This window comes from Polypterus senegalus, chromosome 4, assembly GCF_016835505.1.
Source record: "Polypterus senegalus isolate Bchr_013 chromosome 4, ASM1683550v1, whole genome shotgun sequence".
NCBI lineage: Eukaryota > Metazoa > Chordata > Cladistia > Polypteriformes > Polypteridae > Polypterus > Polypterus senegalus.
This window is the reverse complement of record NC_053157.1, coordinates 136,936,477-137,008,565: the sequence shown is the minus strand read 5'-3', so window position 1 is coordinate 137,008,565 and position 72,089 is coordinate 136,936,477. Positions and strand designations below refer to the sequence as shown.

Below are 72,089 nucleotides of genomic sequence, written 5' to 3'. Positions count from 1 at the left end.
AAAGGTGAGATTGTTGTCCTGGCACCACTGTGTTAACAGATAGACCTTTTCTCTTTAAATCATTTCACCATTGTTGGTGATCTGTGGCCTATGATGGTGAAATTTACAAATTTAATGGTGGAGCCGAGTCTGGCCACACTGGCAGAGGGTGAACATGAAGTACTGAAAAGGAGTCCACACACTACCCTGTGAAGTCCCTTTGTTGATGGTCAGCATGTTGGGTGTGATACTACTGCATCCACAAATTCTGGGGTCTCTTAGATAGGATGTCAAAAATTCACGGTATAACAATGTTACATATTTTTGCTGTAATCTGTAAGCAGGATTCTGGCATGTAAGTTTTTATTATCTAGGATCGTATGACATGCAAGGTGTAGTGTGACAGGTCCATGTTAAGTTTTTTTTTAAATAAAGACAATGCACTTGGGCTCAGAGGAGAGGAGGAAGTATGTGCGGGAGCATGGCAGAGCCGCTTTGAATAATGATGAGGAGGTATACATGCGGTTCAGTCTGTTGCTTCCTCAGCACACTGGGATCAGTAATTAGCGTACCTGCATCACTATCTGCTTAAAAGGAGCCTGTGCCCAGAACCAGGGTGGATTAGACTGACAAGGAAGACAAAATCTGGGTGTGAGCCAGCATGGTGATCAGTAGTCAGAGCAGTCAGTGGCCCTGTGAGGGAGTGAGAGGAATGGTGCTCCATGGGCAGGTCATACACACTGAGTACCATGGAGGAGCAGGGAGCGACAGAGCACCCTGGGAGGTTGTGCAGACGCCAACAAAGGCAGCAAATGAGGGATGGGCTTGTAGAGTGCTATCAGATGTCATAGGAGGCAGTCGTAATGGGAGCTAGTTGGTGAGACCACAGCTGCAAGACTGGAAGGGTGACCTGGTGGAAATGGCAGGAGAAAGACATGGACTGACAGGAGGCAAAGGAAAATAACCTGATTATCTCAGCATATTATTGTCAGATTTTCTGAACATTATTTATTGCTGGATTTAACCTCCACAAAGGTACTTGGTTTCATTGATTATTATTTTTTGGATTCTTTGTTTATGGACGCACTGCACATTTTTTCACTTGGAGTTTCATACCCCTGTTTGAAGAAAATTATTGCACTTTGCATTTTCGTCTGTTGCTGTTGTGTCCTCAGTCCTCATATGCAATAGATGATTATTGATGGTCCAAGGTTCAAGGGTGTATGGCAGCTGCAGCCAGCACAGACCATCGAAAGGATATAGCACCATAAGTAGTGCCGTACAACCTGGTGGCGATCATGATGCACTGGGATATTCTGTTTGTGTCCTATTGCCAACCTCTCTGCACTTCATTATGGCTGGTATGAGTGCCCCCAGCCCAGGGACAACTGATATCCTTTTGAAGCAGGGTGCTACAGGTTCTCTGCGCTTACTACTGAAGCTATCACTGTGGACATCAGCTAATTGGTTGCTACAGGTGTTTAAAACACCCTGAAATTCCCTGCAGACTAATGGTTTATGGATATTGTCTAAAAGTTTACGTATGTAATCCTCATAAAAAAAAAAAAAAAAATATATATATATGAATTGTAGTGCTGCAAGCCATCGAAAAGGTGGACTGCGATCAAAATGGTCATAAAAAGCATTAAGTTGGTCTGGAAGGGAAAATGATGATGGCATTAGACCAGGTTTTACTATGTAGTACATAAGCATCTCTAATCCCTTCTAAAGTTTGCACATATTGTTACATCTGATAAATTCTGGCTCTGTTTTACTCCTGTGCTGATGTTTAGCCATATTGCTGTATGCTTTCATTTTCAAGTGTGTGCTGCTTCCACTCTACACATTATAATGTTTTCAAAAACAATATGTTTTGCATGCAGAGCCAGAGAAACTCAGTCTTTCAAATGATTGAGCAGAACTTGAAATACAGATGAATGATCACAGTTACACACATGCATTTAATAAAAAGAACAGAATTCATTTCACCCCTTCAATACTATTTTTAATGGTCCTCAGAATTATGACATGCAGCCTCCCATGTAAAAACCATTGCTACTGTACTTCCAGAGCCAGTCCCAGCCAACACACGGCAGGAAACAAACCCTGGGTGGGGCGCCATAGTTGAATCATTGTGCCTTGAAACTTGTTGTTTTCCCAGTCTGGGAGTAATTCTTACTTTTTTCCTTTATGTAATTTTTATATATCTTTAGTTACACACTCACCATTCACTTTATTTGGTACACATGTTCAACTGCTTGTAATGCAAATATATAATCGGCCAATCACATGGCAGTAACTGAATACATTTAGGCTTGTAGACATTGGCAAGACGACTTGCAGAAGTTCAAGCTGAGCATCAGAATGGGGAAGAAAGGTGATTTGAGTGACTTTGAACGTGGCATGGGTGTTGGTGCCAGACGCACTGTTCTGAATATTTCAGAAACTGCTGATCATTTGGAATTTTCATGCACAGCCATCTTTAGGGTTTTCAGGGAATGGTTCAAAAAAGGAAAAATATCCACTGATCAGCAGTTCTCAGGGTGAAAATGCCTTGTTGATGTCAGAGGTCAAAGTAGAGATTCCAGATTGGTTCAAGCTGATAGATAATCAACAATATCTCAAATATCCACTCATTACAACTGAAGTATGTAGAAGAACATCTCTGAATGCACAAAACGTCAAACCTTGAAACAGGTGGGCGACAGCAGCAGGAGACTCTGGGTGCCACTCCTGTCAGCTTTGGCTTACCAAAATTGGACAATAGAAAACTGGAAAAAAATGTTGTCTAGTCTGATGAGTCTTGATTTCTGCTGCAACTTTTGGATGATATGGTCAGAATTTGGGGTCAACAACATGAAAGCATTGATCCATTCTGCCTTATATAAACAGTTTAGGCTGGTGGTGTTGGTGTAATGGTGTGGGGGTTATTTTCTTGGCATCCCTTAGTACCTGACGAGAATATTTTAATTGCCACATCCTACCTAAGTATTGTTGTTGACCATGTCCATCTTTTAATGGCCACAGTGTACCCATCTCCTGTTGGTTACTTCCAGCAGGATAACGTGCCATGTCACAAAGCTCAAATCCTCTCATCTGGTTTCTTGAACATGACAATGAATGTACTGTACTCAAATGGACCCCACAGTCACCAGATCTCAATTCAATAGAACACTTTAGAGAAGTAGTGGAACGGGAGATTCGATCATGGATCTGCAGTTGACAAATCTGCAGTAGCTGTGTGATGCTGGAATGTCAATATGGACCAAAATCCCCAAAGAATGTTTTCCAGCACCTTGATGAATCTATGCCTTGAAGAATTACGGCAGTTCTGAAGGCAAAGAGGGTTCAACAAGGTACTAGCAAGGTGTACCTAATAAGTTGCCTGTGTGTGTATGTGTGTATATATATATATATATATACATACACATACACACAGTGGGTACGTAAAGTACTCAGACCCCCTTCAATTTTTCACTCTTTGTTATATTGCAGCCATTTGCTAAAATCATTTAAATTTATTTTTTTCCTCATTAATGTACACACAGCACCCCATATTGACAGACAAAAAACAGAATTTTTGAAATTGTTGCAGATTTAAAAAAAAAAAAAACTGAAATATCACATGGTCCTAAGTATTCAGACCCTTTGCTCAGTATTTAGTAGAAGCACCCTTTTGAGCTAATACAGCCATGAGTCTTCTTGGGAAAGATGCAACAAGTTTTTCACTCCTGGATTTGGAAATCCTCTCCAGTTCTGTCAGGTTGGATGGTAAACGTTGGTGGACAGCCATTTTTAGGTCTCTCCGGAGATGCTCAATTGGGTTTAAGTCAGGGCTCTGGCTGGACCATTCAAGAACAGTCACAGAGTTGCTGTGAAGCCACTCCTTCGTTATTTTAGCTGTGTGCTTAGGGTCATTGTCTTGTTGGAAGGTAAACCTTCGGCCCAGTCTGAGGTCCTTAGCACTCTGGGGAAGGTTTTGGTCCAGGATATCCCTGTACTTGGCCACATTCATCTTTCTCTCAATTGCAACCAGTCGTCCTGTCCCTGCAGTTGAAAAACACCCCCACAGCATGATGCTGCCACCACCATGCTTCACTGTGGGGACTGTATTGGACAAGTGATGAGCAGTGCCTGGTTGTCTCCACACATACCGCTTAGAATTAAGGCCAAAACGTTCTATCTTGGTCTCATCAGACCAGAGAATCTTATTTCTCACCATCTCAGAGTCCTGGCTGTCATGTGTCTTGCACTGAGGAGAGGCTTCCGACAGGCCACTCTGCCATAAAGCTCTGACTGGTGGAGGGTTGCACTTGACTTTCTACAACTTTCTCCCATCTCCTGACTGCATCTCTGGAACTCAGCCAAAGTGATCTTTGGGTTCTTCTTTACCTCTCTCACTAAGGCTCTTCTCCCCCGGTAGCTCAGCTTGGCCAGACGGCCAGCTCTAGGAAGGGTTCTGGTCGTCCCAAACATCTTCCATTTAAGGATTATGGAGGCCACTGTGCTCTTGGGAACCTTAAGTGCAGCAGAAATTTTTTTGTAACCTTGGCCAGATCTGTGCCTTGCCACAATTCTGTCTCTGAGCTCTTCAGGCAGTTCCTTTGACCTCATGATTCTCATTTGCTCTGACATGCATTGTGAGCTGTAAGGTCTTATATAGACAGGTGTGTGGCTTTCCTAATCAAGTCCAATCAGTATAATCAAACACAGCTGGACTCAAATGAAGGTGATCTCAAGGATGATCAGAAGAAATGGAAAGCACCTGAACTGAGAATGACTCTGGTGTGTCCTTGTCATGTCGTCGTTGTCATCATCATGTGCTAAGGCAGCAGCATCCAACAAGTTTAATTCTCATGCCAACACTAGCTGAGTTAACTTAAATGACTGAAAAGCAAACCAGGACGGCAAAAAGACGTGCCTGAACCTGCAGATGTATTCTTTATCTGCAAAAGGAAACAAAAATATCCATTTCTTTCTAACTCACTTTACACATTAAAAAGTGTCAAATGTTTAACAAAGCTTGAAGAAACTGCAACATAATGAGTTGCCTTGTTTTACTGTTTAGCATCTAGATAATGAAGCGGTCAGGTGGCTTTTCATTGTTCCTTAATGTTCAATGTTTTGATGGGATTGCCAGTTTTGCCTTATTGAATTAATTAGAGCTGCCTTAACTTAGTGTTGTGTATGATAACGCAAAATTCCTGGTGTATCTTAAAGGTGAACAGTCCTGTTTTATCTTTAATAGTGAAAAGTCTTTTTTTTCCATGAAAGAATCATGGTGTGACATGATGCACCAGAAAAGAGAGATGGGACATCACTGAGTTGGGGGAAGAACTCAAATGTCAAGAATCTGTGCAGTGCTGTGGTTTAAAAGTTCGGTATGTTTCAAGTCAAAGTTACTACTTCACAATCATGGTACAGTATATAGTACTGTAATTTGCCACATGACAATGTGTTCAAAAGTTAAACATATTTTAACTTCAGAAAAATAAATAACTAGCCTGCTCTTGTATTTTATAAAGGTGTTTATGGGTCCCAGGGTCAAAATGTAAAAACAAGCTTTAAAAATTGCCAAATACATCAATGTTTCAAGACAAAATTGTTACTGAGTGACAATCCACTCTTGCAGTTATGTACATACTGCAAAATGGCATATATATGTTTTAAGAAGATAAAAAAGCAAACCATTGTTGTGAGATTCTGCCATTTTAAAAGGAGACCAGCAGTGCACTTCACTTCCCTGCTTAACTTCCTCTGAGGTGACCTTTTAGCCCAGCAGTGTAGATTCATCTTGGAAAGTCATCGCCAAGTGCCGTTATTGACATTATTAAATGTTAATTTCCAGGTGTAAATTGCTGCCCCTGTTCTGTAGCCAACTAGACAATAACAACTAAAAATGTACACTTAAAATTGCTTGCATTTTTTCACTATACAGGAGCTAATTTTGTTATTTCACAAACATATTGGACTGATACTGCATGTGTGCACTTTGGTGATACAATAGGAAAGATTGCAGTCAAGTAACTAGAACTGACCAGATGTTCGAAGCATCGACGTAGTTGTGATCAGGATGAGGTTTAGTACATAGATGCTTTAACCCAGGCACGGTGGTAGTGCAGAGCCTGCAGGGATGTTGCACATTCTCCTTAAGTGACTAAGGCTTTCATTAAAAATAAAATGCAGTTTTTTTATGTGACCACTTGGTATGAATGTTTCTCTGTAGGATATGCAAAATACCAGCACAGAATGTAGTAGGTGAAGGTAAATTCAATATAGGAAAAAATAATCAAATGACTTGAGTGTGCATCTGTATGTTACTGCAAGCCATGGTAGAACGTGTACAATTTAAACAGATTTTTATTTTCATGGGAATTGTTACATATGCATAATAGAACTAACTGTTTTTTATTACAGCAAGTAATTAACCATATTGAAAAACAGTAAAACATAATAGTTTGAAAGTAAATTGTTACATGTTACATTAGAGTTATTCATTGAGTAATACGATTTTGTTCTGTTTGGCTTTGAAATTAATTAAATTTGCACTTTTACTGTACAATTTCAATAACTTTTTTTTTTTTTATTAAATTTTCATCAGTATCACATTGAATTTTGATTCTGTATTTGGACTTTCATGACAATGCAACGTATAACTGCCGTGATTGAATTTTGTTTCTTTCTCTCTTTTGAGAACGTTTTAATATGAATGGCATATCAAGATCTCCTTTTGTTGTCGGTTATCTGTGGAAGATGTACTACATTACCTTTCTTGGATACATCCTTCTTTCTACAGTAATTCGTGCGGTGGCAGACCGGACAGTGTTAACAGTTTAGATATTCGATGGGATATTGTAAGTTGATGTTTTCATCTTCCACATTATCACTACCAACTGCTTCAGCATAGTCTATTGATACACTTTTAAACAATTTCCCGTGTAGCCAATCAACATTTTTGGCGTTAATTCAGTTGATGTCTTCTTTCATTGGGAACTTAAAAGTGAGGAAAACATTCAAATTTATAAAAGCTGAGACAGCAGGTCTGACAAAAGCATCCACACCCGATAGCTGAGAGTACTGTGTGCCATGCCACAACCTAACAGCCATGAGTTTAGTTAAGCCATGGAGCTGGCAGCTCTGACTCCAGTGACCTGTGTTTACATCAAACCTTCAGGGTGAATGACCTGAGAGAAAGCAAGAGGAGGAGGTCCCACAATTGCTCTGGGAGGGGGTGAATGTACCCTGTGGCAGATTATTAATATAAAGGCCTACACCAAAAGCACATTAGGAGCAGTGGTAGAGAGTCACTGATATGCAAGCAATGGAGAGAAGGATGCAGGTCAAATGCCCTGGAGTGTCAGGGTCCAAGAAACGCACAGTATACAATTAAAATCAGTCATGGCATTTCTCCAAGCGTTCCCCTAAAAAAAAGGTCTGAAGTGGTTGTGCTCCTTACTTATATGCTCTGGGATCCTGAAGGAGATATTAAGGATAATGTAGATGCTCTTTTCTGAAGCCTGCAACCTTACAAGGGTCCTTTACAGGGAATCGGTTTACATCCCCTTGTACTGATAGAAAGTTATCAGACGTCTCCACTTATAAAACACTAATCCAAACGTGCAGTCTCGAGTTTTCAGATTAAGCAAATATCGGTCAATGTAGCTCATTCTGTCCTTTTGCCAGTCTGTTTTAATAAGGTCAAAGTTGTATGCTGCTAGCAATCAGACGGGGTGACACTCCCATACTCTAGCAGTCCCCTGTGAGAGGATATAGGTGGGATATGAACCCAGGTCATCCCTACCACTGTTAAAAGGTCATTTGTGGTGGCCAGCCCCGATATGGCCACTTGGCCAGTGCAGCAGCTTGCTTACTCAGCTGGTTCTAGCAGTCCACGTGGAGCCTGCACATTCATACAGCGCTTTTCCTCCCTCACTTTCTGAGGCAGGTTGGGTTGATTGTTGATTCGAACTGTGATGAAATAAAAAGTGCTGCTGGGATATGCTCTAAACTGGATTATGCAGGTTTGAGAATGTGATGTACAACTTGGAACACATAACACTGCCAATCAGAACTGATATAATTTGTGGTTTAATGAAAGCCTGCCTTAAGAAGTAAAACACCAAATCTGTAATGTTTTCTGTTTGCCACCGTTCCCTTTAGTAAACCTGGAAGTGCTAAACAACATTCAACACACCACCATGTTTAGCGCTGTTAGCAGCAGTGATGATTAATGATGGACAGTGCATCACTGTGGCCTAAACACAAATGGCTTGTTTATGAAATATTCTTTTCATAGGCAATGGGGTTTTATTTCTGTTAATTATGCTCAGTTTTCCTTTGTTAATTGCTTGACTTTGTTTTCATTCTTATGTAAATCCATGAGAGAATGTCTTGTGCTCTGACCAGAGAAAAGCTAAGAAAGTTGTTTGTTTTGCAGAGTCTCCTGGAACAGGAGAGACAAAACTCCTAGTTCGACACTCAGTGGTGTCTCGCATCAAAACAATATCCTAAACTTCTACAAAGTGCTACCACACCCTGGTGATCTGCTCAATCCTGAGACTTTCAAATTGCTGCTACATCTGAAGAACATCAGCTAGTGTAGCAAGAGGACTTTAGCTGACCAATACCTTCATGTCAGTCACCTTTTATTTAGTACAAACTCTGCATAAAATTTGATTGATTTGATTTGCGGTGGTGGTGTGGTTACTTTCACTTTGCTGTCAACTCAACCTTTCCATAGCACAATTTCTAGCCTTGGACTATGTCCTTCGGAGGAGCTGGTGCTCCCTTCCTGAACACAACTATTGTAACTTTACTTCAAACTTTTTGCCTTAAGTAACTACTTTAGCTTGTAACTTTATTCTTTTTTACTTGAAAAATCTAACACCACATCTGTTATTACCTTACTAGGTGTGATATATAATGATTACATTATAGCATTACACCTAAAAATCTCCTGGGATGGTATTCTGCTTCAATCAAGTAGATGAAATAATGTAAAAGGTCTTGACAATTTCTATGCTATCACTTAATAGTAACTCATCAATATGAGTCGGGTGGCGGCAAATAAGTCTACAGCTGAAATTTTTGAATAAACTGAAATCGGACCATTGCTGAAATGGAGCGATAGAAATGATATGAATTGGTCATCCGACATGGACACAGAAAGGGAGGCTGATGCATGATATGGCACTGTATGACCAAACTGCTGTGATCTGCCCAGTGAATTTTGTCATGTAAAGCTTCACTGTGGTGCGACAATAACTGCAAGAAAAATCAAGTAGAAGGATAAGAAAGACATTGGCCCCTAAGGACTGTTCCCAATGTGGCAACTGTTAATGGTCATGTTGAAGAAATGTGGAAGTCACTAAGCCTTGCTCTGTGGTAGCCTACACTAACACAAGGGGTGAATCAATCATGGAGGTCAGGCACTGACATTCTATCACACTGATTGTGCACATGCAACAGAAAAAAAATAAATGGACAAAGAAACCGGTTTCTACTGTTAGTGTCGGTTAAAGTTTCAAAACATATCACACAAAGGATGTGTACTAAATCTGCAGCAGCTCTAGACATTCCTCTGCTACTGTTTTATTACACACTTAACATTTTGTTCTTGTTGGGGAATCACATTTTTGGGGTACACAAAATAAGGAGACTTGTACATTAGGGTGGTGTAGTTGTCTTGCAATTTTGGTGTAACACTAAAATCTTTCTTTTAATAAACAGTTAAACTACAATATCAAGATAGCCTACTTAAAATTCTTTTAAACTAATATAAAAAGTACAAAATGAGGATAATAAAGGACTCACTCACATCAGGCTTCTCACGAAATAAAATTTATGATTTGAAAAATGTGAATTTCAGAATCCTGGCACAGAGCTGAATGCTGTTCCACAGGCACTGTTACAGTATGATTTAATGATTAAATCATCAGATTGATACATAGAACATACAAATTAAATTTTAAAATACCTAAAATTTTATTTTTCCAACAGTTAAGCCATGCTTTTTATAATAGGTGGACAGTTATGGAGGCACACAAAGGGAAAAAAAAAGTATTACCAGTAAACAGTAATTCTACTATAGAATTTGGAAGGTTCACATCTTGAATATGGAAGGGCTTCTTCTCGGGTGCCATTTGGTGACCATTTTCTATGTGAAATCACTGTCTTTTAAGACAGCTTCCCCCAAGCAGCAACAGATGATTTGTGGAACAGTCAACATCATGGAAGATTCTTCATACAACAACAATAATGCTATTTTTAATGAAACCACCTCTCCATGATGAGCCTCAAAATGACATTTGGAACAAAAAGTAAAGAACATCCAGTCAGTTTTGTTTTGTTTTTTTGCTTATGAGTCCTCCTTGTACACACTAGAAAGCAGTCCAGGAGTGTTAAGGAAGGTTAGGTCTGTCACCATTTGACAGACATAAAGTGTATTACAATTCCAACACACAGTAAAAATGCCTTGAAGATTAAAACCAAAAAAAAAATAACAACTACTAATACATAAGTTATTTCCCCCCCAACAAGCTGCTCCTACAAGCAGCAGGATTGCCTTTTTTAGGCTGTGAAAATGAGTCTGTGCAATTATAATTACACTGCATCCAAGTGCAAAAAAGTATATTTTGAAAAACAAACAAAAAAATAATTTAAGCAAGTAACGGTACACACTCTGTCCTTTTAATTTGAAAGCACCACATGGCTGTATGTACAATAAAAGAAAATGGGTGCCAATTCTGACTGCTCAGAACTATTTGCTATTCTGACACCAGTGTGGCCCAAAAAAAAACCAAACAAACCCTTGAGTTCTAATATGTACAACTAGTAGACAGCATCTCCCAAGAGTGCAGGGCCGGGTTGGGGTGGGTAGTATATGAAAACATGGATTGAAGTAGCACTAGCAAGCAGAGATCTACCAGGATAAACAGAAAAAACGGTGAAGAGCTGGGGGCAACTGAATCCTTGATTGTGTCATAGCAAAGATCAAACAGTATAGGGTGGTTCAGATCTAATTATGCAATTTTCATTACGCTATAACTTATTAAGTTTATTACATAGAAAATCACCCGAAAAATCCTGGGCCATCAAGAAGTGTGAATTGACGACATGAAAAATCGTCTTTGCACCGAACTGGAATCGTCCCCGCATAAATCAAAGTCATCCGGATGATCTGGATGTGCATAATTAGATCTGGACCACCCTGTAGAATGACCAACATTGGCCAACTGGCAGTAAACATCCTGCACAAACTAAAGAGACAGACAAATCATCACCTGATTTCAGCCGCAGTTCTAGTAAACTTTCATCTTATACTCCAATTTCAAATGTCAATTTCCAAAGCATTAGAGGTATTTCTGCGCCATCATTCTACAGAGAGTCCACACTTCCGGAAGGCCTGACAAACTGATCAGTCCGATGCGAAGCTGAACTCATGTGTACCTTGTAGCCTGTACAGGATATGGGCACTGGAGAAGTCGCTTGGTTCAGCTTAGTGTTGATTCTGCTCAAAATGGCTGCTGAGCAGAAGAAACTGAACAACACGAGTACAGTGGTGTCTGGCATAGGATTTAATGCAGACACCAAAAACCTACAAAATATCTGAAAACCAATATGCAGCCGCTTTTCATGGTATGACCTCTACAGCAGATTCCATGAAGCAAGCCAAACTGAAGAGACTAGATGGCACTCTTCCATGATACCTTGAGCTTGGCACTGCAACTCAACTGCTTGGGTCAATACACTCGCCAAAAAAAAAAGGCATTGACTGTATCAGTTTATTTAAAAGGCTGCAAAAAACTTGTTCTACTTTCAAAACACGCTGATCTCTACAGGCCCTCTATGATTCACTTGAAAATCATCACTTACACAGAGCTACCTCAGAGGAGAAACGTTTCACTTTTATAACACAATGACATCAGCTACCACAACAGAAGGGGTGTAATAGCTATGACACATTCAATACATTTGTCATTTTTAAAAGCACAATACTTTACATTAAAAAAAAAAAATACTCCCACAAGTATTGGTCACATTGCTGCCCACCCCATCCCCAAAATGTAAGCCATAGGCTTCAGTTTCATTCATATTAAGCACAGCTCAAATTGATACTGATTCTTTACAATATTTAGTAAGAAAAAAATTAAAGTATTTCCCCATTTGTTTTCTTTCCTTTTAATTTACACACACTTTAATAGCTTTATTTACAGAGCATTTTTTCCAGTCTCAAATAGCGTCTAAAGAACAACTATCAGGTAACAGAGTGCCATTTTAAAAGGGAACCAATGTGTCATTCTAAAAGAAAAAAAAAAAAAGAGAAAAAAAGGTGATGCTGTTCAAGAAAGGGGCTAGCAAGCCTACAAAAGCAGGCAGCACAATTCCTCAGTTACTCAGAAGTAATTCTGTTGCTGTCTCTACGTCCCAAGATTTTGAAGATAAAGCCACTATTACTGCATTCTGTGGAAACAAAATGATTAGAAAGATTACATTTTAATGCAGCATGCACCATGTATTATACTGTTACATCTTTTTAACACATTAAGTCAAATACACATTTTAGTTGGAAGCATGTGTTGTAAATTTAGCTATGCTGTGGATGAAATCACTTTGCTCGACAAGAATAACTGCGATACACATCTGGCCAAACTTGCTAAGCTTGTCATTTGCAGTCCAAACAATAGAAACACAGTTTTCCCTCTTTGTTAAGCCATTCACCGTATTTACCCTTTGCTGCCCATCACCATCTTAGCAATTAACATTTTTCTGAATTAATTTACATAAAAGTTATAACTTGACCACCACATGTGAGTGTAGGTCATTCATTTTGTTATTCTGCTCCTATGGTGACAACTGGTATCCTATTTAAGACGGGCTTCTGTCTTCTAACCGATCTGTAGCATAGAGTAAAGGATACTACTGGTTGTAAATTGTATTTTTTTTGTTTGTAACTAGTTCCAGTTTGTATAAAATAAACTTGTAAATTATCTATTAGGGTGGGCAAAAAAATGGATCTTTCAATTTCAGTTCTATTGCTTGAATTGCAAAATTGCTTTCTTTATTACAAATGATGGTAGATAATTTGTTATACACAACTAGTAACAGAAGACTCACTCATATGTGATGTCTCACGTCAATAGCTAGTGCAGACACGAGTTACACTATAACCAACACGTACAACACTTGCTGTCCTCCTTCCTTAAATAAGGGCCGTAATTGACACCTGTTTTTTCACAGAATGAATGACCTCACTAATTGAACTCTGAACAATGAATGAATCAGTTACACATAATCAGCCACATGCATGTCATGACTGTTGGGTCAGTGAGCTTTCTATTACTCTACTACACCTGCTTGTAAATTACAGTAAAACCTTGGATTGCAAGTGTTTTGCAAGACAAGCTAAAAATCTTAACTTGATAACCGCACGATGTCTTGCAATACGAGTAGTATGTATACACTTTGTCTGCTGAGTGTCACGTGATCACAACTGAGCTGATGGTTCTTCTCTCTCTCCCTCTGCGGGATTGTGGGTAATCATCTCCCATTCTCAACTGGTGTGCCTCACTCATATAGTCAACATCCGTACGAGTGTATACTGTTTACTATAGTATTGTGACCAGGTGTGTGTGTTGTAATGTGCGAGTACCTGTCTTGCACCCCAAAACACAAAGCTGAGTCTCAACACTTTAGCAACACCAACTTTATTCAGCTTCAAATAGAACAGCGCGGTTATTTATTGTAGCAGGATCTGCCACTAACTATACACAGACACAGCAGTCAGGCACGGTCGGGGCCAAGTAATACTGTGCCCTGAGCACAGTACCCATCAACGGCAGGCGCTTATAGCATGTCCGCAATCTTTTCGGATTTGCTTTTACAGCAAACTGCTACAGTGCTGGGAGCCTGTGGTTGCTTTGGGACACTCTTCCGCGTGTTGTCCCCTTAGGTGGAGTCTCAAGAGAGTTTAGTAACCTTACAGTGTGTAAATCATTTTTTTTTAATTTTGTGTCCAACTATAGTTACTCTTCAGGCAAAAGCAACTGTCATTGGAAAGGTTCCTTGTTAAAGTTGCAAAAAAACAAGATGGGATTCTATTTGTTATAGTGAAAGTTATCCTACACAATAACACCGCTCCTCCTCCTCTCTCTCGTCTCCCTCACACCAGCCATGCTTCTTTTCAAAGGTAAAGTACAGGTTCATTTGTTTTATGTATTTATCATTTTTGTATGAATAGTTTTGGGTTGTGGAGCAAATCATCTGAGTTTCTATTATTTCTTCTGGGGAAAATCACTTTGATATACGAGTGCTTTGGATTACAAGCACGTTTCTGGAACGAATTATGCTCGCAATCCAAGGTTCCACTGTATTTGCCATGCAGAAATAATTTCTACCAAAAACACTGATCAGGTTAGAGATGTCGAACTGCTATTATTTTGAGCACAACTGTACCATGATTGTAAAGAAATAACTTTGACTTGGAAAAACACCAGTTACATTTTAAAATGAATACATTTGCATTAACACATTTTTTCATAAATAAGACAGTTTGCTATAGAAAAAAAATATTTTCTATATGTAAAAGACAGACTGATGTAACACACTTACTTTATCAAAGCCCATTGCACAGAGTTTATCTATTTTTCTGGTGTATTCAGGACTTGAAACAGGTGCACCGGCGTAGACGTGTGACCAGAGCCGAGCTGTCTGTTTAAACATTTCAGGATTCTGCTTATACTGCAATCAGGAAAAAAAAAACATTTCAAAACAGGTACTTGTCACAAAGACAAAAAGCAATTTAACATCTTGTTTCTGAGGACCAAAGAATTTCAGCATACCAGTTTTGCAATCTTTGATTTTGATATTTACATCTGAAGTTGCAATTGTCATCATACCTATGTATGAACTTGCCATCCAAGTGGAACGAATATGCTTTCCTTGTGTTCATGTTGGATTCCTCTCACAGTCCTAAAACTTGCGCAGGTGTCGGGGTGTGTGCACGAGTGTGCCATCTGAGAAAGTGGCGGTTTTTTGCCAGACATGGTGTTTGTGTTGAAAATAGCAGCAAGTCTATGTGGGTGAATGTTACAATCCTCAGCTGACGCTACTTTTCCTGACGTTGTCTTTAACTGGAGAGCAGCTGGTTGTGGCACAGCTCTCACTGGTCAAGATACTAATACCAATATACTCGCAGATAAGTCAGGACTTGATTTTACCGTATAATTTCCAGTATTTTAGAATGTTGGTCGTATAAGTTGAATATGGAAAACTCACACTATTGGTCCAAGAGATTATGATTTGCTAATGCCCACCTGAGAGAGTAACCACAGAGCACACTGCCTTTTTTCCCCCCTATGTACTGTGCCTATGTGATCACACGGTAATACCGGAAATATTCCGAAGTGACGTTTGCACCAATTTTTTTTTGTATCTCACACCCTCATAACACCTTTATCATAAGAGCATCCCTTATCTACGATGGAGCGTTTGATCAGAAGGTGATATGAAGTGGTTTTAAAATTCGATGGAAGTGGCAAAAGAAATTGGTAACTGTGCTGCTGCAAAAAAAATTGATGTGTCTGAGAAACTGGTGCGAGATTGGAGGAGGCAAGAAGATGGAAAAAAAAATAAAATTGTGTTTTTGAACAGGCATATAAGTCGGGGTCTGGTTTTATGATCGATTTTTTATACGCGAGTATATATGGTACGTCTACAGAAGAAGGTCTATTATTGCTTTCAATGTACAATGAAATGTCAAATGCTTATTTTCAGATCAATCAAAAACTTTAAAAGGAGATATATTTAAATGCATCATCTGTTAAAGCTGGGGAACACAGTGCTGAATGACAAAGCCTCTGGTACTTTGTTTTTATTCAGGAACATAAAAATGTCCACCTCAATCTACAGGTACAGTGCATTAATATACAGCGTTACAGACTATCTACCAGAGGTGGTAGTTAAAACTGGGCTATTTTCTGTCTAGGAAAAAAATATAATTCTAAATGTTTTAATCTAATTTAAAGAAACAACAAAAACAACGTTCACCTGATTTGCTACCACTGCATCCTGAGGATCATCTGGTTCTGCCGCTGCCAACAATGCTTGTAATGATAACAACACTGTCCTTAAGGTCATGGCAGCAGCCCTAAAAAGTAATTAAAAATATATATTCTGAAATTCAAAGCAACACCCACCTCATTCCCATTTCTACAAAAAACAGCAAAGCACTTTGTAAAAAGTAGGTATATAAAGCAACAGCATACTGCAGTGATAAATGCTACTTCTCTAAAGGTAAAGCTCAGGTCCCACTTCCTTCATTATTAGAAATTACTTGCAAAGAAAACCTACAATGCTTTCTATGTTAAAACTGTAAGCACATTTATATTGCACTTTTAAAATATCTGTAGGTTTTTGTAGTATTTTAATGCATATGCATGCTGATTAGAGTTGTTAGTGCACTAGTGTTTGTTCCTGAATTTCTGTTTAAAAAAAAAAAAAAAAAGTTTTTCTGATGAGGTCAAAGCAATAACATGTGGAGCAGAACAGAAGCCCTAGGCAGTTCAAGCCCAGCTCTAGCCCACCTACCAAAGACCTCTATAATCAAGCATTCCAGTAAACCACAGTTAGTCAGACTTTAACAGGAAGAGAAAACGATTTACATTACATGTGCATTGTCTGTAATTTTTGGTGCATTAATTAAGGCTGACTTGATGGATGCAACTTAAGAATAACTAAGGTCAGGTGTTGTGCAAAACAACCTTAATGCATACCAAATAGTTATAAGGAATGAAATAAAACATCAAGCAAATCTCAAAATGACAGCATGTGTGCATTCTCAAGTAGCTGTGTGCTGCCAGCTAGAATATAAAACAACAAATATTACTACAAAACCATCATTTACACTCTGCAGCTCACTTATTAGGAATTAAGCCTGAAAATAATTTTCCTTTAGATGAAATCTTTCTCTTTCTTTCTTTCATAAAGACCAGCCTGCATTTAAGATTACTAAAATCTGTCCACTGTCTGAAAACAATTACCATAAAATAGCCAAAAAGAAATACAAGAATTCTATTTGATAAATTTCTTACTGAATATGTAAAGGTACAGATCTAGAAAGGAAGCAGATTCTGCCGTCTTACCATTGATCTTTTAAAATATCCAGACAAATTGCACCAGTAACTGAGCTTATATTCGGATGCCATATTTTTGTTATAAATCTAACCTAAAAATAAAGAAAAACAAAATGTAGAGAATTTGGTGACAGATTTTAACAGCTTTTGTTAAAGCCGTTTTTTTTTTTTTTTTTTTAAAGTGAACTCTTAAATACCATTATATTTTTTCCTACAGATACTGGTCTTAGTTGTTATCACCAGTATATACAGTATGTGAAAGAAAAAGGACTACTAAATTTGGAAATAACTCAAATTTGATTAATAAGAACACATTTAAATGTATTTTTTCAACAGCTAATCAAAAGTTACAAAAAATATTCTTAAAAGAATGAAGTAAAAACACATTTAAAAAAGTCACACACACACACAAACACAAAATGTAGCAAACCAAGGTTTTAAAATACTCTGAAATTAATTCAATAAAATGTTAATAACTTTGAGGATATACTGAAAATGGATTATTCTAATGGACCTTTACAAAGTCTTGCCAATGATTTTAATTGCCTTTGTAGCATTCAGTACCTCCAACTGCATGTAGGTGGAACTAATCTTATATCTTTTTATTTTGGAGGAAAAAACTAAAAACATTGTAAACTAAGAGCATTTAGCATATACTGTAATCTTTAAACATCAACAGATCTGGGACAGACTGACGGGATTCTTGGCACACCAACTGTGCATTTTTTAAAGTGATTTATCATCAGAAATAACCTAAGATCCCAACAACTATAAACCCCATATATATTTAAAAAGATTTTCAGAGGTATTTTTGTTATATATACTAAAAAAAAAACATGTCGGCAGTGAAATCTATTTCATATGTGAGGATTAATAATAAATTACACAATTAAATGTGAATCAAAGACAGGACTCTTAGCCAGTGAATCAGGTGGAGAGGCAGATCTCCTATTCAAAGGCTCAAAATTATGGGACTGCGCTTCCCGTTTTTGATTCCTGAATTATCTATTTAACAATACAGTACACTCCCTCTTAACCAGCAACCTCGGGACTGGACCAATAGCCAGTCGCCATATTGGCCGGTTAATCCAACACATTCCTATTTTCATGTAGAAAAATATTTCTAAGGTATGTACTGTGTCTTTTCGACGTTCCTGAAGAAACCATATCCACAAGGCTTCATCCACGATTTCGCACACAGGTCTTTTTTCTCATACAACGACTGGACAGTGTGGTGCTGTAAGTGGGGCCAGAGCTAAAGTCAAAAAGGCCACTTTTTAAATAAATAATCGGCGCACTCGTGGCTTAGCGAGGGGGCGCAGTATGTGTGGCAGATCGGTTCAGCAATGACGGAGCTGGAGTGACCAATATTAAAGATGACTGGCTGTCGAAAGGCAGCAGCAGTCGTGGAGACTTTGGGCTGGTTTAGCCCCAGCATGAGCGCTCTGGCCAGTGGAGGAAAAGAACCCAAGTCTCGGTCTGGATGGAGCCCGACGTAGCCAGGGATTGGGGGGCTACCAGACCAGTATGGAAGGCAGCTGCACCTGCAGGTAAGGCGACTCCCCCTGGTGCAAAGCCCGATGGGAGATGCAGGGGAGCCACCAGGTGGAAAGAAGAAGGCACTGTGCTTTGGATTTTAAGAGACTGCTTCTAGCAATTATTTTAACCTCGTTTGCATTGTTTTTTTACTAATGGATTTTAACCTCCACTAATTCACTCGTTTTAATGGACTATTTATTTAAAGATGACTTTTGATACACTGCACTTTATTTAATTTGAACACTGTTTTGTTGTTTGCTGGTTTTAAAATACCTCTCACCTTCCAGGAAAGAAGGAAGTGCATAAATATAAAGAAGAACTCAGGATTTTTTTTTATTTTAACAGGCCGGTTAATTTGTCGGCCAGTTAATGCGAGGCCAGTTAAGAGGGATTGTACTGTATTTCAGTGCAAAATTCAGGTGTTTTGCACATTTTGAGCATATGACTTGATAAATGCCATGTGGATTACATGCACGAAGGTTTAATCCATTGTACAGCATTGCTCACCATTGGATTCTATGGTTTCAAACATGTTTACTGTCTGTTCTGCATGAATACACGAGATTAAAATATTTTCATGGCCATCACTACAAACTACAAAGTGTAAGTAACAAAGGAAAAAAAAAATCTTCTGATGGAGTATTCCTTTAACGAAAAGGAAATACTGGGACTAAAATTCCAATGTTTTATGCAGGTTAACAGCCAACTCTAAGATTTAGTAAGCCCTGCAATTTTCCACCTTCATGTAGACTTTTATGAGATAGACTAATCAATATAGAAAACTGTGAAATCACTTGCCATTTTTATATCATTCATATTTTTACAATGAATTTTAGTGGGTCTTTCTGTGGCAGAGCCACAATTTCAAACATCAAAACTTGAATTTTCCTTTCATCTGTTTGGTGTGAAAGATTAAGGCAAGTTTAAAAAAAGATGTCGCCTGCTTCTGGATAATAAAGACACTTCTTTTAATTGCTGTAGGATGTATTTGGCTAGGAAGTACAATCTCCATTGGTATGGAACTATATATTTTGATTAGGTCCAATATTAAGGCTTTCATCACGGTTGGTTGGTTGGTTGGAAATATTACCGCAATACATTGTATATTCCCCTACACATACAAAATTACAAAGCAATTATGATGGTCCAGGTTGGCTCCACCATCCCTGGTAGCTTGAACCCAGATCCACTGATAACAAAATCAAGGATAAGCGAATGAGGTCACATACAGTCAGCAAGAGGGGGGTGTAAAGTGCCCCAGCAGTTTTAATCCACAAAGTCAAGCAAGAGTCCAAAACAGTTATGCTCTTTATAACAAATAAATCCACAAAAATGAGATTAAAATTCAGAGACATTTCTTCCTTTAAAAACATGAGACCCAGTGCAAGAAGAAATGCCCGCAGCCATTTGTAGTCAACATTTTAATTCGGGGTTCATATTCCCACTGCCAGTCCCTTGGTATCTGCAGAACACCACACCAGACCCCACTCGCGTCTCCCTCTGCCAGTCATCCAGCGTCTTAAGATAGACATCACAGGAAGGAGCTGCTCTAACTCCTTTGCAATGCTCAATAGGAGCACCCCAACTCCAGCCCTCCTTCCTGAGCACAGGCCTGACCACTCACTTCCCTTAGGGCATACCTCCAAGCACCTGTCTCCACTCCATATGGCATGGGCTCCTCACCTTTCTGCCTCTTCCTTCTCTACTCTTAACCTCAGTTCTCTCTCCAACACATCCCAACACGTTTTCTTTCCAATTTTCTGTTTTTTTTCCTGGCTGTCTATTAATGGTTTATTTTCTACCTACGGGTGCAGGCACTCCACTTAACAAGGTGTCAATAGGGAAAAGCCAAGTCAACGGCACAGGCACACACAACAGACAAACTCACTGACCTGCCCACAGCCCAGCTGCACCCCCATGCCAGAGCCTTGTTTACACTGCTTCCATTTACTTATATAAAATGGCACAATCACCAAGTACCCCCATACAAGAGCACTGAAAATAAAATAAATAAAAGAGTGGACCTGCAAAATTGCTTTTTAATTATTCAGTGGCCAAAGTACAAAAGTAACATCTGCGTAGCACTCACAGTTCAGGGAATAATTATGCTAAATAATTGTAACACAACCCGTAATTGATCATTTTTACATTTTGGTCTTGTGGGAAAGAAACTTTTGTTATAAAGGAAAAAAAAGCCTTGCACTAGTCTAAAAACACCACACACGCACATTCACACAAATTAACAGTTTCTTTAATTTCACACTCCTGTTACTGACACTTTCTTTTCAGTGTTCTCAATACCCTGCATACCTTTGGAGGATTAAATGGATACGTTTCTGGAATTTTAATTTCTAGCTGATATCTTCCTCCTGTAAGTAAAGGACAAAGTAGTTAAATAAACATTAAAATCCCAAAAAATGATAAAGTGCACACTTAACACATTAGAAATGTAAACAACAGTTAACAAAAAAATTCAACCTAGATATATATGTATTTCATGCTCACACTATAAAATTATATTCCTTTTCTCACTTACAAAATGTTTCTATATGTATGTACAGTGCCCTCCATAATGTTTGGGACAAAGACACATTTTTATTTGATTTACACCTCTCCTACACAGTTTTAAATTACAAATTAAACAATTCAGACATGTTTAAATTGTACACTGCAGATTTTAAAGGCATTTGCATTCATTTTGGTCACACCATGTAGAAATGACAATATACCTTCCATAAAAGGGTAACAGCCTTTACTTTGTGTGCTACAATAAAGGTTTACCTGCCCAGACATTCTATGGAAGTGAAAAGAATGAACTTTCCAAAATGGAAAAAAAAGACTGAAAACTAAGTCTTACTTAGAAAAAGAGTAATTAACTTGAAACATTAGTTCAGGGAATTTCAGTACTAACCAAAAACATGGATAAGAATTCCTCTTATGCCTCTTTAGCAACTCTCTCAAATATATTTGTATACATTTTGTTTATTCTTTAATTATACACTGTTAAGCATCTGTCATAAAGAAGTGTAGTCTTATGTAGGACTGTAACATCTAATTAAAAAGATTACAAAGAATAATTAATTGGACAACCCAAGCAGACAGCAGCTCTGAATTAAACTTAACTGTAAAGCAGAGGTGGTCTCACTCAGAAATGTATTTTGCCAAAGCCTTAATGTTAAGTTGCAAATACCCAACTGTCCTCTGTAAAGCTGTAACTCCATCAGTGAAACTTTTGGTTACCATCCCTTTCTATACTTCATTATATTTTGAACTAGTAGGAGTACCCGGCATTGCCCAGGAATCTAAAACCGATGAATTTCCCAAATGAAAGAAACAGAACATAGAAATAGAACAGTTTTCTAATTGACATTTTATTGTAAGTTCCTCCACTCTGGATTCCGTCTGCTGTGGCGTTTCAGACGCCCTTGAAATAGATTTTCTTGTGGCATCTGAAGTGGACCTTCCAATTCTACGTCTTTTTTTTGGTGGACTGGGTATATTAGCGAAAAGCAGAACAATTATAATGTGTTACATGGTATTACGTACAGAATAAGCACCACAGTGAGATGAATTTACGTTATTTACAATACGTCGGAAAGCGAACAAATAGCACCAGTCAGTGAGAAAGAGCAACACTGAAATCGTACTGTGAGTCAGAAAGCGAGCAAACAGCACCACAAATACGGAAAGCCAGTGACAAACAGTAGCACTGAAACCATATTGGGGAGGGGTGCTGTGTTTGTAAGGAGCGTCTGTGTTGAACCGTGATGCTATCTAACGGATGCTGGCGATGGTAACTACAGAGAGAAGTTATATACAACCGGTGCTGCGTTTGGGGAAAATGGTGGGGGAAGGACGATGTCTTTTTAAGGAGAGTCTCTGTTCAAATGTGCTGCCATATAATGGACGCTGGCGAATGAACTACAGCACTATCAGTGTGTGTGGGAGTGTGATGTGCAGAAATGCTGGTGTGTCAGCCGGTCACGCGCACTGGGTCGTTCATGTTTTACATCCATACGGCAGTTCCCCTTCACCCAATCAAACCAGTTGGCCTACTCATACTTGGACACTTCCGCCATTCTCTTGGTAATTTAAAGAAACATGGGTAAAGAGCGATGCACAGAGACCAAAGGTGCCACTAGATGGCGCCGTGGTGAACGTCTGTTGCAATGTGTGGCTATCTTGTCGATGATAAGTATGGGGACGTGAGCCGAACGTTATGTTGGTGAAAAGGGGCCCTGTGGTCCATCACGAACATTTTTCCCAACCAAACATACCCCATGACCTGCTCGTGGTCACAAAGGAGCCCCATCCCCAGTTCGGTGCCGATCGGACGCCCAGTGCAGATTTGTATGGCGGACAAACAAACATACATACACACATAGACTCTGCTTTATATATTAGAAGTTTATTACTGTGCACAATGACTATCATAAACATCATTAGAAATATTGAAGTCAATTGACACCATTGAATGAATCTTGTAACTATTGTGTTAGAATGCTTATTAACACTGCAGTGATTATACAATCTTAGCAGAAAACAAGGATTGTTGAGGGCCAGCCATTACTTCTTGTTCTTTTTTAAGCAGAGACCTTAACTCCCCAAAAAATCCCAAAAGGTATCAATTAACAGTACAAGTAACACTTGAAGAGGGGTTTGCATGGAAGTACAAAGTAGGAAGGTGAATAACAAAAACTTTCAGTTTTTTGGCAAATATGAAGTTGTAAATTGTTATTTTATATTAAAAAAAAAAATAAAAACCACAATGCTACACAGCACCTAATCCTCAATACCTTACACACCACACATAATGATCTTTATGCAGAAAGCAACATTTCAGCACAGCCTCCTTGTCAAACTGCAACATGACTCTGTAAATCCGCAGGGTGGGTTTTAGAACTTTGCTGTGCTGGTCCTCCTCATTTTGTACATTCATACGATATGTACATTCTGGATACAGTCATGACACCTCTGCACTTCTTCCAGAAAATGCACCACTTGTCCCAGAAAATTGTTGCATTTAAAAATAGTTTAAATACAAATTCAAAGCAATTTGTGGCAAGTTGCAGGTGTTGATAATGTGGAAATCAGATTTGCCACCAGTTTAAACTGACAAAAGTATCAGTATGACAAAGAAAGAATTGTCATAAGATTTCAGAACCAAAATTCTGCAAAAGCATGGAAATCTCAAGGCTACAAGTCCATCTACAGAGATCTTAAATGTTCCTGTGTCCACTCTGTGCAGCATAATTAAGACATTTACAGCCAATGATCTTGTAGCTAACCTCCCTAGATGTGAACGAAAGAGGAAAAACTGATGGAAGATTGCTGTGAATGATTGCTCAAATTGTGGATATCAGCCTAAAAACAAATTCAAGCTGTCCTGTAGACACAGGGTACAGCAGTGTAAGCGCACACTATCCATTGCCATCCAAATGAAATATGATGCTATGGAAGGAGACCGAGGAGGACCCCACTACTAAGACAGAGACATAAAAAAAGCCAGACTGGAGTATGCAAAAACTTACCTGAAGAAGCCAACATCCTTCTGGGAAAACGTCCTGTGGACAGATGAGACCAAAATAGAGCTTTTTGATAAAGCACATCATTGTACCTTGACTGTGTGAATGGTATAATGAAATGTGAAGACTTAAGAATTTTGGAAAGCAACATAAGACCCAGTGACAGAAAGCCAAGTCTCCATAAGAGACTTCCAGCAAGACAATGGCCCAAAACATATTTTAAAAGGCACCCAGAAATGGTTTAAATCCCATAGAACACATGTGGAGAGATCTCCAAACAGCAGTTGGGAGACGGCACCCTTCAAATCTAGGATCCTTGGAGCACTTGGCAAAAGAGTGGTCCAAAATTCAAACAGACAGGTAAGTTGAGGATGCCAATAATTTTCTCCAGTCCATTTCTGGAGTTCTGTGGGAAATTATACCGAATTGGATGTTGTTTTCTTCGCTTTATTGTGTTGTTCCAATGCAAGCAAAATAAACATGTGAATACCAAAGCATCTGTGATTGCTAAAGTTTTGGGAACAAATGGTGTACTTTCTGAAAGAAGTGCAGCCTTGCCAATATTTTTGGCCATGACTGTAAAACCACTAAGTGCTCCTGCCCAGGTAGCTGCCCCTTTTATAAAATGGGAATAGAAGTAGCAGTGAACCAATAGTGAAGCTGCAAGCAAACAAAGTAGAGCAAAACGTTACCAAAACTAACATGGAAGTGTCAGAACTTTAATGGATTTAGGACACAATATTGCAAGTACAATAAGCAGTGTTTATCATGTACAGCAGTAAGCTCTTGCAGCATAACCATTATAAATACTGAAGATGTTAACTGCATCTGGGTTGCTTTTTCTGCTTACAGGAGCATAGGTTGGCTAGTGGTGGCAGACTGGTATACTGTATATTGTTCAGCATTTTAGTTTTATAAAAAACAATTATGCAAGTCTTTAAAATGTTGCGTTTAAAACCAAAAGGTTTGTGCTCTTACAGTTGGTCTTTCTTCCTACCAGAGCGGCATCCAGCAGCCTATGAGTGCTTTATATGTTGTTTTAATACTCTAGATTTCTTTTATAAAAGTAACTAGCAGCTGTACCCAGCACTGCCCAGGTAAGTACTTTTAAAGAAGAACTATCTAATTTCTTAACCAACACCATCATAAAGTGTGCCCTCCCTACAGCCAAACTTAATTTTAATTTATTTTATGGTTTAAAATCTAAAAAAAACTACATAAAACACACACACACACACACACACACACACACACATTTAACTTTATACTAGCAAAATACCCACGCTTCGCAGCGGCAAAGTACTGCCTTAAGAAAATTAAACCTAATCTTGTTTCAAATCTAACAGCTTGGATTGCTGCTGTCATAATCGGTTTGAATTTTACAGTTTGTTTCAATTACGACGGTATTTGCAGGACTTGTGTTGAAATGACATTCGGCATCTGTCAAGCGTTGTAAGCATACAACCGGTTTCATCGATAACTTCACATCCAGCTTTTGAGAGTTTAAACATTCATAAACATCAAAGTGTCCACTACTGAAATCGTCAGCTGTGAGTCTAAGATGTTTAAGAGGCATTGGTGGTTGTCCAAAGGTGTAAAATATTTCGCCATTTTGTTTCGACAACCAAACAATTCAGCGGCAGCTGAACATGCAGAACCATAGGTGAAGGGCTTAAGCATTTCACTCTTATAGTGCTCCTGTGTAGTATAATTATCTCCTGTACTGTCATCAGTCCACACCTTGAACCTGTCCCAGTCATTCAATACATAAGACACAATGTTCCTCCAGATAAAAAAAAGAGTGAGCCTGATATGGCCGTGCATTATGTAACAAAGAGAATGTAAAAGGCAGGTGCCATCTCCGGGCATGGAAACCACTCAGTAAGTGAACGTGCTTTGATCAATGGTGATCACCTCGACAGACATGCTAATGGGGTACGGTTGGAACGATAAAGGAAATGGGTACCTGAACAATGTAAAGTAAGTCTAAAATACCTACACAATAACTATAATCATAATAAACGAACAATAAAAGAGTGGAGAAGCCGTGGATTAAATAAAAAGGTTGCAGTTATCAGCAGGGAGATGTGAATCCCGTGGTGAAGCAAGGAATGGAATGTAGAGACCGGAGCGACGGACAGCCTTATATAGGCAGGCAGCCAACAATGTGGGAGGCGTTGGGATGGGGGACCCAATGCCGCCTCACACGGTGACCGAGCTGAAGGCGATGGACGTATATATGTACATAAGTAGGATTCGGTTAGCGTTGGGAACCCGTGTACCAAATGAATAAGAAAGTTCAACATGGCGGACGTTGTTGACCGTTATGCGTAGAATTTCGATGAATGAAACCTGCTTAACTTTTGTAAGTAAGCTGTAAGGAATAAGCCTGCCAAATTTCAGCCTTTTACCTACACGTTGGAGAATTTGTGATGAGTGAGTCAGTCAGTCAGTGCTTTGACTTTTATTAGACAGACTATTTGGAATTATTTAATAAATATTCATGGAGAAAATATAAGTAACATCAGTTTGTGAATCAGATATTTTTACGTATGAATATGCTAAGCACAGTCCTTCACCCGCGAATATTTACCTTATATAGGCAGGCACTCAATTACGTGGGAGGTGTGATGACGTGACACGCAACTCCACCTCCCACGGCCATCGAGCTGCAGTCTATTACAGTATATGGACAAAAAAATAGGTTCCAGTTATGACCATTACGCGTAGAATTTCAAAATGAAACGTGCACAACTTTTGTAAGTAAGCTGTAAGCAATGACCCTGCCAAATTTCAGCCTTCTACCTACACGGGAAGTTGGATAATTAGTGATGAGTGAGGGCTTTGCCTTTTATTAGTCTAGATAGATATCTAGATAGATAGAAGGGGGACCAGAGGGTGTGTTCCAACTACAGAGGGATCACACTCTTCAGCCTCCCTGGAAAAGTCTATTTAGGGGTCCTGGACAGAAGGGTCCGTCAGATAGTCGAACCATGGACTCAGGAGGAAGAGTGTGGTTTTCATCCTGGTCGCGGAACAGTGGACCAGCTCTACACCCTTAGCAGGGTCCTAGAGTGTACATGGGAGTTTGTCCAACCAGTCTACATGTGTTTTGTGGACTTGGAAAAGGCGTTTGACCGTGTCCCTTGGGGAATCCTATGGGGGGTACTCCGAGAGTATGGGGTACCGAACCCCTTGATAAGGGCTGTTTGGTTCCTGTATGATCGATGTCAGAGCTTGGTCCGCATTGCCGGCAGTAAGTCGAACCCATTTCCAGTGAGAGTTGGACTTCCGACAGGGCTGCCCTTTGTCACCAATTCTGTTCATAAATTTTATGGACCGAATTTCTAGGCGCAGCCAGGGTGTTGAGGGGGTTCGGTTTGGTGGACTCAGGATTGGGTCACTGCTTTTTGCAGATGATGCTGTCCTATTTGCTTCATCAGGCCGTGATCTTCAGCTCTCTGAATCGGTTTCGCAGCTGAGTGTGAAGCGGCTGGGATGGGAATCAGCACCTCCAAATCCAAGACCATGGTCCTCAGCCGGAAAAGGGTGGAGTGCCCTCTCAGGGTTGGAAGCAAGATCCTGCCCCAAGTGGAGGAGTTCAAGTATCTCGGGGTCTTGTTCACGAATGAAGAATGAATGGAGCAGGAGATCGACAGGCGGATGCGGTGTCCACAGTGATGCAGGCTCTGCATCGGTCTGTCATGGTGAAAAAGGAGCTGAGCCATAAGGCAAAGCTCTCAATTTACCAGTCGATCTACGTTCCTACCTATGGTCATGAGCTATTGGTAGTGACCAAAAGAACGAGATTGTGAATATAAGCGGCTGAAATGAGTTTTCTCTGCAGGGTGTCAGGCTTTCCCTTAAAGATAGGGTGAGAAGCTTAGTCATCTGGGAGGGGCTCAGAGTAGAGCCGCTGCTCCTCCGCATCGAGAGGAGTCAGATGAGGTGGCTCGGGCATCTGATCAGGATGCCTCCTTGGTGAGGTGTTCCGAGCACGCCAAACCGGGAGGAGGCCCCGGGGAAGATTCAGGACACGCTGGAGGGACTATGTCTCTCAGCTGGCATGGGAACGCCTCGGGATTCCCCCGCAAAAGCCAGAAGAAGCGGCCAGGGAGAAGGAAATCTGGGTATCTCTGCTCAAGCTGCTTCCTCCGCAACCTGATCTCGGATAAGCGAAAGAGGATGGATGGATGAATCATTTCTGTTCCATAGTTAATAAACCATTAACCAGTGATGCAACTTCTCTCCCTAGGCAATGACAAATTTAGTCAGCATTCCAATGAATGGATAACATAATTGTATGAGTGTAAAGTGCTTACTTTTTCACCATTATACATTCACTCATTTCCTAGTCCCCCTCTTGCCTTTTTCACTTTGCGATTGTATCAGGTAAAAAAAAAAAAGTCAAGCATTACAGGCATCTGAAATAAACAATATGCCAAAGCATCTGAACTAACCATGGCATGTAAAAGTTCATCCAACTTATTTAAAAGTGATCCAACACTAGTGATCACAGTACTACCTCTAAAGTATAGGAACATTTAACATATCTGAAAGAATATACATTATTTTGAAAGAAAAATAAAATACATATTACAAAAGTTTCATGCTCAAAAAGTAGAACCACCCAGTTTTAGAAACCATTTTAGAAAATTAAGAACTTAATTAAATTAACCCCTGTGAAGCTTCTTGTGTTATTTAGGCAAGAGGAGAGTAGACATCATATAAAGAGTGAATTGCTTTTGATATTTGCATCACATCAAATTCTGCCAAAACAATCAAGTTTAATACTAACAGAAGGAATTTCCATAGTGGGTTGGAAGGCCAAATAGGGACACTTGCAAGGAGTAGAACAAGACAATGTACAGGATTTATTTGATTTTAAAAGTCTTCCACCGTTGTCAAGTCCTTGGTAAATTAGAAAGTAAGTGTTCAGTGTACCTTGACTTAAGTTAACATCTACATATATCAGACGGAAAAAAAAAATATCACTTGCCAAGCATGGTACCTAAAAGTTCAAACTAATGTAGAGCCAATACAATCATCTAAAACACTTACCCTCATATGGAGTGTCAGGAGGTCCTGCAATTTCACCCCTCAATTCTGTGAAGTTCTCATCTACAAGATCAACCTTGATTTGGTTCTTGCTTGTCTAATCAAAAAAAAAAAGCAAAAAAACAACTAAGTCACTGAATTTAACACACATGGTCTGTACTCAGTTCAATTGAACTAAATGAACAAAATTCATTGAATGGTCCTCTTTTACTAGTCATAAATGTTACTTTTTATCAAAATGTAGTCTTCCTTTACATGGCGAGCACAAATGGACCTCAGAAGACTGCAAAATTTTCTTGCAAAATACATCATCTTGAACTAATACATTAAATTATAGTCTACAATAAATTAAAACACAACATAAAACATAAATTAAATAAGTCTGTAATGTTAGAAATAATAAAATGGCCTGACAGAGTCTTAAGATGAACAAAACTTGCAACAACTCATGGCACTATTCAGTACACTGCCCTTAACTATAAACCACATGTTCAATTTTAGGGACTAGCATATCAGATCAGCTGGCTTTATCTCAAATACATAAAGGCAAATTTCAGTAACTGAAAATAAGTCACATTGTTTGTCACAATCTTATGTCATAACTAGTAGTTTTGTTTTCCACATATTGATCAAAAGCAACTCATTTATTTATGTTCGCAAGCCATGATGCTTGGATAAGTTTACTCTTAATATTTGTTTTAAAATAAACTTCACACACCACCATTTTTAAATTAGGAGCTTTATCACTAGAACAGGAGTACCCAATGCGTCAATCGCGATCGACTGGTAGATTGCAAAGGTCGTGCAGGTAGATCGTGTTGCATTCAAAAAAAATTTTTTTAAACGTTAGTCTATCATATATCCTCCCTATGGCATTTGCCACTTAATTGACATACAGGGTGGCCAGTCTGAGATCTCTTCTCTTCTAACACACTGGTCATCCCGCACGCAAGATCAAACACGTGAGCTACTGCAAAACTCCGGCTGTGATCTAGTTAGCCTTCCAATTTATATTGACTAAAGAAGGGATTTAAAAAAATGTTGTTTGGGGAGGGTATGGGCTGGATGTGGAATTAGAAGAGGATTTTTTTCTCACAATGACACAATCGAAGTGCATTTGTCTGATCTGTCAATCTGTCATTGCTATTCCAAAGAAGGAAAATGTGGAAAGGCATTTTCGAAATGTTCATAAAAACTACGAAACTGACATCGTTCCAAAAAGCGATCTGAGAAAGAGAAAGGAGAGGGAACTAAAATCGCAGTTAATCAGACAGCCATCATTTTTCACTCGGCTGAATTCAAAAGCTCCTTGACTGCATTATTCGGCTCTGCTTATTTATGCGAGTCAGTCTTTTCCCACATGAAGATTATTAAATCCAAATACTGTAGTGACCATAAATGTATTGAATTGTTATTGTGCCATAAAGGTTATTCAATTATGCAAGGTACGACAACATACATTTTATGTATAAAATATACTCCCTGTGTGTGTGTGTGTGTGTATATGTATATAAAGCATTTTTAATGTAGGTAGATCATTTCAACCTGGTCATTTTAAAAGTAGGTCAAAGCCGAAAAAAAGTGTGGGCACCCCTGCACTAGAACAATGTAAGCTTCAAGGAATCTAAATTGGTGTGGCTCATATTAATAAAACATCGACAGCCCCATCATTACATGACAAACAACTAATTGGAAAAGATGGAATTAGTGAATTCTGTGTCTTATGGAATAAATCAAAACTGAACTAAAAAAAAAAAATAGATAAAACACAGCTGCATAAATCAGAAATGCCTTTATTTACAAGCAAATGTGAAAACTGCATTTTTCTCAATGGAAACATGATACATTACTATAATAGTGATACAGTGACTATTTTTAATAAATGGACTGAAATACTTCAGTTTACTCACGGCATTAACTGGGTTTAAAAGTTCACACTGAGAAGCAGGTACTGTCAATAGTAATCATTTAATCAAAAAACTGAAACCTCTTGAATTAAAAAAAAAATGAATAAGCATAATTTGACTTGGAATATGCTCGTGGTGGGCATGTTCAATGTGGGCAGAGTTTAATATCAGATGGACAGATTAAACGTGGTATATAGATCCGATAGATTAGCTACTTTAGGATATTCTGATATGAATATACTGTATGTGTAAATATTGAAATTGTTTGGTAAACAAATTGAAACTTTAAATTGTAGAGCAAGTAACAAAGCACACACAAAAGATGCCTAATGTATATGTTCAAAATGCAATAAAAACTACAGACTGAATGAGGATGTCATGAAATCATGGATTGATCCATGAAACACTGAACAGTTTTTCAGATTTAACAGCCACTGGTTTTTCAATCAATGACCCATCGCAAACTGTCACCATTAGACCAAATCAATCATAGATAATACATATGAAATTATTTTATTTGATTGTTTATGTATTCATATTAATTTTAATACACCAGCTGGAGCCCTCAGACGTTCATCAATACAGGCCACAAACTATGACATTTTCTCACAACTTAGTAGCCATACAAGTGAAGTGGTGTGTATGTGTATGCTGTTCACCTCTTTGAACAATGTTTTTAAACTGACCGGGTGTCAAGGTGAACCAAGCACTCAGAATATTCAGTTTTCCCAAGAATTGACGTAATGAGTTTTGTAGTATGAAATCTTGCTTAAAAGGTTTTCCTGATGCACCTAGCAATGAAATTTCACAGAGGTGCAGCCGACCAGCTCATCAATTAGTTTGACAAATCCTTTCTATTTTCTAGTTTATTTCCAACAATAGTAACTGGACAATATTTTACTGATATGAACTGTGCATTGCACTCTTTCCACAAAGCCAAGTCTTTGGGAGGCATATGGGGAGGGGGTATTAAGCAGTAAAGTTCTCCTTTTATCATAATGCAGTTGCAAAACCTCACAAGGATCATAAAAAGCAGGTCAGGTTGGGGTGCATGCACTGACACAGCGCGTTGCCACACCCACCACACAACCAAACAGCTAGGGATCCTGGTTGGCAACCCCCCAGGCAGACACAAAATCCAGTCCCACCTTCCAAGAAATGACCATCTATCTACCGCAGTCAGGTCTTCACGAGCTCCCCCTTGGCTTGGACCAGCCTCTCAGGCCTTCAGTAATGAGGATCCTATGAACTGGATCACCCTCAGAGAATTGTGACATGGCTATAGTGCCGTAACTGATGCTACCTCACAATGCAGGTAATGTGCCTCATTTAGGACTCCATGAGCAACTGCTCGTTCGATACAAAGTTAAAACAGCAGTACCCAAGGATTCTCTGAACAGACACAGTACCAAAATATAGCAAAACATGAAGCACTAGGACTCTCTAAGACTAGGAACTTCATCCTTTTGCAAAGATATTGGGAGTGCCACACACCCCTTTCCAATGACCTCATGGCGCCCCATGCTCTCCCAATTCGTCTACTAACTTCACAGGAAGACTCAACAGAGACATGAATGTTGCTGCCAAGGTAAGTAAACCTCTTGACGAGGTTAACATTCTCTGCACAGACAGACAGTGGTGATGGCTGTGCGCAAGAGGTCATTAAAGATCTGAATCTTGGTTTTTATACAGGACACTCAAGACTCCTTGCTTAATCTCTTGATAGCCCCAATCAGAGCCTATATTAACTCCGCAAAGTTCACAGCATCATTGGCAAACATCATGATCAGTGAATGTTTCTTCAACAACAGATGCCCCACAGCCGCTGGACCCCACGATCCTGCCCAACATCCAGTTTATGCAAGCACTGAACAGAGTAAGAGCAAGAACACACCCCTGATGAATGCCAGAATCAACTGTGAAAAACACAGAGGTACTACCTCCACCCTGCACGGCAATTACAGTACCAGTTAACAGGCCAGCCATGATATCCAGCAACCTTGGGGGGGTATCCCGCAAAGTCTCAGGGTGTCCCACTTGATCAACTGAGTCAAACACTTTAAGGAAAATTGACAAAGGCTTGCAAAGAAACTCTGCTGATATTCATGTTTCCGCTCCATTTGAACCCTTGGTGCCAGGATGCGGTCGATGGTAGATATCTTAGGCGTAAAACCAGTCTGCTCCAGTTGCTGGGAGGTGAGCAAGTGATCACGGATCATACCGTGGCTGACCCTAGCAAGGACCTTACCTGGCACAAAGAGCAGTGTTCCACACCTGTAGTTACCATAATCCTGGCGATCACCATTCCCTTTCCAGATAGGGATGACAAGTCCTGTCTTCCAGCCAAGTGGAAGCAGGACTGCTTTGCTACAGGCTTGGAGAAGTTCACCCCAGAAACCACAGATCCCTGCAACCTTCCCTACCCTCGGCCTATTCACTACCTGTGCAATATCAGCAAGATTTGGCTGTTCACACCTAATTGGAGGATCAACCTCAAGAACTGTGGACACAGAGATGTCCTGATAGCCAGCCCAGCGGGTCAGATATGCAGCGTCATCAGTAAGGACTGTTTATTCACCCGCCTCACTGCAACTCTCAAAAGGAACAGATTCAGATGTGTATAATGCTTCGAATCTTCTGTAAGCAGGAAATGGGATTACTAGACCATAAATGGTGTGTCACTTGCTCACAGATTCCTCTAACAAATGCCTCCTTATCTGCCCTCAGAGCCCTCACAGCCATCCTTCTCAGTTCCTGGTACAGATTGGAGTTGCCATCAAGCTAATGCCAAAATCACAGTATTTTTCAAAATTCTACCGTTTTCACGGTATTCAACGGTATTTTTTCCCCCCATGCATGAGTGGATGTTAACCACATTTTCCACTGCAATTGCTGCAGTAGACTGGCTAAGAATAACCTACTCCACTGTCATGAGAATTGTACACTGTACATGTTTATGGCATTGCCCCATAAAGTAATAGTTTTCAAGGGGGTGGTACTAATGAAGAGAAGGAATTGCATTGCATGACAGTTGCAGTCAAAATATAGAACCTTTTTATTGAACAAATTTTGCAAACAACTTAAACTAAAATTTTGACATTATATTTTCAATCATCTAAAGAGGCATTTAGACTTAGTAAAATATCCAGAGGTGCTTGTCAAAAGTTGTATTGCACTGAACATGTCTTAGAAAAGGAATAAATAGTAAATATTTTTGTAAACCAACTACACTTTCTGTTAATGTTAACAATCTCTGTTGTTTGACATGTTAAAGTGACTTTTTAAACAACTTTACCATCATTAAACTGCATAATATTTAAACTAATAAAGAACAATGAATAATAGTGTAACTTCCAGTAATAATACTATTACTTCAAGCCCAGGTGTATTACACAGTATTCACCAAATAAAAATAAAACAAGTGCAACTTGGTGACGACATCTTTACCAACTGAACCATCATTAAGGCAAATTGCATTAGTATAGACCTTGCTTCAAGCTAAGCTACATACATAAATAATAAAACTGCAACTTGCATTTATAATGCTATTTGTGGTATAGCCCTACGGAGTCATATTAGGGCCACAGTGAAGAAAAAAAAAATACAGACACGGAAGAAAAAAAATTATGTCGAGAATAAAGTCAACATTCTCGACATTTCCACTTTTTTCTCAGTTTATTTTGTCATTAAAGTAGAATGTCGTAAACTAAACGTCACCCTAAAATCAATGTTTAAAAAATTTATTAGATTTTCTCAAACCCCGTCATAAGTTAATGCAGCATATTAAATGCTTTGTGTTAAGTGTTCCCTGACCCAGTTATTAATCCCTACACGCTTCTTAAACTGACTTCCTCCGCACTAAGAGGTGGCGCAGGCAGTGATCACTGTACAGAATCCATTCACTTCATGATATTCCTGCTCTCTGAAAATTTAGAATGCTAAGATAAATACTTGATATCATTTTTAGGATGAAATGCATTAAAGCAGGTATTACACATACACGGTATTGCTGCTTCCTCGCAGTAAGGGGTGCCCAGGTGCAAGTTCAGTGTAGAGAACTTTATGGCAGGTGTGACGAGGCTCCAAAAAACTGGATGTATGAATGGGTATTGCAAATATTTAACTTAAATATTGTGTAAATGTTGGGATCTGGTGGTCAGAGACATGAACACAGAATTCAATGGATGTTCCTCTGAGCGGACTTTCTTTACTGCATGCATGCTGTCTCTATCTGATGTACCAACCCCTGTTCCTATCCTTTCTTTTTCTTTCACCACATAACCAATCACCACACGATAAACGTCTTTGTGAAATTAAAACTAGTTATAAACTTAACCCACGGAGTGTTCAGAACTTTAAAAATCTTTGTTATGCATGTTTAATTATGCCATCCATTCAGGGTTGCGCCCATCCCAGCAAACATTGTGTGCAAGGCAGGAGCAAATCCTGAACGTGGCGCCAGCACATCGTAGGCCGAATACGAGCAATACATACACTAGCAGGGTTAATATAGCATAACAAAACCCCACATCCTACATGACTTTGAAAGGAAACTGAAGCACGCCGAGTAAACCCACCAGAAAAATATGAAACTTTACAGCAGGGAACACCCGAGACCCCCTTTGCGGCACGTTGCCGTGCCCCCACATAATTAATACATGCTTTAATGCATTTCATCATAAAAATTATATCAAGTACTTATCTTAGCATTCTAAATGTTCAGGGATCTGGAATATCATGAAATTAACGTATTCTGTGTGCTGCCTGCGCCTCCTCAAAGTGCAAGAGGAAGTCAGTTTAAGAAGCAGTAGCAAACACTAAAAGGGGAACACTTAACACAAAGCTTTTAATGTGCTACATAACTTACGACAGGGTTTGAGAAAATCTAGTAAATTACATATTCATTTTAATAAAAGTTTAGTTTACGATGCTCTACTTTAATGACAAATTATGAGAATAAAGTCAACATGTTGACTTTAATCTCATCATAAGCGACGAGATTAAAGTGAAAATGTCGAGAATAAAGTCAACATGTCATCACACTATTACACAGTACCCAGGTACATTACACTGTATTGAAAAAAATAAAACAAGTACAACTTGGCTCGCAGTATTATCCAGTAGTACAGAAACAGTTTTCACACATTTGAACATAATGGTCCACATCCAACCTTTTAAAACACAAAGTACCTCAAGACAACAGACACGGCTCCTTTTTCCAGCAAAAGTTCTTCTTTGTCGTCATGTTCAAATTTATCGTCTGCTACAGCTTCAGAATGTTCTCTGTCCATTTTCACCACGCAATACCTCCACTACCGCATGTACTCCGTTGCATGCCTGTTTAGCGGTATAGCAGTGAAAAAGAGCCCCTGCGCAACACCTCCAGTAACGCATGTACTCCGGTGTATGTGTTTAGTGGTGTAGCAGTGAAAAAGGTCCCTCCTTAAACAGTTTCCCACTACGCCACGTTCCGGACGTTAGGCAAATTTAAGTGGTGTTGCGGTATGAGAAAAATCCATATCATAACAAAAAAAACAAAAAAAAAAAACCTTTTCGGTATGAACCAGTATACTGCCCAGCACTACATCAACCCATGTGCTGTGACTGTTTGTTGATATCCAGGGTGCCCTGCTAGATGAAACATCTCCTTCAAGAAAACACCAGTAACACCAACACAATCCTCAGCAACCTTCAGGGTTTTGTCACAGAACATTTCACATTAGGATCAGCAGCCGCACCCAACTCTGCAAGTTAATCACAGAAACCGCCTGATCTTGGAGTCTGGACAGGTCCAGCCTCATTCACCAAGTAGATGGTAGCGTACTGCTCCTAAGTTGGATTTTCAGAGTAGAAATAAGTCTGTGATCAAAACTCACAAACTGGGCACTTCTGAAGACCCTGTAATTCTGTAGGAACCTCCAGCGTCTGCCCACGAGGATGTGATCGATCTACTTCACCACACCGCCAGTATTGGAATACTAAGTCCAATGATGCAGCTCAGGGCTCTAGAACCAAGATCCAATGACCTGCAGCCCATGACATTTTTGCAAAGTCAAGGAACATAAAGCCACTTTCACCACAGTCACCAGACCCATGGTGACTGACACAATCCTCCCAGTCAGCCCTGTCAGCGCCAGTAGTTGCATTGAAGTCACCCATGACCAAGTGCCAACATATGGGAACCCATCAACCACCGAATGAAGCTGTGAATAAAGTGCCTCCCTCACCAAGACATCACTCACCGTGGTCGTAGCATAAGCGGAGAGAACAGACATGGCAACCAGAGAGTGCCTTATTCCGAGTCCCATAATACGCTTGTATAAAGAAGCAACATTGGACACCACTGGAAGGACAAAAAGCAGCACATTATTTAACTGGAACACCAAAAATAAATGCATCCTTCACTATAATAGTCTGTTGTTCTCCAAAACCGACTGCCATTTCTGTGATGTACCTTTAATAGTCCTCACAAAATAATGATGTCTCTTTAATTCTTATGATTACTTCTTTGGTTATAAAGCCATTAAATACTTTTTCTGCAGCACAAAATACTAAATTATTAAATTCTCCATGAGTGAGTCTCTGTATTTTACAATGCACCAGCCAACTTTACAACTTGTTCTGTTGCAAAATATTTACCAACACTTCATAAAAAAAGTACCCTTACCCTTGAAAGGGCCCTGATGCCTAGTTTCAAAATAGCTCTGGATGTGACATGTTCAGCAGATTAACACTCTCATAGCACAATGCAAATACAGACTGATATTTGTGTTATACAAAACCAAATTTGCCTATCCCAACTTAAATTTTTGTTTCCACCATTTTTATAGTAGTCTACCTAATTCATCTTACATCGTCAGTTTTCAAAGCATGGTCTGCAATTATGAATCAAATTATCAGTGTCTTATATTTACATTGCATAACTACATTATATTCCACTGTGTACTTAAGTATGGTTTAATTTATGTATAAAGGTGAGGCTACTTCCAACGCAGCCACAGAGGATGCACAAACCAGTGTGTTTCTTTGGGCCGGTCCCAAGCCCAGATAAATAGGCAGGGTAATGTCAGGAAGGGCATCCGGTGTAAAATTTTGCCAAATCAATAAGTAGACAACAATACAAATTTCCAAACCAAATTGGTCAAGCCCCGGATTAACAACGACTGCCACCAGTACTGTTAGCCAACAGGGTGCTGGCGGAAATTGGGCTACTGTTGGCCAAAGGAGGAGTAGAAGAGGGGGGAGACGTGTCCAGAGGCAGAAGGAGAAGATGAAGGTAAAGAGAGTGGAACTGAGGTTAGGAACTTTGAATGCTAGCAGTATGACTGGTAAATGGAGAGAGGTAGCAGATATGATGGAGAGAGGGAAGGTTGATATATTGTGCATGCAAGAGACTAAATGGAGGGGAAGTAAGGCCAGGTGGATTCAACTTTTTCTACCATGGTGTGGATGGGAGGAGAAAAGGGGTAGGGTATTCCTGAAGGAACAGTATGTCAAGAGAGTTTTAGAGGTGAAAAGAGAGTGAGAGTACTGATTATGAAGCTGGAAATTGGAGGTATGATGATGATGATGATGAATGTTGTTGGTGCATACTGTATGCCCTGCAAGTTAAGTCTGCAATGGATGAGAAAGAAGACTTTTAGAGTGAGTTAGATGAAGTGATGAACAGTGTACCCAAGGGACAGAAAGTGGTAATACTAGTGGATTTCAATGGACATGTTGGTGAAGGGAACAGAGGAGATGAGGAGGTGATGGGTAGGTATGATGTCAAGGAGCGGAATGAAGAAGGTCAGATGGCTGTAGTGAATATGTATTTTAAGAAGAGGGAGGAACATAGGGTGAAATACAAGAGTGGAGGAAGGTGCACACAGGTAGATTATATCCTATTTAGAAGAGTCAATCTGAAGGAGACTGAAGACTGCAAAGTGGTGGCAGGGAAAAGTGTAGTTAAGCAGCATAGGATGGTGGTCTGTACAATGACGTTGGAGATCAAGAACAGGAAGAGAGTCAGGGCAGAGCCAAGGATCAAATGGTGGAATTTGAAAAAGGAAGACTGCAAGGTTGAGTTTAGGGAGGAGGTGAGACAGGCACTGGGTGGTAGTGAAGAGTTACCAGACAGTTGGGAAACTACAGCAGATGTAGTAAGGGCGAGAGCAAGAAGGGTGCTTGGCGTGACAAATGGAACGAGGAAGGAGGAAAAGGCAACCGGGTGGTGGAATGGGCAAGTACAGGAGAGTATACACACATGAAGAGGATGGTGAAGAAGAAGTGGGATAGTCAGAGAGATGCAGAAAGTAGGCAAGAATACAAGGAAATGAGAGAGGTGGCAAAAGCTAAAGAAAATGCGTATTATGAGCTGTATGAGAGGCTGGACACTAAGGAGACAGAAAAGGACCTGTATCGATTGGCTAGACAGAGGGAATGCGCTGGGAAAGATGTGCAGCATATTAAGGTGATAAAGGACAAAAATGGAAACGTACTCACAAGCGAGGAGGGTGCATTGAGCAGATGGAAAGAGTACTTTGAGAGGCTGATGAATGAAGAGAACAAGAAAGAGAGAAGGTTGGATGATGTGGAGGTAGAGAATCTGGAAGTGCAATGGATTAGCAAGGATGAAGTAATGACAGCTATAAAGAGAATGAAGAATGAAAAGTCCATTGGTCCAGGTGACATACCTGTCGAAGCATGGAAGTGTTTAGGAGAGATGCAGTCGAATTTTTCACCAGATTGTTTAATGGAATCTTGGAAAGTGAGAGGATGCCTGAGGAATAGAGAAAAAGTGTACTGGTGCCGATATTTAAGAATAAGGGGGATGTGCAGAACTGTAGTAACTACAGTGGGATAAAATTGATGAGCCACAGCATGAAGTTATGGGAAAGAGTAGTGGAAGCTAGATTAAGAAGTGAGGTGATAATTAGTGAGTTGCAGTATGGTTTCATACCAAGAAAGAGCGCCACAGATGCAATGTTTGCTCTGATGATGTTGATGGAGAAGTTTAGAGAAGGCCAGAAGGAGTTGCATTGCGTCTTTGTGGACCTGGAGAAAGCATATGACAGGGTGCCTCGAGAGGAGCTGTGGTATTGTGTGAGGAAGTCGGGAGTGGCAGAGATGTACAGGATATGTGCGAGGTAAGTGAAACAGTGGCGAGGTATAAATTAGGAGTGAAGGATGCATTCAGGGTGGAGGGTGGGATTACATCAGGGATCAGCTCTAAGCCCTTTCTTATTTGCCATGGTGATGGACAGGTTGACAGACGAAATTAGACAGTAGTCCACTTTGACTATGATGTTTGCCGATGATATTGTGATCTGTAGTGATAGTAGGGAACAGGTAGAGGAGACCCTGGAGAGGTGGAGATATGCTCTAGAGAGGAGAGGAATGAAGGTCAGCAGGAACAAGACAGAATACATGTGTGTAAATGAGAAGGAGGTCAGTGGAATGGTGAGGATGCAAGTAGTAGAGCTGATGAAAGTGGATGAGTTTAAATACTTGGGATCAACAGTACAGAGTAATGGGAATTTGTGGAAGAGAGGTGAAAAAAGTGTAGGCAGGGTGGAATGGGTGGAGAAGAGTGTCAGGAGTGATTTGTGACAGACGGATATCAGCAAGAGTAAAAGGGAAGGTCTACAGGACAGTAGCGAGAACAGCTGTGTTATATGGGTTGGAGTCGGTGGCACTGACCAGAAAGCAGGAGACAGAGCTGGAGGTAGTAGAGTTAAAGATGCTAAGATTTGCACTGGGTGTAACAAGGATGGATAGAATTAGAAATGAGTATATTAGAGGGTCAGCTCAGGTTGGACGGTTGGGAGACAAAGTCAGAGAGGCGAGATTGCGCTGGTTTAGACATGTGCGGAGGATCCTGAGTATATTGGGAGAAGGATGTTAAGGATAGAGTTGCCAGGAAAAGGGAAAGGCCTAAGAGGAGGTTTATGGATCTGGTGAGAGAGGACATGCAGTTGGTGGGTGTAACAGAGCAAAATGCAGATGACAAAGATATAGAGAGAAAAAAAAAAAAAAAGATGACCCGCTGTGGCAACCCCTAATAGGAGCAGCCAAGGCTACTTCCCAAGCTCCACACTTCTCAACAAACTTCTTCACTATTAGGACCTATAAGCAGTTCTAAGACCACCACAAGGGATCAATTTTGACCTCTTTTCTACCACTTTCAGCTCCACTGCTGTTTGCTTGTACATGTAGCAATCCAATCATCCAAGCAAGCTCCATCATCAAGTCAACCTGGCAGGGAAAAAAAAAACTGGCCAAACCAATTACTTAATTGCATGTGGCCCAACACACACACACACTTCTTCTACATCAAATTTTCCTAGGTTTGTCTGCTGTTAATGAAAAATCTACAGAGGTAAGTGACTGCCAGCCACAGGTAGTGTACTATGGTGAAACTGTTTGTGGACAGAACGCAGACACTATCCAACCTCTATCCCGACCACTCCCATCGACAGTTCAATCAGTATACCAGTACTCTTGTTTTGTGTACCAGACTTGCTAAGTGTTGCTGACCCCGATCTACTACCTGCATTAAAGTTAGAAAACTGATTTGTTGTTTTATCTACAGCTAGGAGACAAATCTTATAGGGCACTAGCAAAATATCCACACTTCGCAGCGGCGAAGTACTGCCTTAAAATTTTTATTAAGAAGAAAATGAAACCTTTTTAAACCGAGGGAAAATATACCAATAATTATTTGTTAAGGATCTCTTTGTATACCACATTTTGAGTTCAACCCTCCGGTTGTAATATGACCAAGCTGTGCGCTGAGCTTACTCTTGAGCATACAACGTACAGTTGGCCATGTGAACAGTAATCTTGTTTCAAATCTCACAGCTTGGATTGCTGCTGTCATAATCGGTTTGAGTTTCATGGTTTGTTTCAATTACGACAGTATTTGTAGGACTTGTGTTGAAGTGACATTCGGCATCTGTCAAGCGTTGTAAGCATACAACCGGTTTCATCGATAACTTCACATCCAGCTTTTGAAAGTTTAAACATTCATAAACATCAAAGTATCCACTACTGAAATCGTCACCTGTGAGTCTAAGATGTTTAAGAGGCACTGGCAGTTGTCGAAAGCTGTAAAATATTTGGCCATTTCGGTACACTTGAAAGCGACAACCGAACAATTCAGCGGCAGCCATCAACTCACATGCAGAACCATAGGTGAAGGGCTTAAGCATTTTACTCTTATAGTGCTGTGTAGTATAATTATCTCCTGTACCGTCATCAGTCCACACCTTGAACCTGTCCCAGTCATTCAATACATAAGACACAATGTTCCTCCAGATAAAAAAGAGTGAGCCTGATATGGCCGTGCAGTATGCAACACAGAGAATGGAAAAGGCAGGTGCCATCTCCTGGCATGGAAACCACTTGGTAAGTGACAGTTCTTTGATCGATGGTGATCACCTCAATAGACATGTTAATAGGGGTACGGTTGGAATGATAAAGGAAATGTGTACCTGAACAATGTAAAGGAAGTCTAAAATACCTACACAATATCTGTAATCATAATAAACGAACAATAAAACAGCGGAGAAGCCGTGGATTAAATAAAAAGGCTATAGTTATCAGCAGGGAGACGTGAATCCTGTGGCGAAGCAAGGAAGGGAATGTAGAGACCGGAGCGACGGACGGCCTTATATAGGCAGGCAGCCAACAACGTGGGAGGCGTTGGGATGGGGGACCCAATGCCGCCTCACACGGTGACCGAGCTGCAGGCTATGGACGTATATATGTACGCAAGTAGGATTTAGTTAGCTTTGGGAACCCGCGTACCAAATTTCTTGAAGATGGGCCCATAAGTAACAAAGACCGTTGAAAAGTTCAATATCGCGGCCGACAGTGGCATTATACCACCAAAATAAGTACGTACATTGGTTTCGGTTAGCGCAGGGAAGCCGGCTACCAAATTTCGTGAAGATGGGGCCATAAATAAGAAAGTTCAACATGGTGGACGTTGTCGATAGTTATGACCGTTCCGCGTAGAATTTCGAAATGAAACCTGCTTAACTTTTGTAAGTAAGCTGTAAGGAATGAGCCTGCAAAATTTCAGCCTTCTACCTACACAGGAAGTTAGAGAATTAGTGACGTTGGAAAGTTCAATAAGGCGGCCGACACTGGCATCATACCATCGAAATAAGTATGTACATCGGTTTCGTTAGCGCAGGGAAGCCGCCTACCAAATTTCGTGAAGATGGGGCCGTAAATAAGAAAGTTCAACATGGCGGACGTTGTTGACCGTTACGTGTAGAATTTCGAAATGAAACCTGCTTAACTTTTGTAAGTAAGCTGTAAGGAATAAGCCTGCCAAATTTCAGCCTTCTACTACCTTCACGGGAAGTTGAGAGAATTAGTGATGAGTCAGTGAGTGAGGGCTTTGCCTTTTATTAGTATAGATAAAATCTTGGTTAATTTTAGGTTATGTTTGCAGTGACAAGTTATGAGAACCATGTCTTAAGTGGCATACTCTGAAACACACATACTACTCGGTCACAGGTCAACAGAAGAGTATAATGCTTTACCTCAACATATGTAAATTAGTGGCAAGCAGGTCCTATGAAGCCATCAGTAAATTTTACTTGTTTTTTGAGGCATAACACTATCCAGTGTTTTTTTTTCCTATTTACACTCTCCTGGTTTACCTTTTTCAGACTATTTTAAAGAATTACAAGAAAAAACTTTTTAAAAAGATCCTTTCTGCAGCACTCATTTCTATATGCAAATTTAAAAAATGAAAAGTTCAATAGTGTGACATGTTAAATAATTTTTCTTTTGAATCAAATTCAGTTAAGTTTTACTTACACACTAATATGTTTAGTTAGAAAAAGGTATTTTAATGTCTACCAATAAACAAGGAAGTGCATGTTGAAGACATCAATGTTAAACAGACTCTTAAACTGATATTTTATACTCCGCTTGTTTCAAAATAAAACTCATTTTAAAAACAGACACTCAGTTTGTAATCTTGTGTAATGTGAAAGTGCTTACCAAGGCACATACTTGATTTTAGATAAATGCTAACATTGGCAGTCAATATGAAGTTCAGCCTGTTGCAGTTTGATATTCTTCTGCTATTGTGATTACTAAAAAATTAGCAATATAAAAAGCATAATCAATTGGAATGGAAAAATGTACAGAAAGTTTCCTTTCTTCTTTTACATGAAATAATCTCATTTTAGCTCTATGGTTTTAGTCTCTTAATTTAAGACTTTACAGTGCTTATCAAAGATTAGTACAATGACGGTCAGTGTAGTAAAACTCCAACAAGATTTTTTGCTAAGAGTAGTATATAGAGTAAACAAGAGAAAAATCAGACAGATGATGATGGGCCTTTTTCCAGTTTGAAGGTTTAACAGCATATATATTTTTTTTTTTAGGTGTAGGCCTGATTATTTCTTAGTCTGAAATAAAGCTTGTAAAACTTCTCATTCACTTGCATTCTTTGCAAGTGATATTATAGACAAAATGATAATTACACCTGGAAAGGCTTAGAAGATTTTAGGTTTTAAAGAACAAAAATTATATAAACCTATATTGAACAGAAAAATGTAAATTCCCACAATGTATTTGTGACCCTTTATTTCATACAAATATTCATCTTCATATTATTTTACAAACTACACCAAAGAAAATCATCAGAATTCCATTGCACTTGATCTGACCAACTGTACCAAAGCTACATACCTGACTCAGCAATCGTATAATAGGTCCATGAACAAAAAAAAAGGTGCACAGTATTTTCTCAGTTAATACCATTTTAGAATTCCTAAAAAATTAAGATGTTGCCCAAAACAATGTGTGATGAACGCAACTGCTTTCCATTTTATATCCATCTGCTTTTAGTACAAGGAAGGCAAATGATTGACAAGTGTTTGCTTAGACAGTTTTAAAAAATAAAATAAAGCTGTAAATCCTAAAACCAATTGTGCAAAAAACCCACATTTTTCATGGTTTTGCAACCATTATTAATCTCTACTTTTCAGTGCTTTCTTTTCTGTTTTTCTATGTTGGTCTAAATGGAAGTACTGTACAGCTGCTTGTAATGCTTAAATAAAAACTGATATCCCAATTATCCACAAAAACCACTGTATCCATTCTCCCTGGATGAAGTTTAAAAAACAATAAGAAATGGCTTAAGTACCTTTATGTTAGGTTGAATGCCAAGGAGGGCTTTAGCCTTTGAACCTCACCAGACTGCGTTTTTTTTTTTTTCCTCCAACACCTCATCTCTGGAGTTCACTCCCCACTTCTGTCCTCCCCGGCCATCTAAAACTATCTTTTATCTCTTTTATGTAAGTGCATATTGAGTTATCTTTTGGATGTTATTTATTCATTATTATTCTTATCAAATTTTTATTTGTTTTTCTTTCTTTGTAATTATTTTGTTGACATCTTGTAAAGAGTTGCATCCTGCATTTCAAAATGTGTTATAGATATAAATGTTGTTGATGATGTTGGATGGTATCACTAAAGCCAAGTAACTCACAGTCTTACTGAGATTACCTGGCTCTAAGACAACTCTATCCAAAGGAATGGCCAACCATTGTACTTTCAAAGAATCAGATATACACTTTCAAAGAATCAGATATACATCAGTGATATTGCACTAGAAAATGTAAACTTGAATATGCAGAGCTTGCTCAGTGCATCCTTGATTTCATGACCGAAACAAGAAGTTCAGCTCCAGGGATCAAAAGCATCACTGTATAATTTACTTTCAGCGATGTTTAAAAGCAGTTGATGATCCATATAATACAAAGCCACATCAAATCTCAGGTGGCAAAATGTGTTGTGATCAGATGACACCAAAATAGAAAAATACTACATCTGACAAAAACTTGATAAATAACACTGTTTATCCAGTAAAACACAGTGATGGGGCTTTACTCTTCAAATGAGACTAAGGCACTTATCAGAATAGTAGAAAAGATAAAGGATTTTAAAAAAGTGGTTCTAGACCTTTATTTTTGTAAGGTTTGCAAGTGTATCAAGAGATTGTGTGTAGGGTCCCCCAACATAGGCCATAATATTTATCCTTCTGTACTTTTGCACGCTTGATTTTGAACTCAAGTTTTGGACAAAAGTTTGTTAAAAGTACTATTTAAATTGCCTGTGTTTTTAAGGGTAATTACACAAGTAAAAAGCCATTACAAAAAAAGTTATTTTTATATTGGTGTGTGTAGTAATCACAAAACTGCTATTGCGGGTCTTACAACTATCAATTATAAGGTGTAGCCTACCAGTGCAGCTTTGGGTGCAAGCAAAGAAACAGCTCTGGATTGGAAACCAAAAGTCACTTAGATGGTGTCAATTTACAGCTACCAAAACCAGTAAGTTTTTTGGATTGTGTCTGGAAAACCTACACAGACATAGTCCGTGAATGTGCAAAATTCACATAGTTTGCGGGTAATACATGCATTAGTCCCACAACACTCAATCTATAAAAAGCACTAACCTAATTAGCACACACAATTTTTGTGCCATAAATCACCATTTTAGTGTGGAAAAGCTTTTGCTTGCATGTGAAAAAAGCTTCACAAGGTATTTTAGAAATACATAAAGCTTTAAAATATAGTTAGAATAGAGTAATAAAGAGAAATAAACGGGGGCTCCAAAAACAAAGCAGTAATAAGAAAATAAGATCATTTTTTTAAGGGCTTTTTTGAAAGGTGAACCAGTTCTCTACATTAATTCAAGTAGCCAACTCATTCATCTGAAACAGACATGTAATGCATTGTGGAGCCCCTAGAGACAGTAGCAAAGGCAAAAATTAAAACAAAACTGAATCCTATTATAAAGAATGCTGCACATCCTCTCTCTGACACACTAACATGGAGTAATTTTAGCCAACAAATTATTCAGCGGGTGTCAAGAAACACTATTGTATGGGTGTGTATTTATTTATTTATCCATCCATTTATTGATGTATTTATTTATTTGTTAAAAGAGCTTCTGTAAAAAGCCAATTTTCCTCTTGAAAACAAATAAAGGTCTATAACTACAACACAGCAAAATTATTTGCTATAAATTACAAATCATTCATTAACACCAACCATTAGTCTTGTCACTTTTTGAGTACAGTGGCATGCAAAATTTTGGGCACACTTGCTTAAAATGTCGGTCACTGTGAATGGTTAAGTGAGCAGAAGATCACCAAAAGGCATAAAGTTCAAGTTGACACATTTCTTTTCAGCATTTCATGAAAAGATCGGTGTACAGTATTGTGTTTGTTTTGTACAATTGTACAGTGAAAAAAGGAAAGGAGCACCATGCAAAAGTTTGGACACCTCAAGATAGTTGAGGTCTCATAAGTTTTTCCAAGGTCTCAGACCTTAATTAGCTCATTAGGGCTAGGACTTGTTCATAGTCATCGATAGGAAACCCCAGATGATATGAATTACAAAGCTGTATAAAAGATGTGACTCCTCCTTGTCCCAACAATCAGCAGCCATGGGCTTCTCAGAGCAGCTGCCTAGCACTAAGAAAAATAAAACTGATGCTCACACAAAATATTAAATAAATGTCTCATCTTTAACTTTGTTTTTTGGTGATCAGTTTATCTTCTGCTCACTTAACTATTCACAGTAACCGATACTTTAAGCAAGGATGCCCAAATTTTTACATACCACTGTATATAATGTTAGAAACTATTTTAAGTGCAGGCTGTATTTTCAACCAAGCAGCATTTTTTCAATTTTTATTCTTTTGAAATATACATTTGACAGATTTTTTTTTATAATTTAAAATTAAGATTCTAGCACAGAAGCCAAGGTTACAAAAAAAGTACACACTGATTCTTCTAAAGCTTCAAAAATAGCACGTGAACAGAGAATAAAAGGAGGAGCATAACTGGCATAACGATTTGCAGGATTTATAAGCCTACCATTTACTCTAAATAGATTTAGTTTAATTGTAACAGCCTCAATTGTGTGCCTAAATAACATTAAAATATTACAAAAAAAGCAAATGAATTTAATTCTGCCTGAATGAGTAACACTTTCATTTAAAACACTTGCTGAAATATTTCTTTTTTTCCCCCTGAAAGTTTCCTTCGGGAAAAAAACAGCAGGTATAAGAAGTCTTGAATACTAAATCTAAATTAAAACATACAACTTCTAGATTTTTATGTCCTTTGTAATATGAACTGATTTTAAAGTTGAAATCTTACCACTATACGGAGAAATCTGTAATTCCACGTTATTAAATCGTGGAAATGGATTTCATGTATCTCTGCAGTCTGTACAGCAAGACTTGGAATACTAAGTTATGGTAAACAACACATGCACATCAGTATGTCAAAAAACTTAGTTCTGGGTGATGCCTTATATTATTAAGCTTTATATTTAAAGAATGAATTACAAAAGAACATCTGAATTATATTTTCTGTTTAAATGTGCATTTCAAAAGTTGGGAACTAAATGCAAGTTGCTATAGAACAATGGCCACTATATCTCTGTACCAACTAATGTGCGGTTTTCATAACTATTTTCTAACATGTCCTACATTTAAATTTATATTGAACGTGAATCAATTTCATTAATGCTGAAAGGAGTTTCATGTTAATCGTTAACTACAGAGAAATATCCTCTGCATCAAAAGTTTTTAATACATCAAATAGAAAAAACGTAATCAAAAATTTTAATCTTTCACTTTCTTTTGCTCAGAAAGCTTCACTTCACACTAGCACTGCATACACAGCACATAGTTACCCATATTGCATGCTTCTCTTAACACTATTAAAATACATCAAAATTTACTATAATCGGTTTTTAGGCACTCCTTTAAACTGCAGTCCTAGTTTGTACAGTTACCAGAGTACTTAATTTTGCAATGCTTGCTTGATATAAAGCTCATAGTTTTTTTGTAATATGCCTAAAACCAAAATGAGTTCAAATACTCAATATAATATAGATAATATTAAGATTTTTTTTTTTTTAATTTAAATACCATTAATTACTTTAGGTGGAGTAAATTGTTATTCTAAGTAAAATACTTCTGGTTACTGTGCTGTAATTCTTTTAGTTATTTATTTTCTCAGTGATAAAGTCAGCATTTAAAAAGAAAAAAATATTTTACCATTTAATTACATGGTGCAGCTACAGTGTCTCATGGCACAGCATTCAACCTGTCAACAGCACAAACATGTTCATGCATGTGCCTATACTAAATTTTAAAGATTATATAGTCAGTTAAATTTAGGCAGGTGTGGCCAGAGGATTAAAAAAAAGTTAAGGGGAATAAGTATCTCTAGTATGAAAGAAAACTGCAATACTATACATCTGCTAAAACTAAAGTAGTAGAGTGGATTGGGAGTGGCCGCATTAATGATGATAAAATGAATCATTACCTGCAGTATTTAGAAATTATTTTGAAGTCTGGGAATTCTAGATATCATCTTCAATTGGTTTTGCTATATTTGTCATCTGCTGATTGATATACAGTATGCCTTTGAATATTAAATGAGTCCTCAAAAATTTTTTCACACTCAAAAGATTGTAAAACTTAAGAGTATCCAAACAAATCAGTGTATATCATGCCAAATCAAATGAAACAAATAAAAAATGTTAAATTATTGAAAAAGTATTCATATCCAATATGAATATGAACCTAACTTTGCTCTGGTTCAGTGTGTTACCTTACCAATTCATTCAATCTGTCAAAGGTCTCTCTTTATCTGTGTTAAGAAATGGGTGGATCACATTGTTCTCAGTTAATTTATGAGGGCAAGAAACCCTAAGGTCAAACAGTATTTTAGAGATTTTTCATGAAAATAGAGTATTTTAAAAAAAAAAATAAAAATTAGGAATGTAATTCAAGAGACGGTACAAGACTATCTCAAAGGCACTGAACTTAACCAAAGAGTTCAATGCAGTCAGTACAGAAGTGGAAAAATATTACGCTACAGGCACAGCTCAAATCAGGTCATCCCTCTAAATACAATCACCAAACAAGTATGGCACTTGGTCTGAGAGGCTAAATTTGACACCAAATGATACTCCGTTTCATTGCTAAGAAATGGCAGAAAGTTTTGTGGTCTAATGAGACCAAAGTGGAATTTTCGGGATTGAGCATTTTGGGCCCATTCATACTTTAATAAGTGTTGCAAATTTCCAGCATGCATCTGCCGTTTTTCAAGATGTTTAACATTCTGCAAGCATTTTCCAGGTGTTTTTCAAGCACTTTCAAAGAAGTGCTTGACAAGACTTTTCTTTTTGCTGCTTTGTGGGTTGTGAGATCATCATGTCTCCAGATTGTCTTCTACAACTTTAGTGGTTTTAATCCTGGCAATCACAGTACTGAAGAGCAGGTGTCAGCAGCATCATGAGCACAGATATTGAGTTCTCCCAGTTCTGCAAAATTCCAGGATTACACACTAGTTTGTAATGAGCTGTATGAAATAGTGTTTTTATCATACTTCCAGAAGTTTATCCCCAATACACACGGAAAAAAAAAATCCATTGTGTTATTTCTAAAAAATAAAAAAATATTGCCCTCTGCTGTCGGTTCAACATGTGGATAACATATAATCAAGTAAAAATAATTCAACAGACCTTCTAATCACCATTTTACATTTAAGCCTGTATGTGCGGAGGGGAATATTTAACCTTCCCAGTTAGGACAACAGGGAGCCAGTGATTATTCCAGCAGCACTGAGTGCAAGGAAAGATGCAGAGGTTTGCTGCCTCTTCCATTAACAGAAACCTATTAATAAAGTGATACTTTAGTTTTAATTTACTAGCTATGCTATCTGTCTAAAACAGGTTGAAATCCAAGTAATTAATGTAGACCTCAGCGTGAATGTATGCAGTTCCCTTTCCAATGCATGTGTCTGTTATATGCCACTTGGTATGGGATTTTTAAAAGTAGTCATAATATATGTGCGATGCGCCATCTAATGGATAGTTAGAGGCATAGAAACTGGAAGGACACATGAATAGTCAAACGGACAACTTAGATATAGACATTTCGAAATAGTGTGATCTGGTGGTGCCGAAACAGATATTCATACCCACGGATGGGTAAAAACTGAATTTAAACCTATAACTTTTATTCAGTTCTTGTCACTTTATTGGAAGGTACTTGCATACTTAACCTCTGCATCAATAGCTATCACTACTCACTAGGCAACAGTGTTGATTAGCAAATTTCGCCAAAGCGTTATTCACAGCACATTTGCAGCATTCACCTTGTTGTTGGAATTATTTACTGATAATTTGGCAGGTTTAGGAGAACCTTTTTCCCAGTGCCACATAATGTTTTGTGAGGCCTGCAGGACACCCCCCAGAGCTGTAACAGCCAATATTGCATGGAACGACCCCTCTCTCCGGTATATAATGCTGATCATTTGCATTACAGACTCTGTGGGACTTACTTAATAGTTAATGGTAGAACAGATAAGTAAATAATGCAGGATCGCAAGTCTATTTTTATGAAACATATACAACATAAATGAGTTATCTGTGCTTGTCACCAAATGTGCAGATCGATCTTCGAGTTCCACGTTAGTATAAGAGAAGGAGGTGCGCGGCCTATGCTTGCATAATTTGCCATGTGGACATAAACTCAAACCCTGAAGCAGCCTGATGAAAACACAGGGGACTCTACAAAATAACGAAAGATTAATTACTATTTACAAGGCATTTCTATCTTTTTGATAGAAGAAAATGTGCAAGGCATCAGCAGACAGTTTGGAGAGCCTCCAGAACAACTTCAAAAAATAGAAAGAGTGAGCGAGCGGATTTGATTAATACACACTACTTCTGCCTTTAAGTACTACATATTTTTTCTAACTTTTGACTGTGATTTTGGTATTTCCACTTTGCTTTCATGAAATATACGATTGTAGGTCTCTGACTGCATTCTTTCTTGTTTGATCCAACGGAGGCACAATGGTGCAGTGGTTGGCACTGAATTTCAGGTCACCTTTTTGGCCACAATAATTGGTCCAGTATAGTCTTTAGACATTTCCATTGCCCTCAGAGACACTTTAAAGATGATTGCACCATTATAATCCACTCAAATCTAGTTCAGTTAGTTCCTCCCCTTTGATTTTAATGCATTTTGCCGAGCTCAGAGACATTCACAAACACTTCCACGATTTCTACAAACAAACACTGTGGGGTTAGTTCATCACTACTCAGCAAATGACAGACACGTGTGCCCGACGACACCTGCATATTTTTTTTTATTACAATGAGCTGCTTTATACCTGGCTCATCCAGGAAAAGGCAGCGAGTTGCTAAAAACTGCCACAAAATGCCCTTTTTTCCTAGCATTTTACAAGCACTGCCATTTATTTCAAAGGAACAAGAATTTGGCTAAAAACACCCAAAACTGTTGCATGCAGCTTTCTAAAACACTTGCGACTAAAACGCTCAATTGGGGATAGTGTCCCCTTGCCATCACATGCCCCTGGGCATGCATTGAAAACAACTTTTGACTTTTACAGGCTGAACAATTATGTGGAGATATACAATGAAATTAACTTTACGCATTGTACAAAAAAGAAATGGGTGAAAAGGAATGATACTGTGAACTATGTTCCAGTGCTTGACGTCGTGGTACTCTACTTAGTCTGCATCTTGCTACTTCTTGCCTTTTGTTATTACGTTTACATATTAGTTAAACTGGGCGGTAGGAGCAATCACTACACTAATATTCAATCAGTGGGGACACAGGGCCCACTAAAAACCACTGAAATATCCATATGTTCAGTCCATGGGGGACTCCTTTACTGATCTGAACAAACATTTTCACTTACTAAGGCATGCCGTTGCTCCTGGCTTGTGTTGCACCTAAGGCTTCAACTGGGCTAGTATGTTGTTCCACCCCTTCACTGTCCTGCTAAGTCAGGGGTGTCCAATGCGTCGATCGCGATCGACTGGAAGATCGCGTTGCATTAAAAAAAAATTTTTTTTAAACATTAGTCTATCATATACAGTGATGTGAAAAACTATTTGCCCCCTTCCTGATTTCTTATTCTTTTGCATGTTTGTCACACAAAATGTTTCTGATCATCAAACACATTTAACCATTAGTCAAATATAACACAAGTAAACACAAAATGCAGTTTTTAAATGATGTTTTTATTATTTAGGGAGAAAAAATCCAAACCTACATGGCCCTGTGTGAAAAAGTAATTGCCCCTTGTTAAAAATAACCTAACTGTGGTGTATCACACCTGAGTTCAATTTCCGTAGCCACCCCCAGGCCTGATTACTGCCACACCTGTTTCAATCAAGAAATCACTTAAATAGGAGCTGCCTGACACAGAGAAGTAGACCAAAAGCACTTCAAAAGCTAGACATCATGCCAAGATCCAAAGAAATTCAGGAACAAATGAGAACAGAAGTAATTGAGATCTATCAGTCTGGTAAAGGTTATAAAGCCATTTCTAAAGCTTTGGGACTCCAGCGAACCACAGTGAACAGTGGAACAGTGGTGAACCTTCCCAGGAGTGGCCGGCCGACCAAAATTACCCCAAGAGCGCAGAGATGACTCATCCGAGAGGTCACAAAAGACCTCAGGACAACATCTAAAGAACTGCAGGCCTCACTTGCCTCAATTAAGGTCAGTGTTCACGACTCCACCATAAGAAAGAGACTGGGCAAAAACGGCCTGCATGGCAGATTTCCAAGACGCAAACCACTGTTAAGCAAAAAGATTACATTAGGGCTCGTCTCAATTTTGCTAAGAAACATCTCAATGATTGCCAAGACTTTTGGGAAAATACCTTGTGGACTGATGAGACAAAACTTTTTGGAAGGCAAATGTCCCGTTACATCTTGCGTAAAAGGAACACAGCATTTCAGAAAAAGAACATCATACCAACAGTAAAATATGGTGGTGGTAGTGTGATGGTCTGGGGTTGTTTTGCTGCTTCAGGGCCTGGAAGGCTTGCTGTGATAGATGGAACCATGAATTCTACTGTCTACCAAAAAATCCTGAAGGAGAATGTCCGGCCATCTGTTCGTCAACTCAAGCTGAAGCGATCTTGGGTGCTGCAACAGGACAATGACCCAAAACACACCAGCAAATCCACCTCTGAATGGCTGAAGAAAAACAAAATGAAGACTTTGGAGTGGCCTAGTCAAAGTCCTGACCTGAATCCAATTGAGATGCTATGGCATGACCTTAAAAAGGCGGTTCATGCTAGAAAACCCTCAAATAAAGCTGAATTACAACAATTCTGCAAAGATGAGTGGGCCAAAATTCCTCCAGAGCGCTGTAAAAGACTCATTGCAAGTTATCGCAAACGCTTGATTGCAGTTATTGCTGCTAAGGGTGGCCCAACCAGTTATTAGGTTCGGGGGCAATTACTTTTTCACACAGGGCCATGGAGGTTTGGATTTTTTTTTTCTTCCTAAATAATAAAAACCATCATTTAAAAACTGCATTTTGTGTTTACTTGTGTTATATTTGACTAATGGTTAAATGTGTTTGATGATCAGAAACATTTTGTGTGACAAACATGCAAAAGAATAAGAAATCAGGAAGGGGGCAAATAGTTTTTCACACCACTGTATCCTCCCTATGGCATTTGCCCCTTGATTGACATACAGGGCGGCCAGTCTGAGATCTCTTCTCTTCTAACACACTGGTCATCCCGCACGCAAGATCAAACACGTGAGCTACTGCAAAACTTTGGCTGTGATCTAGTTAGCCTTCCAATTTATATTGATTAAAGAAGGGATTTTAAAAAAATTGTTTGGGGAGGATATGGGCTGGATGTGAAATTGGAAGAGGATTTTTTTTCTCACAATGTCACAATCGAACTGTCTTTGTCTGATCTGTCAATCTATCATTGCTATTCCAAAGAAGGCAAATGTGGAAAGGAACTTTAGAAATTTTCATAAAAACTACGAAACTGACTTCCTTCTGAAAAGCGATCTGAGAAAGAGAAAGGAGAGGGAACTAAAATTGCAGTTAAATCGGACAGCCATCATTTTTCACTCAGCTGAATTCAAAAGCCCATTGAATGCATTATTTGGCTCTACTTATTTATGCAATTCAGCCTTTTCCCACATGAAGATTATTAAATCCAAATACTATAGTGACCATAAATGTATTGATTTGTTACTGTGCCATAACGGTTATTCAGTTATGCAAGGTACGACAACATATTTTATGTATAAAGTATACTCGGTATATATCATTTTTAATGTAGGTAGATCATTTCAACCTGGTCATTTTGATGGCGTTCTCATTTGATAACCAGGATTCGTCCAGCTCTCTGGCACTTTTATTATTGGCTTTAAATTTTACTTGTACATCGTCCCAATTAAATGTATGTCCTGTCGATTTAGTATGCGTATAGATCAATGATAGCGAGTCCTTTTTTCTGACAGCATTGCGGTGTTCCTGTATACGTGTTGCGATTCTTTTTGAAGTTTGTCCAATGTATACCACTGAGCACGAACTGCATGGAATGCTGTACACTGTGTTTCTGCTGTCGATTTCTTGTTTTTAGCATTAAAGAGGACCGTGCGCAGATTGTTCATGGGTTTGTGTGCTATTCTGACACCTGACTTGGCCAGGATGCGTGCTGCACCTTCAGACACATTGTGGTGATAAGGGAGTGAGTGCCAGGTGGGGTGGGGGTTCTGATTCAAGTCAATTGTTTGTTGAGTTTTTTGGCGTCTTCCGTGTAGGCTTCGATTAATGAATGTTTTTGAGTATCCGTTTGAAGTGAAAAGGTGGACTTTTAGCCTAATAGGCGGACCATCCTACAACTTATCAAAAAGACTTTTCCAGTTACTCAAACATCTAACTTATGACTCAGAATATTCTGTGAACAGCGCCGAATTGGCATTACAACGCTTAAAAGATGTATCCATCGCCGAGGATTAAATTATGGTCTCTTTTGACGTTGTGTCGCTATACACCATGATACCGATTCATCTAGCCACAGAAACACTATGAATGAAACTGGAAAGTGACCCCACTATAGAGACAAGAACTAAACTGTCAATTAAAGACATAATGCACCTAATATCACTCTGCCAAACAACTCAACTTTCATTTCAACGGCAAATACTACACTCAGAAAGAAGGCATGCCAATGGGATTGCCGTTATCAGGACTTCTAGCAGAACTGGTAATGCAGCGATTTGAAAAAGTGGCTCTATCTCAGTTCACACCCAAAACTTGGATACACTATGTGGACGACACATTCATCATAATAAAAAATGATCAACTGAATGAATTCTATAACCACATCAACTCAATATTCCCGGCAATCCAATTCACAATGGAGAAAGAAATTAACCGACACCTCAGTTTCCTGGACATCTACATTGAAAGAAATAATGATGCCACCCTAACCACTAGTGTTTACCATAAAGAATGCTACGCAGACAAGATATTACACTTCGCCAGCAACGACCCGATATCTCATAAACGGAGCTGTGTTAAAACTCTATTCAGAAGAGACCCATTGTAATACGAAGGAAACAAAAATGAGAGAGACGCTATCTCTTCCACCTTTTCACTTCAAACGAATACTCACAAAACATTCATTAACCGAAGCCTACACAGAAGATGCCAAAAAACACGAAACGCAGTGAACAGCATTCCATGCAGTTCGTGCTCAGCGGTATACATTGGACAATTTTCAAAAAGAATCGCAACACGTATACAGGAACACCGCAACGCTGTCAGAAGAAAGGACTCCCTATCATTGATCTATACGCATACTAAATCAACAGGACATACATTTAACTTGGACAATGTACAAGTAAAATTCAAAGGCCAGTAAGAAAAGTGCCAGAGAGCTGGCCATATCCTGGGTATCAAATGAGAACGCCATCAACAGACACTTGGACATAAATCCAGCATATGCAAACTTAAGAACATATTCATAATAAACAAGACTTCACACCCAATACCCCCCCCCAATCCCATAAGTTATTGCTATATATTGCCTTTGATTCTTGTAGGTCTAAGCATTATCCTCTAATGAAGACCCCTGGTAGGGGTTGAAAGCTCAGGAATAAAAACTACTTTATGATACGCGATTCATTTTCTCCGTTTGTGGATCTCCAGCTGCAAATATGCAAACCGTATTACAGACCTTCTCTTCTATTATATATATATAAATAAAATAAAAATCTTGGGTCGAGACGTGATCATCTCGGAGAGACACTTTAATGTCACGGGAGACTAGACATTACAACCTTAGGAAGCAAGACCTGTGAGATGGTGACTTTTGCATGTCAAGCCCTACTTACAGACAATTTAAAACAAGTTCACGGACATCTAACCTCGCAGTTGTTGGAATGCTTTTGGCAGACACATTTCATGTGCTCCCAGCTCTTAAAAATGTTAAAAGTTCTAGATGGCACATGAACGACTAAGCGAAGAAGAAAGAGCAGTGCGTTAAAAAGAGACATGAAAGCGTTGGGAGAGAAAAGAAGGCAAAAAAGGATGCACATAAGAACAATAATAATCTATGTGCAAATTCAGAAAATAAGGAAAGTAAATAATCAGTCTGGACACAAAGTGGCTGGTGCGTGGAGCACCCGGGGTGGGCTCCTAGTATGTATGTATGTACAGTGCATCCGGAAAGTATTCACAGCACAACACTTTTTCCACATTTTGTTATGTTACAGCTTTATTCCAAAATGTACACATCTACACACAACATCCCATAATGACAGCATGAGAAAAGTTTGAGATTTTTGCAAATTTATTAAAAATAAAAAAATTGAGAAAGCACATATACATAAGTATTCACAGCCTTTGCCATGAAGCTCAAAATTGAGCTTAGGTGCATCCTGTTTCCCTTGATCATCCTTGAGATGTTTCTGCAGCTTAATTGGAGTCCACCTGTGGTAAATTCAGTTGATTGGACATGATTTGGAAAGGCACACACCTGTCTATATAAGGTCCCACAGTTGACAGTTCATGTCAGAGCACAAACCAAGCATGAAGTCAAAGGAATTGTCTGTAGACCTCCGAGACAGGATTGTCTTGAGGCACAAATCTAGGGAAGGTTACAGAAACATTTCTGCTGCTTTGAAGGTCCCAATAAGTACAGTGGCCTCCATCATCCGTAAGTGTTAGAAGTTAGAAACCACCAGGACTCTTCTAGAGCTGGCCGACCATCTAATCTGAGCGATCGGGGGAGAAGGGCCTTAGTCAGGGAGGTGACCAAGAACCCGATGATCACTCTGTCAGAGCTCCAGAGGTCCTCTGTGGAGAGAGGAGAACCTTCCAGAAGGACAACCATCTCTGCAGCAATCCACCAATCAGGCCTGTATGGTAGAGTGGCCAGATGGAAGCCACTCCTTAGTAAAAGGCACATGGCAGACCGCCTGGAGTTTGCCAAAAGGCACCTGAAGGACTCTCAGACCATGAGAAACAAAATTCTCTGATCTGATGAGACAATGATTGAACTCTTTGGTGTGAATGCCAGGCATCACGTTTGGAGGAAACCAGGCACCGCTCATCACCAGGCCAATATCATCCCTACAGTGAAGCATGGTGGTGGCAGCATCATGCTGTGGGGATGTTTTTCAGCAGCAGGAACTGGGAGACTAGTCAGGATAAAGGGAAAGATGACTGCAGCAATGTACAGAGACATCCTGGATGAAAACCTGCTCCAGAGCACTCTTGACCTCAGACTGGGGTGTCAGTTCATCTTTCAGCAGGACAACGACCCTAAGCACACAGACAAGATATCAAAGAAGTGGCTTCAGGACAACTCTGTGAATGTCCTTGAGTGGCCCAGCCAGAGCCCAGACTTGAATCCGATTGAACATCTCTGGAGAGATCTTAAAATAGCTGTGCACCAACGCTTCCCATCCAACCTGATGGAGTTTGAGAGGTGCTGCAAAGAGGAGTGGGCGAAACTGGCCAAGGATAGGTGTGCCAAGCTTGTGGCATCATATTCAGAAAGACTTGAGGCTGCAATTGCTGCCAAAGGTGCATCGACAAAGTATTGAGCAAAGGCTGTGAATACTTATGTACATGTGATTTCTCAGTTTTTTTATTTTTAATAAATTTGCAAAAACCCAAAGTAAACTTTTTTCACATTGTCATTATGGGCTGTTGTGTGCAGAATTCTGAGGAAAAAATGAATTTAATAAATTTTGGAATAAGGCTGTAACATAAGAAAATGTCGAAAAAGTGATGCGCTGTGAATACTTTCCGGAGGCACTGTATATACATACATACAGTGGAGGAAATAATTATTTGACCCCTCACTGATTTTGTAAGTTTGTCCAATGACAAAGAAATGAAAAGTCTCAGAACAGTATCATTTCAATGGTAGGTGTATTTCAACAGTGGCAGATTGCACATCAAAAGGAAGATCGAAAAAATAACTTTAAATAAAAGATAGAAATTGATTTGCATTTCATTGAGGGAAATAAGTTTTTGAACCCCTACCAACCATTAAGAGTTCTGGCTCCCACAGAGTGGTTAGACACTTCTACTCAATTAGTCACCCTCATTAAGGACACCTGTCTTAACTAGTCACCTGTATAAAAGACACCTGTCCACAGAATCAATCAATCAAGCAGACTCCATACTCTACAACATGGGAAAGACCAAAGAGCTGTCCAAGGATGTTAGAGACAAAATTGTAGACCTGCACAAGGCTGGAATGGGCTACAAAACCATTAGCAAGAAGCTGGGAGAGAAGGTGACAACTGTTGGTGCGATTGTTCGAAAATGGAAGGAGCACAAAATGACCATCAATCGACCTCGCTCTGGGGCTCCACGCAAGATCTCACCTCGTGGCGTGTCAATGGTTCTGAGAAAGGTGAAAAAGAATCCTAGAACTACACGGGAGGAGTTAGTTAATGACCTCAAATTAGCAGGGACCACAGTCACCAAGAAAACCATTGGAAACACATTACACAATGGATTAAAATCCTGCAGAGCTCAAAGGTCCCCTGCTCAAGAAGGCACATGTGCAGGCCCGTCTGAAGTTTGCCAATGAACACCTGAATGATTCAGAGAGTGACTGGGAGAAGGTGCTGTGGTCTGATGAGACCAAAATAGAGCTCTTTGGCATTAACTCAACTCGCTGTGTTTGGAGGAAGAAAAATGCTGCCTATGACCCCCAAAACATGGTCCCCACCGTCAAGCATGGGGGTGGAAACATTTTGCGTTGGGGGTGTTTTTCTGCTAAGGGCACAGGACAACTTAATCGCATTAACGGGAAAATGGACGGAGCCATGTATCGTGAAATCCTGAGTGACAATCTCCTTCCCTCTGCCAGGAAACTGAAAATGGGTCGTGAATGGGTGTTCCAGCACGACAATGACCCAAAACATACAGCAAAGGCAACAAAGGAGTGGCTCAAGAAGAAGCACATTAAGGTCATGGAGTGGCCTAGTCAGTCTCCGGACCTTAATCCAATAGAAAACCTATGGAGGGAGCTCAAGCTCAGAGTAGCACAGAGACAGCCTCGAAACCTTAGGGATTTAGAGATGATCTGCAAAGAGGAGTGGACCAACATTCCTCCTAAAATGTGCGCAAACTTGGTCATCAATTACAAGAAACGTTTGACCTCTGTGCTTGCAAACAAGGGTTTTTCCACTAAGTATTAAGTCTTTTTTTGTTAGAGGGTTCAAAAACTTATTTCCCTCAATGAAATGCAAATCAATTTCTATCTTTTATTTAAAGTTATTTTTTCGATTTTCCTTTTGATGTGCAATCTGCCACTGTTGAAATAAACCTACCATTGAAATGATACTGTTCTGAGACTTTTCATTTCTTTGTCATTGGACAAACTTACAAAATCAGTGAGGGCTCAAATAATTATTTCCTCCACTGTATATACACACACTCAAATACATACTCATTCTCAAGCACCCTGGGATAGATGTTATTTGAGTTTTGATTAACTTCACCCTTTTAAGTGCCCTGTAGATTCTGTTTTCAAGGAATCAGACGAAATTACAAAATTTGCACATGAAAACAGAACTTCCATATATAAACAGAATAGCAAGTTTTCTATTTGGCCAATCTGCATATTAAATCATCAAACCATTGACAACACAAAAAAGTCTGGTTTATGATGTGGCTAAATACACCAAATCAAGTTACACAAGAAATCAGTGTAGTTTTATAGTTACACCAAGTGTATACATGTAAAGTAATATTTCACAAGTTGAATATGTACAGCACAGATAGTGGTTTTGTGTGAATTCTTTTAAAAAGGTAATATATCAAAGTGTCATGCCACATTGAAATCATTAAAGAAAAAAAATTAAAATTTTGACAATAATAGCCAAAGTTAAGGCAGAGTTTACTGGACCCACAAATACACGTGCAATGACCACCTTAAGTCTCAGGTATATCACAGAGGCATAGTCAGTTGAATTCTGCAGCTCGAACCACCAATCACAAGTGCATTAAGAGCTAACTACAGACAGGACTTTGTGGAAGATTTTGATCCAGATGCTCAAGTCCCTGATATAAAATGTCACAGTATTTGTATATACCCATGCACATCCTCCCTTATACTTTAAATTATCTCTAGACAACTTATAATACCTGATACAATGTAAATGCTATGGAAATAGTTGTTAAACAGTACTGTATTGTTTAGGGAAACAAAGTGAAGCAGTTTAAAAAATAAAGGAAAAAAAGCAGTCTTTTTCCCTTGAACTGATAGTGTAAAATGAAATCCATAGGACCTTAATTTTTATTTCAAGCAGCATTTCTCCCTTATTCAAGTATGCAGAAAAATGCAAATTTAGACCACTCTGTATTTCACTGTGTGTGCATTTTAATTCACCCTTATTATTTTCATGGAACACTTAACCTCTTCTGTGACCATTCATTTACTACAAAAACAATGAAATAATCTGTTTGAGAAAAAGGATATAGATGACCCAATATTTCTAGACAACTGACCTTTAGCTTTTCTAATATGCTTTTTAAGAATTGCTCTCATATGCCCTACTACATCCTCCATTTTTATTCTTTGCAGAAGCTTTCTTAATTTCTTATTTATGCACGGCTTATTTTTTTTCTTTCTGCTTCTTAAATGAGAAAAGGCAAGCTTCAAAAGTAAGGAAAAAACTGCAGAGTTATATTTTCCTTACAATGTTTTTGTATGACAACCAAAAGAAAGGATTGATGCAACAAATTCTGAATAATCAGTTACTATGTGGTTTGCAAAGGAAGACAAACTCAAACTGTTCATTAAACCTCAACACCCAATTATTTAAAGTTTATCTGACTGATTAAATTTAATTGACTGATAAATTAATGTTTTTCAACCTCATCATTTGGTACGGAGTCTCTTCGCCGGACACTCTAGGTCACGAATGACCATTGGGACAAGTATAATCACCTATTATTGCTGTCTGCCATCAGATTGGTTTCAAAAAGTATTGCTAACGGAAATCTATTTACAGAAATTCAAAAACTGTGCATGTATCGATAAAATATGCCCCTTGTAAGCTTCCTATAAGTGGAACCAAAAAAAAATAAATTCTCTGCATAAAAGCATTACACAGCATACCAATAAACTGTGATAAAATATAAATAATACTACTACAGCTTGTCAATGTTCATTCCCTATCAAAACAGCAAGACTGGTTAGTCAAGCCAAATATCTTTGAAGATGTGGAGAAATCGCCAAATATAATCAAGATATTGGTTTTTCTTTTACCCTCATCTACTGTATCTGTTTGATGAAAGTTGGGTTATTTTTTATAACACATGCTCCCATTCTGACACAATAAAGTTTATACTGACCAGTAGATATCACAAAATGAATACAAACAAAGGTATAATAGAGAGTGTAAAATGAATACATGCTCTAGTACATAAATCCATGAAACCATATTAGTCCAAGTCATAAAAAAAGATTTACAGGATTTAAACTATTTGGCTCAGCTAATTCAAGATTATTTGTCATATACTCAGTTATACAAGTACAACATGTAGTGAAAGGGGCCCATTTAGGTCACATATAGTTATAAAACAACACTCAAATACATATCGCTATATAAAAAAGAGTTATTAAAAAAAAAAAAAAACACACAACACAGCCCAATCATAAGTACAATAAATCCATTAAAACACAAAACATCAATTAGGATTCATTAACTTTAAAACTCCACCAAAGCAGACAATTATTAACAAAAACTAAAATAATGATAAATTAGCTAAACTGTTACAGAGGGACATGGGCTGCAGATAAAATTTAAGTGTATGATATTTAGATTTGAACACATAATGGGAGGTCTGAAACTTAAAAGTAAACCTTATAAGAAAGGGGGTCATGTCATGCCAATAGTATTTAAGGCTATATATCAAATGTTTGTAGAATTAAGTTAAGGGGAGGGTCATGCTTAAGGTGTGTAGAACTCACTGGTGAGACCTCATCTGGAGTACTGTGTCCAGTTTTGGCTTCCATGTTACAAGGAAAACAAAGCAGCACTCAAAGAGTACAGCAAACTGATTTTAGGACAAAAAGATATGAGCGAGCAATATGGCGAGATTGGAGGAGTTGAATTTTCAGTTTAAGCAAACAGAGGTTAAGAAATAAAATAACTGAAGTGTTTAAAATTATGAAGGGAATTAGTAGTGGATCCCACCTGTTGCTTTACAATAAATTCAAGAACACAGGGACACAGCTATGAACTTGAGGGAAGATTTTGCACAGTGCTTCAAACCTTTTTATTCATACAAACAACCATAAGCACAGGGAGAAAATACCAAGCAGTCTTGAGCAAAGTAGGACTTGAGCAAAGTAAGATTTTGCTTGTTGGGCCTAACAGCCTGTTCTCATCACAATGGGCTGCCTTTCAGGAATATAGTATTGTTAGAGACTAGTAAGGGAAGGAAAATTCTATTTTCCTGTAATGCCTTATTGCAGGATTTAGTGAAGCACGGCTGAGCAACTAAGTATAAACTATATGATGAGCAATTAAAATCCAAGTAGCACATAATTTTGATATTGATACAAATGTTCCAAAAAACAACTGTTTCAGCTTTTTCCAGCATCAGAAGAATCGAATAAATAGTTGGTACTGGACTAATCCATGACTGCAAGTAGACTTATTAATCCAGAAGGCAAAATAATGCAGGAAAAAATCAATTAAAATAATAAAAATGGCTTACAGTAATGATGGAAAAAAAAACAGAAATCACGTCTTGAAATACTTTGTCTCCAAGACAGGAGAATTTCAGCAGGAATCATGCTTATTATTTAAAAACCAAAAAGTCAAAAACACACATACAACCTTTCATTGTTACCACTTTTATCCCATTATGAAGTCAGTTCAAAAACAGCTTCATGCATGCTTTGTGAGCACAATGATCTTGACCAATCAGATGTGAGCTTTAATCATTCAGGAAATTGTGTCACGATATTGTAAGACAAGACAAAATGACGATGTGATGAATCACTTTAAGATTTCCAGTATAAACCCTAGAAAAGAACAGAGGCTTCGCCATTAGTTCTCCGATTACGTCGCGCACATCCACAGATGTGCTTTTAAGCACTCATCCATTTTCTAACTGGTTTTGTACAGTTCAGCAGTTGTACAGGTTTTAGCAGAATTTCCAAGTGAACTCATATGTGTTCCATAATATTTTTAATGGATCATTAATGCAAAGTTATTTAGTAACCTACTAATTAGGACATCTAGAAGGCTACTTTTGAAAAAGTAAAAAATTGACAATGAACATCAAATATTTAGAATTAATGAACAGATTTACATGTGCATTGTTAGCCCTGCTTATCACCATTTACATTTATAAATAGTAAATAATTATTTAAATATAAATTATGCCAATAAATGAGAAAAAAAAGTTTTCATTGTACAGTCACTGCCTGTTTAGAAGCTTTAAAGTGCAAAGCTTTACTAAAGTCGACAGTGCAAAAAGTGACTGTTAAGGAAAAGTTTACATAGAATTATGTAATGTACTGCAGTTGCAAAAGTATAGAATGCTAGGGGGCTATGCCCCCTGCTCGCTTCACTCGCCCACCCCCGGGTTTGGTTTACCGACTATGCAATTTAAAGAGATTGTTATTTTCATGGGAATTGTTACATATGCATTATTTTCACTTTTACTCTAATACTATCGTAAAAACAATACTTGTCCTTTATTTCCGGCCCCGGGCGTGGTTAAATCTTTCTCGCAGGATGTATAACGCCGCTTGTTTTGTGAGGGGGGGGGACAGCTGAACGCATGCTAAGGAGATGCTGTTGGATAATCTGCTGTCTTTCTGCTGCTGGTGAGCTGCGTGTTCTTTTTGTCGCACTGCACGTCGATCATTCAAAAGCCTGTACTGCAGCTGTACATTGCCACTTCGCGTCTCTGTCACTCCCATTGTGAAAGTTGGGGGTAGCTGAACGCACGATAAGGAAAAGCAGTCAGATCATCGGCTGGCTTCCTGCTGCTGCTGGCAAGCTGCGTGTTCTGCATGTCATTTGTCGTTGTTTTAAGAGCTGGGAGCACATGATGTTTGTCTGTCAAAGGCATTCCAACAACTGCTTGATTAAATTTTCTTGAACTTGTTTTAAATGTGGTCTCACGAGACATTAAAGTGTCTTCCGAGAAGATCACGTCTCGTCTCCCTCCCAGCATGCATGTGTGTGTGTGTGTGTGTGTGTGTATATATATATATATATATATGAGAGAGAGAGAGAGAGATTGGTTTTACTTCCATCGTCTTCAAGAGATACAAGTTACCTGTCTCCATTATTATACTTTACAAACATTAGCAAGCCACTATGTCAAATATACCAAGCAGCCATATTCATGATGTCCATGAATAAAATCTATGCCAATTTAGTGTATATTTTTTTTTTTAATATATGTGTAATGAAATGAGTCTTAGAGTAGATCCTGAAATCTAAAAGAATGGAAAAGCCTAACTTTTTGGTCTTGTTTCAAGTTAGACTGTTGACATGAAATTATATTAATAAATCTATTAATAATCAAATATATTTTTACTTAAATGTGTTATTGCTAACAATGTTGTCTTATATATCCCCTTGTAGGGTTTATTTTAGTTCATATATATATTTAAATACAACACACATTCACACACCTACTTGAATTATTTGGACAGAATTAGTCATTCATTTAATTGACAAAATAGTATGATTGTTTACAAAATAATCACTTGTGGCAGCATATGCAAACACTAAGCCTAGGCTCATATTTTGACATTTTTTGAGTATAGGGCCATTTCTACCACACTGTATGTATATTTTCAAATTAATTAGTTAACAATATCTGAAACTGAATACATCCTTCGAGGTGGTAAAGAGCCAAGACTGAACTTTATGTGGAAATTTTCACTTATAGGGGGCTCACAATAGCACAATGCGTGAATGTGGCAAGCAGAATACATTGTTGTCAAGAGAACCTACCATTAACCTTTGAAATGATGGGGCGGGGGAAGGAGCACATTCCAGCATTTACCTTCTCACTAAGATGATGATGTCATTCATACATTGCTCTCTGAAAGTGCAACTGTTTGAAGTGTATAGATAAGTAAAAACATACTTCTCCAAATGAAAGATATTATTAATGCATTATAATCATACCAACAATCTCCAAATGAAAGATCCTATTAATGCATTATAATCATGTTAACAACAAATAATCATAGACCCAGAGAAATGCTAGTACCGGACATATATTACTTTGCCTTGTGCAATAATCAAAAATTACAGTAAAGAAAGGAAACTGTATTTTGGTGGTAGAAGACAAAGGTCTATTATGTAAAAATCAAGCACATTTCTAATGAGGAAAAAAACCTATTGTAATAATATACTTTATACGCCCTATTAACAAAATAAAATAAAATCTGTAGTTTTATTCAAATTTCTAACATGCAGTCATGAAAAAATCAAATGAAACATTACTTTTAACCTGATCCAATAGTAGAATATAAAATGGTTTCATTACATAAAAGTATTTATGAAAGTAAAAATTTTTATAAAATGGTTTCATTACATAAAAGTATTTATGAAAGTAAAAATTACCTTTTAATCTATTTGTTATCCTGCAGCTGACTTAATGAAGTGTTGAACATAAGTAACCCATTCAATACAAAATCATCAAAATTTAACAAGTCACTTTTTTTAGTGCTCTCAGTGAAAATAAAACAAATTTGAATATGTTATGTTAACAGAAACTTTGCTCTTGACGGGCTGTACCGTCTAAAGGATATTCCATTCAATACAATGCTGCAAACATACAGTATCTCTTAGTACATTATCATTTATTACTCTTTTAATATACGCCTTATAAATGATACTCATTATGAAATGTACTACACAGACACAAAGATTGCAATATTTAAGAAAAACGTAAACGTGTTCTGAAACGGAAAGTCACCCGCCTTACTATAATAAAAATCCGTTACTACAAACAAATGTGACAACGTGACCAGAGCACCAAACACAAATCTCAACTGCCAAAGTAAGAAGTAATCAAAAATCTGGCGTAAATCGTGTATTTTCTCTTCGTAAAAAACTGTGACAGTCGTGACATGACCCCAAAGAAATACATCGCATTCAAATCCACACGTGTTCACGTTAGCTTATACTTCACAACAATTGTCAAGTCATCATTAATGTTGTCATACTGTTCATTGCAGACAGTTTTTAAAATTAAAAAAATAGATAATGTTGATTCCCCACCCCACCCCCTTTACACCTAAAGAGCATTATAGACTGGAAAACAGGTAACAGAAAAACAAATAAAAGGTTAAAAGTTAACATTAATTGATCTTTACTTTTACCATAATCTTTTACTAGTCATGGCTGCACTAAACTCCAGCACAACGTATCTTCTTTACAACTGTAAGATAAACCAACAACTGGGAGCATTCCGGCATTTATTTTTAAAAATTAACTACATTTTATTTGACCTATAAAACTGATACGCCGACTATACAGGTCTAACTACGATTTAAACTATCCCGAGACGACCATTCACAAATTAAAGACATGTAACTGGCTTAACAATGCCACTTTAAATTAAAAAATATAGTGAGAAAACTCCATGAACCCGATTTGATTTACTGTACATAAATCCAAGCAGAGAAGTTACTCTAGCCTTCCTACACTATTAATTGTTTTCTTCTGCGGCTTTTTGTGCTGTAGGCCTAAACCCTTTTTCAATCCCCAGTGTTTCCTACCGCTGCAGTACGGCGACCCTCGTTGCTATCCTAAGCCGTCGCTTCTGTTCAAGGTGGCAGCAGCTACCCTCCTTTTTCGGGGCCTCACGCGTGTCTGCTTGTGCGCGTGTTAGATGGATTTATTTACTGAGCTGCATCCTTAAAATGCTTGTTTTCCACGGGACGTGTAATCATTTGCTATCGTCTGTGCAGAAAAGCAAGAATGGCTAACCTCCTCGCTCTTGAGGACCTCTTTGAACTCTCGTTTGATCCTCTGCACTGCGATGTTGGCCATGGCTTTGCTGTGTCCCTGTCTGTCGCTGTTTCCTGACTCAGGCCTTCAGCTGCAGCTCCACTTCAGTTCCCCCCTCTCTCTCTCTCTCTCTCTCTCTCTCAATCTCTCACACACTCTCATACACACACACACACACACACACATACATATATACACACTCCCGTTTCAACAATAAAAATGAAAAAAAAGAAACCAAAATGGCGACGCACTGAGCATGCGCAACGACTCGACTCGCCGTCCGGCTGTCAATGGAGACCACTGGAAACAGCCTGAGGGTGTTCGGGTTGTCCTGAAATTGTGAAATGTACTGGAAAAGTACTATTTACAGTGTCAGATCACGAGCTATGTTGTATTAATAGTTTACAAAATGATTCCTAAATGTGCAACCATGCTTAACCAGCTACACTGCATACTTATATTTTTAACATTTTCTTTCAACTCATGTAAATTATGTTACATATGGGATTTTTTAACATACCAATTTTCAAATATTAGCAGTTGTGACTATTCCAATTATTTGGATTACCAGTGGTATAATTGCTAGGATGTATTTTACAAGTTTATAACAAGTACATATTTTAAATAATTTTTTTTCATTTTTTCTTGACTTATGATTCAACACCGAGCTTTACATGTATTACACACTTTTGTTGAGCCGATTCTATTGCATTTTACAAGGCTGATACTGTATTTGCAATAGTGTCAGAGATATTCTAGTAAAATCTCTTAGGAGAAATGACATCTTCTGCTTGCAAAAAAGTTAGTAAAATCCTATAAAATAAAAAATCCTCTGTTGCAAGATGGAGGAACTTTAGTAATTTTCTAGAGAAAATATATCTTGACATACTAATATGTGATATGTGACATCATTTTTACAATCTCCATCCATCAGCTATTATGCATTTTCAAAGCTACTTGTTCCAGTTCAGAATTGCATGGGGTCTATCCCAGCTGCATTGGGCACAAGGCAGGAAGCAACCTTGGATGCAGCACCATACCATTGCAGGGCACATTCACATACACACAGTAAATAGAATCCACTCCATCATAGCTCAGCAATCCTACTTACGTAGCATATCCAAACTGAATGGGCATCCTATGGGCATCCTTTGGTGTGAGACCCATTTCCTCTCGTGTCATCTGCCAAACCCCCCGTCTCTTACAAACACACATGCACACTCACAGCTACATGCATATATACACACTCTCATTTCAACAGCATTAAAAAAAGGAAACCAAAATGGCGGCACACTGAGCACACATAATGTGTCGACTCACTGTCCGGCTTCCAATGGAGACCACTGGAAATGGAGTCTGAGGGTGTTCAGGTCATAAATGAAGTTGTGAAATGTATTTGGAAAGTGCTACTTACAGTGTAAGATCATAAAGTATGCTGTATTAGTATTTTCCTTTAAACTTGTATAAATACAGGTATATTACATATTGGATTAAGCAGGTTTGAGAAAATAATGTTAAAAATATTAACAGTTGTGACTATTCCAATTGTAATATTATTTGTGGTACCATTGGCATAATTGCTAACTGGCATTTTAGCAGCTGATATATAATGTAGTAAGTGTTTGAAAGGCTTTTGTTATCCATTTATTTATTTTCTCAACATATGATTGAACACATAATTTTAAATGAATTGCAGGTTCTTGTTGTGTTGGCTGGATTACATTTTAAAGCTGATATTATAAAAATGTTTAAAATAGTTTCAAAAATATTTTAGTAAAATATCTGAGCAGACATGTGACATCACCAATATCTGCATCGGTATGCTCACTATTCATTAGCCACTAGGTGGGAAAGAGGTGAGAGAGAGATAGAGAGATAGTTAGCCAATAAAGGATAGGGGATGATTAGAGGCCTGAATGACCACACCAGACAGTGGGAAACACCCAAATCTTTTTCAAATGAAGCCCAAGGATCTTTATGATCACAGACAGTGAGGACCTTGGTTTTACATCTCATCCAAAGTGCAGTGTCCCCATCACTGCACTAGAGCATTGAGAACACACAGACCACATGGAACACACCCTCTGAAGGCTTCACCAACACCTCTTCCAGCAGCAACCAAACTTTTTCTAAGATGGCCTCCTATCCAAGTAGTGGCTGGGGCCAAACATGCTTAGCTTAACTGTCATCGGAAAACACCCAGACATTTGCATCACCTCAGAAGTCATGTGTTGGCCATTTGAACTTCTAGTGAACAAACTGGCTCTGGTCACTTGGCCTGGCCACACATTCTGTCTGGATTGTTTTTCTCACTAGAACCTTCAAAACAATAAACTGCATCACTAACAAAGAGCCTCTGCAAACTGTAGGGCGACCTACTGGTTTAACCCCAAAATTAGAGCCCATGATTATGGAGGTGAATACTACAAATGAGCTTGAAGTTGTCATTGTCTGTCACCCCCTCTACCCCCAAAAAATGAAAGTCTCACTATTTGATTGTGATCTATCAATTTCACCTCAAACTAATCAAAAATATCACTCTTGACATTCTGCTTTAATTCTTTAATCACCGTTCTAGAGATTCACTTCAAAAATTCTCATAGACCTGAATGTTCCACCTACACCACATCTCATAAATAGAAAATTAACTCTGAGCTGCAGAAACAAGCAATGATAACTCTTTGTCTGGTGAAAATATGTCTTGAAATGTTAAAACCTGCTGCGTGAGATCATTTTTGCACTGCCTTACTTTGATCTAGTTCAGGACTGCAATCCTGGATGGGATAACATGCTACCAATAGGGCAAATTCACACACAAAAAAAGATAGAATTCATCTATTTATATACAATGCTTAGTGTTGTTCATCTATCATGCAAAAACTCCTAGACTACTAGGCCTTGAATCTTGGTCTCAATTGAGAGTTTATGCCGTGATACACATAATACAATCCATGAGTTGGTCATGCAGGCTGCATCAGCTGCAAAATTATACTTTGGGGTCTTTCTCACAGCAAGCCACAGTATGACCGCATGCTGTGTGGCTGAAAGAAAAATAACAGCTACGCAGGCAAGCAGCATTGTTGACAGAAAAAGAACAGCTGTTCTGATAGTGAAGGACATTGCTCAGGCCAACTGATTTGTTTTCATTGCAAACACCACTCATACATTTTGAGTGCAACAGAATGTCATAAATGACCAAAGAATTGGAGGTAAGGGCTTCCTCCACAACATTATTGGCCTTTGGGCTCTTTACATAGCGAGCACATGGCATGTACTATATGTCAGGAGATGAACCATAGCAACATTGGATGGCAGTGAAGGATATTGCAGCAACTTCTATAGAGTGACCTGGGATGCTGTGTTTTGTGAGAGGCTCATGAATCACCTTTTTTTGAGGAGTGGAGGTGCAAGTGTTTCTAGCAGCTTAATAATCTTATTCATCTACCATATCCAAAATGAATGGGCATCCTTTGGTTTGAGACCCATACTCCTCATGTAGCCTGCCACCACCTCAAACTGCATCTTCTTTGGACTTGATCTGGGTTTTAGGATAATCATGACCATCACAAT

At 38.6% G+C, this 72,089-nt stretch overlaps 1 protein-coding gene across 2 annotated transcripts; it reads right to left on the bottom strand.

The window, feature by feature from the left end:
- Window positions 1-12,022: 12,022 nt before the first annotated feature.
- On the bottom strand, window positions 12,023-68,690 carry ube2kb (ubiquitin-conjugating enzyme E2Kb (UBC1 homolog, yeast)). Of its 2 annotated transcripts, XM_039751314.1 has the most exons (7): window positions 68,499-68,690; window positions 29,237-29,330; window positions 20,961-21,019; window positions 17,121-17,203; window positions 16,027-16,126; window positions 14,590-14,718; window positions 12,023-12,441 (listed from the first exon to the last, which is right to left on the bottom strand). In XM_039751314.1, exons 1-7 carry the CDS (start codon window positions 68,559-68,561, stop codon window positions 12,367-12,369), a joined length of 603 nt encoding a protein of 200 aa, XP_039607248.1. In that variant the 5' UTR covers window positions 68,562-68,690; the 3' UTR covers window positions 12,023-12,366. The 2 variants fall into 2 exon arrangements, with proteins under 2 accessions (XP_039607248.1, XP_039607249.1); XM_039751315.1 differs by lacking the exons at window positions 17,121-17,203; window positions 29,237-29,330; window positions 68,499-68,690 and having other exon boundaries at window positions 20,961-20,999.
- Between the last annotated feature and the right edge of the window lie 3,399 nt (window positions 68,691-72,089).

Bases quoted from the DNA above. Each gene is read 5' to 3' on its own strand.
- ube2kb (XM_039751314.1), bottom strand. From the start codon at position 68,561: ATGGCCAACATCGCAGTGCAGAGGATCAAACGAGAGTTCAAAGAGGTC. The intron at 29,331-68,498 runs GTTAGCCATTCT...TTTTTTGATTAG, and splicing joins AGGTCCTCAAGAGCGAGGAG to ACAAGCAAGAACCAAATCAA. The intron at 14,719-16,026 runs GTGAACGTTGTT...TCCTGATTGCAG, and splicing joins ATGCAGTGGTAGCAAATCAG to TATAAGCAGAATCCTGAAAT.